We start from the raw sequence: 58,389 nt of genomic DNA, 5'->3' as shown, positions 1-58,389 counted from the left end.
CTTTAAAAATAACACATAATTTAGAAAAAATCTTCTGTGTGTACAGTATATATATTTAAGAATAGGAATTATATTTTCCCTTTTAACTGAGCAGTTGATAACTGTTGTTAAAAAAAGAAAAAGAAAACAACAAAAAAAACACCCTTAAATACACAGACATGCAGCACCATCTGCTGGATTAGCATGTCTGTCAAACATTTATGCACTTACAGAATATATTACCTCAGGCAGAAGAAGGGAAAAGCCACACAAACAAAAGCATATCATGGAGATTTGTTTAGTCAGAATCAGGCAAGAGAAATCAAGGGGTGTGGCATTTCCATGAAAATTGTGAAATTATACTCTTTACTCATATGACACTTTATACTGTTCAGAAACTATGTATAAATACTGCACTCCCAAAACCACATGAACAGAACACTTACGATTACAAAAATTAAAAAGTTTAGTAGATGTTTTAAATGACCGCATCAAGAGTGATTTAATTTGGTTTCTTGCATGTATGCATTATGGTACGTGATTATAAATTACCATTTTTTCACTGGATCCCTGTGAATAGGACACCTTACTGAACAGGACTGACTGTTCACCTAATAACAAACAAGTATCCAATAATTTGCTTCCCACTTATTGTGCACTATGCGGTCTCGTGTTATTTAACACACAAGCTGTGCTTGGATAACACAAGATTAACATGTGCTCAATGCCACATTGCCTTGCAGATGTTAATTTAAAGTCTCCGCAAGCTGAGTTGTGTTTATTTTCACATACAGTGAGTAAAAGGAGGTTCTCATTTTGGATAAGGAAGGAAGGGGCCCCTAACACATGGTGATGTGCCATTGTAGTCTCTGCTGTATTTCTAGTAGCTTGTAGTGTCTTCGGAATTCAACCTTTTCATTCAGTCAGGTCACCTAACTGCACTCTGCAATACCTAGCTCTTGGCATGCCACCCTCCAGTGGGTCAAAAAGCACAGTACTTAGCAGGAAACCCTTTCACCCAACACCTTCCAAACAGCTGGAGCTTCCGCCTTGTTATCACACCAATGCATCACCTCTGCACCGATCCCTTTTGTGCTTATCCCCATTTCTGATACAGTGCTGAGAGCTGCTGGTCCTAAGAATTCATTTTGAAAAGCCAGCTGCCTCCACGTCAATCTTCTAGAAGTCTCCTCCACATATACTAGAATCAAGAATATATATATATATCTTAAGAAGCCTGATTTTTCTGCCCATAGAAATTTCCCTTCTTCTTAATGGCCATATATCTCAGCTATCTTTTATCCTCCTGCAGATGACTTGTCTTGTCCGCACTGGTAATGCAAGTCAAACCATTCCATGTTCCTCTGGCAGACCACTAACTGTGCTCTGCACATCAATCTCAGCATCAGATAGACCTCATCACTGAGCTGCAGGCTGTAAAAGCGTACAGCAAGGAGATTAAAACAGAGGACTTTGGCCATCACAACTTCATACATCCCATAGGGCAAACAGGAAGATGCAGAAGGCTGCTTGCTGTCAATTGCTGTCTCGAGCCACTACATTTCCTGATGTTTACCAGGACTGCCAAGCTTGCTTCATCAAAAATATTATTCAGTACATCTTAGAACGATCCACAGCCCACCGTGCCATGTAAGACAATAAAGGCAAAAAAGATCTTCCTCATGTCCTCTGTATTTGTTTCACAGGTAGCTTGAGGCACTGAACCCTGTGCCATTCCTCTGTTTTTAAGAAACCAGGTTGCCTCCTCACATTGTTCTTTATTCTTCTTGTTTATTTCCGTACTTTTAGATTAACTTAAGACTTTTCTCAGGGGGATAATCAGTGAAGTGACCAACAATCAAAGACCATCAATGCTGCAAGTTGCCATTTTTGATGCATCCTCCTCAGGCCTGACTTTCACTGTTCTTCAGCGATCTTTTCTTCTCTGAAAATATCATTCCGTAACATATACAGATATCTAGGAAAATCAATGTCTCCTGCTACGATCAGTGTTGCTACTATGCCACAGGCCCATGTTTTGTAACAAACCTCACTGCAAACTCCTCACGCCTCCAAACCACCTCCCAACCATTTGTCAGTGCTCCTTACTGTTTTGCTCACGCACTTTTTAATCAGGCTGTAATTAATTCCTTTAATGTCTTTTCACCTGTCATCCCTTTGAAGGCAATATTCATCCAACCTTTTCAGGATGCCTTTACTTGATAATGTGAAGCTATATCCTTCACACTGGAGTCTTCGCAGAGACTTCTTCCTCACCTCCTGCTTTCTCCTTTTTGAGAGTAAGCTTTGTGCTGATGCAGAAACTTGGCAGCTCAGATGTTCCAGCCAGACAATAGGGCAAACAGTCACCAACAGAGGGTTTCTGCAGCAAGACTACGCTTCCTGCCAACCCTGGCGTGCCTTTCTCTGTCTATGAACGATGGAACTCAATGGCACAGGATGATTTGCATCCCAGAAGAACAGATGGGTTCAAAAAGGTAACAGCCAAGATTATAAAGGATATGGCATTAGTGTTTACGGTCACTTGAATGCAGTCTCTGGCTTGGGAAGCCTACCTGCCTGTTTCTGGGAGATAACCCAGAGGCCTGTCCAGAATCTGGACGTTTACCATGCACCCTCCAATAAATCTGTTGTTAGGTGCGACCAGCACCAGGTGAGCTCCCCTGCCTGGTCTGAGCCCCAGTTTGATGCAGCTGGTGCTGTGGCAGGGAGGCCATTGCGTGGGGCCCTCTGAGGCGCTGCCAGTGGTGCATCAGCCGAAGGCTCCAGGTCTGACACCTTCCACTTCAGCACGGTCACGGTCTCCAGGCAGCTCTGGTAACCCCGCTAACAACAGCCCTACGTACGACCTGGTGTGAGCGCTTCGACCAGAAACTTCCAAATCCAGCGCGCCCTGGTCACAGCCGGCCGAGAGGCCGCGGGCCGGAGGCCGCCAACGGCCGCGGCGGGGCGGGGCGGGAAGGGCCGGGGCGGGGCGGGGGGTAGGCGGCTGCCGCCGCAGCGACTTCCCCTTCGGTCGGCCCCCGGGGGCTCGCCGTTGCTAAGGGGCCCGGCGACGCCAGGTCCGGCCCGGCCGCCGTTCCCCTTCGCCTGACGCCAGCAGCCATGGACAGCGTCGGCAGCCGCTCCACCGCCTCAGTGCTGGCCGAGCTGCGCTGGGACGATGGCTACGCCGTCCCCGTGGCCAACGCGGAGAACAAGGCGCTGGAGGACAAAGTGAGCGCGGGGCTGAGGCCGGGTTGGGAGAGGAATCCGCGTCCCGCCGGCGGCCCCGGAGGGCTCCCCCGGAGGGCAGCCCCCCCCCACCGGCCCGGCCCGGCCCCTCGCCTCTGAAGGGCCCTGCCCCTCCCCGCACGCCTCAGGGCGCCGGGCGGCACGGAGCCTTCCCCGCCGCCGCCGGGCTGCGCTGCCCTGCCCTGCCCTGCCCGCCGAGGCCCGGGAAGAGAGGGGGGAGTAAGCTGCGGGGGAAAACGGGGAGCGAGGCCCTCGCCTTAACTCTTGGGCATGGCGGGGCTCGCCGGCCCGTTTGAAGCGGGGCCGGCACGGCGGCGGGCACCCCGCGCCCCTCGGCAGCCCGGCGGGGCGCCTGGGCCGGCGGAGGCTGTGCCATCCCTCAGCAAAGCTCCGGGTTTTCTTCTGAAAGCTCTCATTTCACTACTTTGGTGGAACGTAGTGCATACTTCTTACAGTTTTTGATTAGTAATTGCAATGATTGTATTTTTAAGTAGTTGCAGGCAATAAGCACTCAACTAAAAGCAGTTACTTGACAATTCTTACTCTTAAATAGCTGCAGAAGATGCAAAAAGAAAAAGCAAACCTGCAAAATGAGTTGACCGACTTTGAAGAGCGTATAGAAGCAATGACATCTCACTTGAAAAACGTAAGAGAGGAGTTCAGCTTCACTCAGGTAAATCGCTACCTCCAGCAGATCCATGTTACCAGACAGACCTGTAACCTGAGCACCTTTCGGCTGCTGGCATCCCTATGTTTTGCCCACTTTGTTAGAGATTTGTCAGGACTTTATTCCAGGACTTCCACAGGAAACAAGAGTTAAACTATATATCTCAGTGGTATTATGTGACGGTTGTAAAAAAGCCCATCCAAGATCAAATGACTGTACCTAGAAGAAAGCCAAGAAGGATCATTTTAGAATTCTTACTAATGGAGACTTTTGTAGATGATAAGACAAATCTGGTCAAGGAAAATAAAACATCAATGTAAGGGAAAAGCAAATTTATAATCTTTATAAGGGTCAAGAGTTAATCGTGAAATGCGAGTGAAGAGTTAATTCATGGACATGAAAAATGAAATGAGATGGTTATGGTGCAAGTCTGCACTTACACTCTGAGATAATTGGCCAAAATGGGTGGTTTAGATTTTTAAAGAGTCACAAGTCAAAGCTGCACACCTTTCAAGTAAAAGATCCTAGGTGAAAAAGTCTATAGAAACTTCCCTGCAGAAACTTTTTAATTTTTTTTTTTAATTCTTTTTCCCCCTTAAGAAACTTCTAAATTTTTTTTGTGCTAGAGTCAAGTTTTAATCTGCACATAAAGAAAGAGACAGCACACAGTAGCCTCTGTTTAAGAGAAGTTTCCAGTAGGTAACAGATTTGTTATTATACAAGGAAAAAACCCGTTACATCACTTTTGTGGGATAGAGTAGACAATATAGAGATGCTGCTATAGGCCAGCCTGGTAGTGTTCTGTGTCTGCACAAAACAATAAAAAGATTTCTTTTGCTGTGCCTCCTGAATCTGACGTAAAGCCACTGATAATCAAGAGAGTAAGATTTTGATTTTGAAATATTAAGATTCTGAATCTTGGGTGAAATATCTTTGAATTGATTTTTTAGAGCTATAAACGGTTGATCTGTGGATATCTGATACAATACAATATGTGTGTGTATATATATATATTAGAATACATATATTTGAGATACTAAAATCCAAACAATAAAGTTGCTCTGAAACTTCCTATATTTACATGACAAAATCATACCATCTCTGACTTGGGATTGGGTTGTATGTTAAAAAAGGTTTTTTTTGTTGATATATGCCTCTTGTTTATTGTAAAATGTTGAACTGTATTATTTGCTAGTCTTTTTACAAAGCCAGAGAGAATGAAATTGAAACTGAACAACACTTTAAAGCCCTTGCTGAGAGAGAACGTGAACATCTCAAAACAGACATTAAACGACTGGAAGATGAGATTGTTTCCTTAAGAGAAAAGAAAAACAGTCAAGAAGTAAGGTGGAAAATTTTTTTTAAGAGAACACCCATGTTGCAATTAGATTTTATGACTTGTCCCCGTTTAAATTTACAGAAATAATAGTGTAAGTCAAGAATAGCTAATTATAATTAAATCTTATACACTACAATAAATTATCTGGATGTACTTTTCCCTATGTAGGCAAGTAGAGTGACACTGAGGATCTCCTTGTATAGACTGGTCAAGATTTAGAAAATATTAACTATATATCAAAAGACTACAGTTCTTAGTGTTCTTTATGCCAGATACATATGGAATAAGTATCCCACATATAGGTATATCTCACCAGAGGTTGACTTTTCTGTTTAAAATTATTTCCATTTTAAGTTTGTGGTAACTTCCTGTTTTGCTTCTTTTTTAAGACCAGGATGTGTATTAGCGTTCCTTAAGTATAATACACAATTAACAAAAAAGAAAACTAGCAATTCCGTTGACAAGAAGATGTATGCAAACTTGTTACAGTAGCTTTAACTGGTTGTTTCAGTTACCATGCAAAGAAAATATTAGACATTTAATATTGACCCTTTAATTTATCTCTAATTTTATTAGAATACTATAAGTAAAACCACTAAGAAGCTGGAAAACTTGAAACAACAGATGAACTGTGATGAGGAAGTTCTGGAGAACTGGATAAAGGAATCGAATCGTATAGATAATGATGCTATTACAATCCAGAAGTATGCACAACAAGATGAAGGGAAACTAGGAGTAAGTAGAAATTGCAGCCATTTTCAGAAACAAAGCAGAGAGTGGTTTTAGCATTTGAAGACTTTGTTATGTTATCAAGTCAGGTAAGACGGAGATGAGATTTTGTACAACAGCGTGTTTAAACTAGTTTCCACTTAGCATAACAGTGCAATTCCATATGAGGTCCATTTTAAACGTCAGAGAGAACAATCTTTACAAAAGGTGAAAGACATAATTGAAGAGATTACTTTGTTTGTTCATCTCCGTAAAATTTTAGTTTTTCTGAGCACGTGCACAAATGGGTAATAAAGTCTAGAAAACAGTGCCGTAGAATTAAGAGAGGATAAATAGTGTAGATTTTCCCATTAGAACTGAATTTGTTAATAATAGCACTGAGAACCAAGTACAGCTATTTCAGTAAAGCTGCCTAGAATAATGAACGATGGTATAAATAGACACTCCAGTCACAAGTTCAGACTTTGTAAGGGTTAGTTCTCAAATATATTAATTTAGAGATAAGTATCTCTAGTTAATATTCTTTTCAGCCTTTAAATACAGGGAGGAGAAAATTGATTTTTACTCATTAAATACTTAACCCAAAAACTTTAGCTTACACAAACAGTCTCACTGATATTGTTAATGTTAGCAAGTCACACACACAGCTTAGTAGGAACAGTGAGATAGCTGATGGACACTATATATGCATTTATCCATGGTGGAGGATTGCTTTAGCCTGACTCCAGTCTGGTCCCAAGGGCTGACAAGAGATTGTGGCCTCTTGCGTGACCAAAAATTTGGGAGGCTAGATTCTCACGTTTGTTTGTTTGGGTTTTTTCCCCCTCTAAAACAGAAACAAAAACTGATGCCTCAGTAATTTTACCCCTAATTATAGCAGAGCTTTAATAATTTATAAGACATTATATATTTGTTTTCAAATACATTATACTTTTGTATCAATTCATTTTAGGCATTAACCCTTCAAGTAGAAAAGTTGACCATGCAAGCAAATCGGAAGCGCAGAGCTCTTGATAATGAGCTTACAGAAACCATAACAGCTCAGGTTTGTGCTTAAGGTTCTTGGAGATATCTTGTTATATATGAAATTTTTAAAATCTAAAATTATGGGGGTGCTTTCTTTTGAACAGATAGAGCTTGACAAGACAGCTGAAGATTTTCGAAGAGTTCATCAGGAAAGGCAAGAAGTCATCAGGCAGTGGGAGAATGCAATACAACAGATGCAGAAAAGAGATCAACAGATTGATCACAGTGCTTTGGTAAAGCTGCTGTAACTGACCCATATCACTATATCACCCTACTTTTTGTGTCTATGATATTGGTAGGAATTTTGCCAGTTGCATGTGGAATGACTGGGTCTTTTAGATGTTCAGTGTTCTCTTTGTGTTTATATCTCTATTCTATTAAGGTGTTTCAAAGTTCAGATATAACTGAAATACATGCAGAATTTATTTTGAAAGCAGTATCTCTCAGTGTAAGTAATGGTACTCTGCTTGATACTATGTAAGGTTTAATTTTCAATCTCAAGGTCGTTGGAAAATGCAAAGCATGCCAGTTTCAGTATTTCCTTTTCTATGAGCTAAGAATCTAAGAAGTAGGAAGACAGGACATTACAGTGTAAGGACAGTCAACTGCATGAAGGTGATTCTGTGTCTGGGATGCAATATACAAAAGAAAATAGAAGATTATTATTGAAGGAATTACCACTGCTACCTTTGTGAACAAATGCACAACTAACATTTATTTCAAAATTATGATAAATAATCACATTAAGTTTAAAAATTGGTCCTTCAGTACGTTCTGCAAATGGAGAGAAGCAACAGCGCTCTTCTAATCCAAAAAAGATCCTGTTAGGTGTTATGAGTTAGTATTAATTTCTAAAAGATATAGTCATCATTGGTTTTGTCAGTGTCTTATGCACAGATAGTACAATGGTGAGAGGTACAAATAAAGTATATTTTATCCTGGCTTTGACAGGAGAAGGGTGAACTCCTCAGAAAGTTCTGCAGGGCAATAGAACAGATGCACCAGAAAAAGCCTGAAGGATCAGTGTAGAGGAAAAATTTATAAATGTGGATTCCAAAGTAACAATGGCTTTTTTTGAAGGGGGAGGAAAGCATAATTGCATGTACGAGAAGGCTCTACCTAAATCCTTAGCTCTGATAGTATGATATTTTCCTGCTGAAAGAATACCAGCTTTGTTATGTTGTCCATATAGGTATTAGCTGTACCCTGAGCAGAAACATGGTTTAAACAGGCTTAAGATACAACACTAAAAAAATATACTAATAGAAAATGACAAGCCAGAAGAACTCCTAATAAACAGAAAATATAACAGCCTAAATGAGACAAAATATTTTAGATTTCATAGTATTTCAGGCCAGAATATTCCTGAAAATAACAAACAGATATTAAAAAAAAAAAACAAACCAACACCAACAATAAGCAGGTATTAAAAAAAACACAACAACAAAAAAACCCAGCTCTGGCCAACATTCCATATATTAGTTGTTCATAGAATAGTCCTACTGATGCTTTTGTAAACAGATTCTGTTTTTACATTTGAACTATAGTATATTTTTCCCTGTAGCTAATATTTTACTTAATCTTTCAAAATACACAATTTTCACTGAATAGCTATAAATCTATCAGCTAAAGTAAGCATCACTACTGTTAGTAATTTTCCTCTTGCATTTCCACCGTTTCAAGTCTATGTGAAGTTTTGTTCACATAGCTCTTTTTTCCCTATTCAATCAATCAAAATTATTTTTATTTCATACAAGTTTATGGTGTATTTTTTTTTTAATTATTGGAATATTTTTGAAGTTTCTAATCCAAAACAATTTTAGTATTTGGTGTTGCGATGTATTAGTGGAATAAAGTAATTTAAGAATTATGTGATAACTAGGCTGTCCCATGCAAAGAGTAGTCTTAACAGCAATCTATCTTCTGGCTGTGCCCTTTATTAATCTAACATATCTTAATTAATGCAAGCAAATCTAAAATGTTTTTATCCTGATAGCTAATAACAGAGATAAAGCAGGAGATCAGGAAGAAAGAAATTGTGCTGAAAGAGAAGACTTCCTTTTTGGTAAATGAAACTCTTAATAATATGGAATACGAAAAGAAAATTTCTTCTGCTGAACGGGAAGCTACTAGCCTCCGAAATGAGTATCAAGCTCAGGATGCTTACAGGGTTCAGCTGCAGGATGAGGTAAGCATGACCAAACAGTTCAGAAAAACAGACTGAAACTCTTAACTTTTGACTAGATGGAGGAAATAAACGAATAGCATTTACTTTTCTCTGGTTTTAGACTAGACTCAATAATTCAACAAAATGTCTGCTTTTCTCAGTCTATTCATGATTATTGGGATCTGAACCCTCAACTTAATCCTTTAATTGATAGTGGTGAAGAGATTAGCTTGTCTTCTCTGTTGTGTTGGTATAAAATGAATGAATTTTCTCTGAAATGGTGTAACACTATTAGATGCTTCAGAAGCAGATGTGTCTTGCCTTTAGCATACGTAGACGGCAGTATTGTATAAAGATAAGAGAAAACTCTTCCAGATTCCAAACAATTGCTATCCCGTGCTCTCAGAAGTGAGTGTTGGTGGCCCTTCTAGTCAGGTTAACATTCTTAAAAAAAACACCAAAAACACCAAAAACCAAAAAACAAACCCAAACAAAAAACACAACACTAAAACAAACAAATGCTTTCACATGGCTTTCTAATCAAAAGGCAGTAGGATAGGGCTGCCCTGTGATCAAGCCCTGCTTGATGCTGTCCATACTTACTCTATTATTTGTATTTAATCTGCATTTAAAGCTAGGAATGAGCTGCGCTGTTTAATTACTTAAATGCCTGTAGCAGTATTTCTAAGAGAGAATTCAAGTTGCACGCCTCTTGAGAAGGGATACACTTGTATTACCGTTTTCTTGTTAAGAGAAAACTTACTTAGGTAACACTAGGCTACTCAGCAGGTTTGGTAATTTAAAAAAAACTGCATCTGCTGTTGCCTCAACTTTGGATAGCTGCTCTGTAGCAGGTGGTTCATAAACTGATATCCTAATTAAACTGTATGTAGCTCAAACAAGGTGTAGGCTATTAGATTACCCTATAATTCATGCAAACTTGAGGGTTCACAGAATTGCTACGTTTTAATCTTTAAACTGTGAGATTCTTGCTTGATGTTTTTCACAATTAATACTACATAATGTGATAATGAAACAGTCTCCCACTATTAGGTGTTAGAACCTAAGTGAGAAACAAGGAAAGAAACAGACTTACAGTTGAGCTGACAACTTGTGATCTCCCGGTTTCTCATTCTGGTACAGAGAGAGACCTGCTATACATACACTTGATCTGGTTTCTTCATCTGTGAAAGTGAAGACAATTACACTGTTAAATGATACTGTGAAGACTAATGACCAATTGTAAAGTATTCCTATCCTGTTTAATGAGTGCGTGCTGTCATGTATTTTTTGCCAAATTAAATGTGTGTATTTTTGTCACAGTGTTCCCTTATCTTAATCAAAATAATACAGTTATAAAAATCCCAATGAAGTTTGAATTAGAAATATTTAGTAGATACATAAGGGTATCCGTGTTCACAAAGAATCTCTTCGAAGACAGCTGTGCTCTGTGAAACCATGGTTCCACTTATACAGGTGCTGTTGGACAAGAACTGCAGCACACAGCATCTTCATAGTTCATTCTGTATTCTTAAGTATTTTGCCCCAGTATTCAGATTACATAAATTGCTCTGTTGAGTTTACTAGCTGGGCCAATTTACAGCATCTCAGAATTTGCAGCACTTCTTATTTGGAAAACACTGTCAAAAGACACAGAATACTTTCCGATAAATAGGCCCCCTACAATTTTAAATATCGTAACGTTCCAAAGTAAATAAGAGCTTGATTGTTCCATTTTGTATTTGATTAGCTGGATGCTTTGAAATCCACTGTGGACAGAACTGCATCTGATCTAGAGTCTTTGAGAACACAAGTAACCAATCTGAAGAAAGAAATTCAGAAAAAACAAGCCAGGTAAGAAACAGACCTTTAAAAATATCATTTGTAAGGATTAGTAATATAATCACATCCTTGAGCTAGCAAAGAACCTTAAATATTATTGAAGATTAGAGCCTCCAACTTTCTGGTTACTTCATGTCCTGCACAGTTTCCGGCACTGGGCAACTTAGGAAATACTCCTGGGTAATCGTTGTTTTTAAAGGGCATGAAAAAATCAGTTAGGGCCTTGGTTATCATAGATTCAAGTTTAGCCTGCTTTACTAGGCAAGTGCTCAGTAAGGTATGCTGCTTGGTTTTGGCAGTGTTGTATATGCAACATACATTTAACTTGTTAAATCATGTAATTTTGTTTAGATTAAGCTTTCTTAATGAAAAAAATACAAGTCTTTCCAATAAGCTGAAGCTTGTGACTGAGGAGACACTCAGTTCAGAAAACAAAGCTTTGAGGATGGAAGAAATACTAAAGGACAAAGAAAAAATTGTCAAGGTAAAATGTTTATCATGGTTTCTGCAAATGAGAATCCATTTGAATTTGCAAGTTCTATCTAGAACAAACATTTATGGATTAAAATGGAATGTAAGTGCTAATATGATATGTAGCTATTTCATCAAATGACGAAGTAACGTGCATGTAGATATGTTGGTATTTGTGTTGGGAAAACACTGGAGGAAAGTAAGTGGTCCTAGTGATTCAGACGATGGTGTCCCCATATATTAACATAGGATACAGGAACTCTCATTGTACAGATCAGATAGAAATCCAGTATTCTGACTGCATCAGCGTACGGAAGAGGGCATTTACCTCTGACATCAGCTAAAAGCTACTTACACCTTCTTGGCTTGATTGAAATGGTATTTATCTACTGGAATGCGGCAAATTTTGTTAGAAAGATATAGTAATGTTTTGCTTCTGCTTCGTAACAATACTGAAAAATTTCAGAATCTTGTATTTTGCTTAGCTCTTTTGGGAATTCACATCTCCAGACATTCTGTTTTAAGGGCTGTTGAGGAGCAAGGGTCCTTCAACTTCTGTCAGTTTCCCATCAATAAGGTTGTTAAGGAGCGAGAGTCTTGTCAGAATGACTTGTTAGTAACATTACCACTGAAAACTTCTTGGCTTTAGTAAAACACCACCAAAACTTATAAACCTGCAAAGACCTATGACTTTGGTAAACTAGGAGTAAAAAAGATTTTGAAATCTTTTAATCCGGTTTGGCTGGCCTAGTCTCCTCTTCATTATTTTAATTCTACTACATGATACTCTGCTATGTCTAACTTGGACTATTAAATAATTATTGGATCACTTTAGATTTAATTTTCATGATGAATAAAGATTTTTATCTGGGAAGTGGCATGAACAGGCTGTAATATGGTGACTATTTTTTTAATATGTCTAATAATACTTTTTTTAAATTCAAGCCCTACTTCTTATGATGCAAATTAAGTATAGGAATAGAAATGTCCTAATTCATTATCATCTGATGAAAGGACTTTTGAATAAACGCAATGTTGTAATGCAATCATCCAAACTTTCCTGCATTTCAGGAAATGTTTCTACTGTTTTGTCATTTTGCTACTCATTCTCCTGAAGTATTTTACTACTTAGCTTCTGACTAAACTTGCTACAAATATTTTTTTACATTTTGCTGGGCAATTGAGTATGGGATATGCTGAAGCTTTCTTTACTGTAAGATGACCAGGTTAAATGAATGTGACAGCAGGTGTTCCCACACAAGTGACAACAAAGCTGTATCTGTGCATCCTTTTTTTTTTTTCTCCTCCTATTTTGTGTTTCCTGTAGCATGTATGTGAAATAGTCCTTTGCAGCAGACTGAGCGTTATTTTTCAAACTTTTTTTAACTCCATGGGCATTAATTGTAAATTTTAAACAGTCATACAGAAACTAGAGAAGGGGTATCTCTCCCATAGTGAGTGTTCTTAAATTACAGGCCTGCCTTACTGTTTTGGTTTCTCAGATAATTTGAAAACAAGTTGGAATGATATAATATTTCATTAAAATGAAAACCTTATTTACTTCCCCTTAAGACTGTTACCAGGGTGGCTAAACCATTATCTGTGGCGGATAACCTAAGATGACGTTGAGCTTGGCAGCTTGGCAGCTTCAGGGTAATATTTTAACTGGGATGAACTGTTCTTGAACAATGTCTGTAATGTATTAGTCAGAAGCATGCTTTCCATCACCATTAGACACACATGGCTATTTGCTGCATCTATTAATTTACTGTGAAGAGATATTTACAGGAACAATGTGGATGAAAAGTCACCATTTTGTGCTTTAGTTCTGTGATACTTGTGCCTCTTCAATCTGCGGCAAAACACTGTTGCACAGTGAAGCTCATTGAGTATCTTATCTCTGTTAGCAACCTCACTTAAAGGGAGAGAAATAATCTCTATTAAATAAATGAATTTAGATATGCAAGAAAGACTACAAAATGAAGGTCAAATTGTGATCCAGTTTTAGTAGACAAATGCATTATTTTCACTAGCATCAGAAATACAGCTCAGAACTGGGCACATGCATAAAACCAGTTTACTTCTGAAATTAAATTCCTTTGTTCATGCATGATCCAAAGCCTGCTAACTTCACTGTAAAATGCTACAGGCCATAATGATTTCATATTAAACTTACACCTGCTTTTTACTTCCCGAGTTTGGGATTTGGAATTGCAATTACAGCTAGTTCAACTACAAAAAAATTCTGTTTGGTAGAATGAACTCTTAGAGAAGGAGTTATCTTTCAGTGTTATTAAAGCCAGGAAGATGGTTCCCAAGCAAATTTCACAATGTATACATATAAAAATCAAGAATAAGCACATTTGTAATCAATGCAGAAAAGTGAATTGTAAGGTGTTTTGCTATATTAATTTAAATGTGCATCTTCAACCTCTGTACCATACTCAAGTTAAATGTGAGTCTCTTGTAACATGATTGTGATGCCACGTGACTCATTTTAGAGATGTACCTTACAGGAAACCAGCATGCTGAACGGCCTGAGCTTTGGAAGGTCTTTGGTTATTGGGGGGGTGGGGTGGAAGGAGGGAGGGAGGGAAAGAATAAAGTTGTCTTCCTTGTTAGGCTAATAAAAAGAAAATAATCTCAATTTTGTTTTCAGTACTGTTTCAGTTTGTTCCAGCATTGTCTTACTACAACAGACCCTACTAAAACCTCATTTCCTGCACTGATGGCAACTTACCTCGGAGAATAAGCAAGTGATTTTAAAATGTGTAATTAATTTTTCAAACAAAATGATTCCACCTTACATAGGCACACATATGTACATACATGTACACACAATTACAAGTTTTAATAAACCACTGAAAAGCTTTGTATTATATTTATTCAAATACTCACATATACTGATTAATAAAGGCAAATAATTCCTCAGAAATTACTTCTGATGTGATTAATCATTTCTTACTACTTAATTTGTCACCAGGAAAAAGAAACAGAAATGAACCAGTTAAAAGAACTACTTTTCAAGAAGACTCAAGAGTTAAAGGTGCAAAAGGATAAGGAGAAGTGTGTTCTAGCGGAAATTGAGGGAAGTCGAACATCACTTAAAAATCTTAAGAGTCGACTGCACAGACTTGATGCAGATGCATTAAAACAACAAGAATTAATATATAATCAGGTAAAATATTGACGTACTCTCATACTATGATTGTTTCTTGGGTCTAATGAGAGTAAATTGCTTGAGTTCTGTAATCTTTGTCAACATCTTCCCATTTTGGAAATACCATGCAGTGTAATTTGAAGTTTGCATTTATTTCTGTCTCTAGATATATGGATAAAATTGAAATAAGTGAAATTTGCTATAGTATTACCTACATTATGCACTTGTGTATTTCATTATTTTTTAGATCTGCTGCTTTTCCCAGTAATTTCTCAAATCAGTTCTTTACTTTGATCCCTCTGAACCAGACACCTCAGGGTAAACTTTAAAGCAATAAGTACATGCCAAAGCAAGAGGTACATGCCAAATTCCTGTTATTTACTAATTGGATTTTGTGCATATTTCCTATGCACCACTTTGAAAATTTGCTCTTTTATATCAGCATACGCTGTTAACAGCAAGATGGGAATTCCACTGTAAGCCTCCCTACAGCAGACTGTGCTGAGTATGCTTTGTTACTGTTCTAGAAGATTACTCCTGAACCATCACTGCACATCAGTCATCTAAGAATATTTTGTTAATGAGGTCTATAAACCATAAATTATTATAAAACAATAGCTTAATTGGGTGACTGTCCTAAAGCCAACATTTAGATCCAAGTTTATATGCAGTGTTTTAGCCTTATGGGAAGGCTATAATTGCTTATCTCAGACTATTAATTCTCTTAAAAATTATTTTAACAGGATTTTTATATTCAGCAAGTACAGAGACGGCTGTCACGGTTAGAAGGAGAGGTTAATGCAGATGAAAAACAAGTTTTGGAAGCAAAAGTTGCTGAACTTAAGAAAACTTTAGAGGAAAAGAAAAATGTATATGATGTTTTACGTGCACAGCACAAGAAACTTCAGGTGACTTCCTTAGAACATCAGGTTGACTGTGTAAACATCTAGAAACCTCAGTGAATTGAGTAAATTGGGTCTTATTGATTAATAACTTGGTCTTAGATTAAAAGATACCTGAACTTTGTTTAACCTGTGTGGAAAACTTCGTATGTTCTCTATACCTTCCAGAAAAATAAGTCATTACTGCACAACTGCGGCACCTTAGCAGGAAGACAAGCACTGAAATGTTGTAAAGGCAAGCTTAGCTTTCATTTCAAGATGTGACTGACTGCTTGCAAGTGTCTGAATTTATTGTTAGGACCATGTAGAAAAAGAATGTTATTCTGTGATGCTACTACTTGCTTTTATATTTTTCATAAAATTATAAATACAGTTGCATTTAAAATTGTAGAAAGTAACTGTCCCTTCAATTAAGTAATATATTCGAGTTAGTTGACCCCATCCTGATACGTAATTTAGAAATAGGACGAGGGGGAATGACTTCAAACTGGAAGATGGTAGATTTAGATTAGATATTAGGAAGAAATTTTTCACTCTGAGGGTGGTGAGACACTGGAACAGGTTGCCCAGGGAAGCTGTGAATGCCCCATCCCTGGAAGTGTTCAAGGCCAGGCTGGATGGGGCTTTGAGCAACCTGGGCCGGCGGGAGGTGTCCCTGCCTATGGCAGGGGGTTGGAACTAGATGATCTTTATGGTCCCTTCCAACCTAAACCATTCTATGATTTCTCTGTCTTTATTCCCGTGTGAGAATTTTGCATATACGTGCTTGTTCTCTGGTTTTCCACTATCCAGTGACCACCATTAATTCTCTAAAAAATGCACTTATCTTTCTTGTAGATACGAACCAGTCAGTTTTCCTGTAGCCAATTTATAAGAAATGCATTTGTTTATTAATTGGCTACATTTTAGCAAGTTTTGAAACCTCTTTTCAAAGAGAAACCATACAAAGATGAAAGTCAGATTGTGAATAAAACATCACAGCTGGTTTCTCAAAGTGATAGTTAAGAAGAAATTTGCTCAGTCTCTCTTATAGGAGAGCCCTTTACCTGGAGATCCATGCAATAACAGGGTTTAATGTTGGGCAACTGGTGCCCACACTTCAGTTTTGAGGAGATGCAAAATTTGATTAGTGAGTATAATCAAACATTGAAGCACACCTCCGGGAATTTATTCAGACACGCCAGATTTTTTTATCTAGACCAAAATACATTATTGTATCAGAACTGCCTTATTGGCTGAAAGACCTATATTGTATAAATAACACTACTACACTCCAGATAAAACAAGCAATGACATGAATATTGCAACAGCACTCTGCATGAGGACTGCAATGCTCTGGGCACTGTTTGCAGAGCTGCATATGGGCACAAGATGAAGATGGTTCCTGGTTCCAGGACTTATAAAAATATCTCATTTAAAATTAACTGGTAGGTTTTGGTGCAAACTACATTCACTGAAATAAATTAAACATAACTTACTTTGGAAACAGAGTGATGTCCATTTCATCAAGAGAGCAATGGATAAGATGGGAGAAGAAACAAGCGGTATGATGATCAAGATAGATGAACTAAATCTTTTCAATGAGAGATCAGATCAGGAGTTAAAAAAAGCTAAAGCCATTAAGCAGGTACAGTATTATTTTGCAACTTTACTAATACAGGACACGTTTGTTTGGTTTTTAAAATACATAAACTCATGACTTGATTTGAAGGCTGTTGTCTGCCTCCCACAGTGGTACATCATTATATCCGTAAGAATCCCCTTTGTAGTTTCTTGACTTACACCTTCCTTCCCAAACTTTGAAGTCATTTTCATCGCTATTGTTTTACTAGGCAGTGTTGCATCTCCTGTGTATGCAGCATAAAGTTTCTTTGAGTTATCAATTTAATCACACATTACTTGTGCTACAATATCCACCTGGTCAGTGTGTTTTTTCTGAGAAACGATTGCCTTTGAAATAGAAAAGATATTTACTGTTTAAGGACATATTTACCTAGCACTGAATTTTTATTCTCCATCTGTGATGCCAACTACTAAGTTTGACACAGTTTTGTTATTAAATTGTGGGACATTTTCCAGCAGATTATTTGGACCTATCTACATTCTAATTTAAGGTATTAGAAATAAAATGGCAGTCTTTCTCCCTATATTTTGATAAACAGAAAAAAACAGTTCCCAGTCCTCTAATTACTGAACACTTTTTCCTGCAATAAGCTGTAGCCTTCCTGAAAGAAGCACTAAGGTACTAGAACAATACAGGGTCTGAGCAGCAAGGGGAAGTTTTGCTGTTGACCTAACTGGTGCACTTGCTCCTCAGTGAATACTCTCCTTACCTTGGAACTTTTCTTTGAGGATGAAATTCAGGGGAACAAAAGAAAAAAGCCAATGGCATAAAGGAACTCAGAAAAGAAATAGTCCAGAGTTTGGGATCCGTAAGAGACTACTTTTTTTAACGATTCAAAGTGTGTGCGTGCCATTGAAATTCACCACTTACTGCTTTTCATGAGTTTTGGTATATATAAATTTGCTTAACTAACAACATGACTTGTAGACATACTAAATCTAGAACATATTCCAAGACAGTTACAGTGGTTCAAGTGAGGTATTAACTGCTTCAGAAAATTCCTTGTAAGGTCTGCTTAATTTCTTTGAAAGCACCTTCATAGTCTTACCGTTCATGATGCTAACTGAAAGAAAGTCGTAGATGTAAACGTCTAACAACCCATAACTCAGTCTGAATCAGAAAGCCTGATGAATTTGTATAAAACCATTCAGGACACAGCCTACCCCTATCGCGCTCACCGTGTTAACTGTTAGCAAATGAGAAATGGAGAACATTTTCAAATGCAGAGCAAAATGGGTCTTACAGTTGTATAAATAAAAGATAAAATAATGGATGCTTTATAAAAAAATAATTATCATAAATATCATAATTAAAAATGATACTTTCTTATTTTGAGACCTCTTTGGCATTTATTAGGAGATGATGGTCGAACACAATCTCTTAAAACTGGAATTGAACCGCCTTCGAGATACTCTGTGTAATAAGACAGAGAAAGTTCTAACACTGGAAAAACAAAAACTGGAGTTAGAGAAAGCCATAGCAGAAAGAACTGAGGAAATTAAGATTCATAAGGCAATGCTGGATTCCCAGATAAGACTTGTGGATCAGGAACGGCAACACCTAAGGTAACTACTCTTACATAAATTAAACTTGTAACTTTTCCAGAGTATATTTTACATGTGGACATACTGAAAAAAGAGAAGCATTTTACCCAATTTCACCAATTAGAGAAACTGAGAATGAAGTAAGTCTTGCTCAAAGTTATATACTGAGACAGTTGAAGCTAGCAAGAGATCCCTCTTCTGAAATCCAGCCTATAGCTTTAAGAACTTGGTGAACAAGAGAGTACTGTTTATTCTGTTAGGGACGATCCTTTACAGAACTGAGAAGAAACCCCAGTTGCAGACATCTTTTTAAAGTACATGTCATGTGCATTTTTCAAAATAATCAGGAAATGTGAAATCAGTGTGTCTGGAGGTATGACAAAATATTTAAAACAGAAAAGTTGCTTTTATAAAGGGTTTACTCCCAACTGCTTGATAAAACCGTGCTTTCTTTCTTTGATTTGTTTTGGGTTTTTCATGCTTTTAACACATGAGCTCTCCTTTGTGTGTCCTATATAACAAAATTAAATCTTCTGAATTATGTATGTATCCTCTTATAAAGCAACCATATATGAAATACCTTGCACTGATTATTACAGAGGGGAAAAGTTATCTGTGACAGTTTTAGCTCTGAAATCCCAGTATCTACATCCAGCCAAAAATCAACACTTCAGCAGCTGAACTGCTGAAATCTGGCAAGCTTTTTATTCACTCCTCTGCTAACCACACCCCACACAATAGGAAATTAGAGTGATTTAGTGTGACTAAGGCTTAACTGCTCACTGAGAGTGCAGACTGTGTGGCTTTTTTCCTTGTGATAATTATACAACTAATTGATACTTCCATGTAATTTGATTTGGGGTTGTTGCCTACTGTTGCTTATGCTCAGCTAGTAGTGGCAATATTAAGATAATATCAGCAGGGGGCAGCTTGTGCAGCTGTAGGATTTAAATGCCAAACTTTTAAAAATTTTTGGGAAGAACTGTGGCACAGCCTCCCCAGCTGCAATGATCTGGAATATGAAAATAAATTTGCCTCAGGTTAGAACTGCATGAGAAGTGTAGGTAACCAGAAGAACGGATGACTGGCTTGGAGAACCCAGAAAGCAACAAAAACCAGTAGCAGCACAACTGCTACTGCCTCCTAGTATGTGGGCAGGCTGACGGAATAACACCAATAATTTAAAGTGTTAGAGCAAGAACTGCCCACAAAACACTTTCTCAACCCCTTTATTTTTTCCCCAAATAAATCAGTGCTGAATTTCAAGATCGCCTAAATAAAATTGATAAACTGAGATGCAGATATGAAATTCTTACTGTTGTCATGATGCCACTGGAAGAAGAGGAGAAAACTCATACCTACTATATAATTAAGGTATTTTATCAACATAATTCATTATAATGCAAGTATTGAAGCTATAGATTTCCCTGGGCTCTATTCAAGTAACTAAGACAACCTCTTTGCCTACTGCTTACTTTCAGTCTAAATCTGATGCTATTGGTTGGTTAAGTGATACAACAATTCCACATGAATTTCTGTGGTCAGCCCTTAATTTTGAGCAGGTTGAAAATTTTCAATTCAGTGCTTATTAACTTACAAAGACACAAGAAACCTTGTGGTAATCTGATATAAGCTGGAAACAAGTTTATCACAGTCCCACATTATCTTAAATCCTTCTACCCTTCAGAGTTATTTTTAAGTATTTATTTCACCATATGGTGTTTAGACGTTGAAGAATGTCAACCTTCCCCTGCATAGTTCAGTTTTTTGTTGGAGAAAAAAAAAATTAAAAATATCAGTCTCTATCCATAATGCAATACCCTGATTCTGGAACAAAAATCTGTTATTTTTGATCTCCACAAATTATCTGATATCCTCTTAAAGGAAAATGCTTCTAGATGTGATCTTGGCTCTGAAGTCCATCTTTTTCTCATTCTTAAGTGTTAAATTTCTTAATGATGGTATTTCTGCTACTGTGAGATCTAGCACAGCAAAAGACCCTCAGTAAAACCACTGTGGGTGTATACCTTCTACAACTATGGAGATTTTTCACTATCTCACATTTTCTGAGGGACCATAGAAATTACTTTCCTTCACCCGCTAGCTCTGTTTCTTAAATCTCACTGATCAGAAGAACAGACTTACAAGTGAGTAATTTCCAGACAAACTGGATGACTTCTAACACTCTCTCAGAGTTGAGATCGTACATTATAAAATTACTTACTTGGGTTTTGTGGGTAAAGGAAACAGATGTGAAGCATGTGCTGCAGTTCACATCAGCAGTACAAAGCACGGAAACTACTTTGTATGCAGTGTGGATACTGCTCATCAGGACTTGGTGAACTTAGATGGAGAGGCAGATACTTATAATGAAATGCACATGGATGAAATACCTCAAAGAACTTCCAATACTGTAAATAACTACTCCTTCCAGTTACCTAGTAACGCAAATCTCAGTTCAAGCCTGACAACACAGATATGCCCCCATATCTACCTAGGATTTTAACCTGTAAATATCGTAGGTTTATTTTTTTTTTTTTTCCTGTATAGTTGTCCTAATGTTTTCAGTATACGTGCAGTCACCTAAAATATCAGTTTTATTTTTCAGGCTGCACAGGAAAAGGAAGCACTTCAACGTGAAGGTGACAATTTAGATGCAAAGATCTGCAAAGCTGAAAAAGAAATTGTAGCTCTGGAAAACACTTTGTGCGTACTTAACAACTGTAACAGCAATTATCGAAATTCTTTCAAGGAAGTCACTGAGACAAGTATGTAAAATAGAAATTGCTTATTGCTGTGTGAGTTACGGATGATTGTATAACTCAGGTATATAGTGGCGAAGTTCCATGGCACAAAAGAATGAATCAGAGAGAGAGACTAAACTGACAGTAGCAAAAGGGAGTGTAATTCATATGCTACTCTGAATAGTTCAGCAGAATAAGCACAGAAGAAAGTGCCATAAGGTGTAATTAACTAATATTTACATTCTTACATTTGATTTATGTGAAAAATCTCTAAGCCTATATAAATTTTGTGAATGGAAGCATTCAGAAGAGGTAAAGCATAAAGACAATTACTGGGGGGAAAAAAAGCCATTACCGGGAGAAAGGAAGGAGTGCCCACTGAAGTACATAGCTTTAGTGAACAAAACTTTGCACAGTACAAAAAGCACCACTTTCTCTGTAGTGCTGTATCACACACAGCTGCTAACTCAAGTTACATAAGCAGAACAAGCTGTGCCACTACTGGCCTTCTCGTGGTAGACTCAACCAGCTGGGGCACAAAACTGTACCCAGAGCAATTACACAGGCAGCTTAGGCACATGTACTCTAGTGATGAAGACCAATCCCTTGGCTACACAACAATTATCTCCGATTTTCACATGGAAGCGGGGGAAAAAAGTAGTAACCTGTCATCTGGGAAAATTATGAGGAAGAGTAGAACTTAAACTGCACTATTTTAGTGTAGTCTCAGCAGATTTTAAAATACGGACTACCTAACGAGAAGTTTTGGGATATTGGAAATTCCTCAGAATTCTTGAAAATATCTTCATCTGTTGTTTCTGTTGCCACTTAAGACTTCATAAGGTTGCTGTCCTTCAGTGGAACTTTCTTTGTTCGGTGTATAAAAAGCATCACCATGAGAAATTACTTAAACTTGAGTCTAGAAAACATTTGATTATTTAACTTTTGTGCCCTCTGCTGGCCCTGGAAACAGTAGCTCTTACATCATTCTCTCTTATGAAGCCAGCTACTTTTTCACAGTGATTTGGAATTAGTAGTAGAGTATTAAAAAAAACCCTTAAACATTGAGGTCTCTGCAATACTCCCAACACTAATATCGTCATACTCTGTGATGCAGTTACTTTAAAGTGCAATCTGTTTTAAAGTGAAAATTGAGTTGCATACACTGCTTGTCCAGCATTAATGCTGCCTCATTGTTTGGTATCACAGGTGAGGAATATGAGGAAAAAATGAAACTAGAGGAGGAGAAAAGGGCTGTTGATGAAAAATACAGATACAAACAAAGACAGATCAAGGAACTTCAGGAAAACCTCCAGGTAAAATACCAGCAAAAGTTCTGGTCAAAGAGACAAGGCTGCAGCATGTAGCTAAATCCCTGCAAGCTATCCTATTGAAAGAACAGGAAATTCTTGGACAAACTTTCGCCTGTTCTTTTTATATATTGTGCTTTGTATGAAGGGATATGATTTTTTAGAAGGCTCTACCTTTCTCAAGAAAGCTAGCTGACTCTTAACTTAGCAGGCTGAGCACTAAATGCAGGTAGTGGATAACTTTACATCAAACTTTACTTAGTTTTAGTTGGTTTAGTACTAATTGCTTGAGCTACCTTTAGTAACGAGTAGTAGCCGTAACAGACCCTCCCACAAAGTAATACAGAAAGTGAAAGGATATCAGAACCGCTTTATAAACTTAAACTGCTGTTCGAATGAATTTGCAGAGCATGGAAAAAAAAATTGATACAGTACTGAAGCAGGAGGCCCTCTTCCAAGAGCAAAAGAAGGCAAAACAAGCTCTTATTTTGCAGCTGAACAAAGACATAGAAGAACAGAAGCCCAAACTAGAAAGGGTTATGAAACAGGTCTGTATATTCATTAATGACAACTTCTAACTTTATAGTGATAGACAGTAGTATGGTTAAAACCACAGAATTTAAACTTAGCAGGTTTCTGAAAAAGTGTTGCATTTTCATAATAGCAATGCTTTAAAAATATTTGTGCTAAAAGTGTTCCAGACTATCCAGAGAAATTCAGTCTCTGAAGAAAGCTAAAACAGAAACACGGGAAGAAAGAGACATTGATCTTCGTGAATTGAAAAGCTTCAACAGAACCATCGACAAATTGTTAGCTGATGTTCTAGAAGCAAATCCTGATTTAACTACACCCTTTCAAATGTACTTTCACCAGGTGAGCTTTCCAGTTAACTGCCACCAATATCTTGACTGACAGCTGTGGTCCACTGATGAGTGTCTTTCAAGGGCAACTCCTAAATTCAACAATGAAGTATACTTATGGTAAAATAGAAAAACACATTCATCTGCTTGTAACATCTCTTCAAATACAAAGGATTATAAACCCTCCTGATACACTCAGTCCTATTATACAACCATTAAATCAATTTTCTTTTTCTTTTCAAATTTTCTAGTCCAATTTAGAGCTTCCTATGACTGCTTCTGCTGGTGGTAGTCAGAGTTCTCGATCACCATCCACACAGAGCTCACTAGCTTCTACCAGGTAAGTGCTAGCAGTGTTTTTTTGGGGTTTGGTGTGATGCATTATTATTTTTTTTTTTTTTAAGTTAAAAGCTTAAACAAGCAAAATCAGTCCCTAAGTGACCCAATTCCTCACTCTTGAAGGTCTTCTCAATCTTGTCTCTACTTCCTGAACACTCTATAAAAACTTTCTCCTCATAGTGTCCCACCTTTGGTTTACTAGATTTTTCTAGCACACAATTAAGTTTACTTCAGCATCCATCACAGTTTAAAATAAAACAGTAATTACAGAATAATTACATTTACTTTTGCTAACTGTGCTGTAATTAAACTGGTTTCACATGAGAAAAGCACAAGCTTGAGCTCCGGCCACATTTTGCACTTGGTACTGTGAGCTCCCTTTCCTAATTAAGGAGGGAAGAGAGACGTGTATGCTTTTACTGATACCTTTTCCCCCCTGTTCAACATACATGCAACTATTAGTGCACTTAACGTGTCGAATCAGTTACAATCCAACAACATTCCCACAGGTTACTTAAGCGGTTAGTGGTCATGTCTACAAAGATCTATGTAGGGATCTTACCTTGAATGACCACTACTGCTGGATGGCTTTGATGTAAGCCACCATTAGAAGCTCTGTTTTACATACAGGGATTTCTGTACACTGACAGTAAACTTTTGTCTTTCAGATCTTCCCGAAGCACAAGTTCAGGCTCTAGTCAGATGCCATCACTCAAAGTCATAGATCTGAGCTTGCCTATCAACACTCCTGCGGAAGCAGCTGCTGTTGATTCACAGTCATCCAGCAGAGCTAGCACCTCCGATATTTGTAAACGAAAAAAAAGTCTTAAGTAATTCTTTTGAAGGCCATAGTAAAGGCTTCACACTAGTTAAGGCTTCTTAATTGATTAGTCTGTAACTTATTTATCAAGCTCTACTAGCAATCTTAGTATTAATTTCTATCAGAAATTAATGTTTTAACTTTCTTCTAAAGCATGCAAAAAAATATCTAGGAGAGTGTTAAGCATATGTTTTACATAATAAAATAAATTAACCTTTAAATTACTTTCTCATTTTGCTGTTGGAGAATGAAAGATTTGCAAAACTCTTCAGAAACCATTAATTCACTTTTCTTATAATGAAAAGGAGAGTTATGTTAAAGCCATTAATTTTAGTAAACTGGCATCTCACTGCTGTCAAAACAATTTTAAATTGCCTTGCAACAGGCCAGGCAAGAAAATGTATGCTTCGTTTTAAGATCAACCTTGACTATTAATCAAATAGTCATCTTAGATCGTATCTTAAGTGAAATATGACAGTATATGATTAAAGTCAGTAAAACTGTACTTTTCTTATTCAAAATTACAGTACCTTTTCTGCAACTGACCTGTATCTATGGAATTACTTGGAAAACTTGCAGCTGAAGTACAATTGCTATTGTATAGTATGCCAGACAGTAGCTCCTTAGCATGTTTTGCCAACTGTCTTTGGAGAACTCACTGTAAATAGAGCAAAACATTTTCCGCAGCAGTGCAACCACTGCCTTCCAGCTACTTGTAAAGCAAATACCTAACAACAAAAAACAAACAAAACCCAAAAGGTCCACACTTGAACTTACCTAGACACTTTTTTAAAACTCACTCTTCTTCTACTTCAGTTAGGGTTTTTTTTTTTTTTTACATTACTTAAAGAATGTTTTTGATGCATTTTAAGAACTTAATACACTTGCCTTCTCGCAAACACTGGAGGGTTCTATTCGCTTAAGCAGCACATATAACCAGTGCACCAGTATGAAACATCCCAGCGACGTTAACAAAAATCAAGACACAAAATTAAGAAAAGTCAAGAAAATTTAATGAGCAAGTGAGCTACATCCATTGATGGCACGCCTTTCATTCAGTAATCCCCTTTCTATAGCTGGAAGTTTAGAATATCAACAGTACCCCAGGGGATGAAAAAACCAAACAAAACCCATCTGTTGTTAAAGTGCATATTTGATGAAAGTTCCACAACTAACTACAGTCTGGGGGTATCAGAGGATTTCAACCCATCAGACAGATAATATTGTACAGGAACATCCCAAGTTAAGAGCACAGGAAACTTAGATTTTTGAATAACTGTGATATTATGTATCATATCCTTGCCTCTCTTTCCACCATACAATCTTTACCTTAAGAACTCTTTGACATTCTGCAAGCAGAAAAACTTCTGCCTTTCCATCACTCTTCATATGCATTTCCTCAAGAGATACTCGGGTAAAAGTTCATTTAACTACACTCATCAGAATAGCGTTTTCTTAGGTACTTTACTCTTTCTTCTGCTTACTTCCTTTTTCCCTCTCAAACTCAGCTATTTGATTAAATATGTTAACTAAGTTCTGGGGCAAGTTTCTTTTAATACCACTTTCTGTTTGTGTTGTACCATTTAAAGACGTTTCCTCATCTGGTTCCTTTGTTTTATTAGTCTCCTCATAACTTCTTTTCCTACTCTTATACTCACTTTCATTTTTATGTTGACTTACCACATACCTATCACTATCGTAACTTTTATCACCTTCACGTAAGCAGGTGCTTGAATACGATCTGTACTTTCCCACTGACTTGCCAGAATAGTCAGACCCTGCTGGAGAAGACATATAATACCTGTCTTGACCTAAGCCATGTTTTTTAAACTGCTCTTTTCTCCCCTCTACATCCCGTTCTAATTTCCTAAAATAATGTGTCCTGGGTTTATCATCTGACTTACGGTATGAACCTGAAGAACCCCTCCAACTGCAGAAAAATCTATCAGTTTTACAGTATTTTTCAGTTTTGCTACTACTTGGAAGAGTTCTGGAGCTACTGTAAGAATCTCTTGAATCTTCAGACCTACCTCCAAAAGTGTCTTCATCATCAACTGAAGTCCTCGAAAAAAAACAGTGTCTGTCTTTCTCTTTCACCTCTGTTTTTGGACACACTAAACTGTCCTGCCTTTCCAGCAGTTTTTCCACTTCAAAATTTTGGTTAAGAAAGGAAGCAGAGGTATCAGCTGGAGGCGAATACCACTCCTCTTTCCTAATCTGATCTTTATAATGGGAAGAAGCTCTATTTGAGCATTTTTTGGAGCTGTGGGCAGACTCGGATCTATTCCGACGCTTTTTCCTACGTTTCTTGTGATCAGAGGAAGAGGAAGAAGAAATTGATACATCTGATGGAGAATCACTTGATGAGGAGGAGGAGGAGGAAGAGGAGGAGGAAGTTGACACTTTCCTTTTCTTCTTCAACCTAAAAAACGTAATTAAACTGTGAGATAATCTTCAGTATCAGGCAAAAATTGTATGTAGAAAGCAAATCTGTAGTCCACAGAGTTTGGCTGAGATTGGACAGTAAAGGATGAACAGAAACTGAGCCTGGCCTGACAAGACAATTTCAAATGTCATTTCTTTATCAAAAAATTAAGATTAAATCCACTGAACAGTTTGCTATAAAAGGCATATTTCCCAGTTTAATATGGCATTAAACTTTAAAAAATACTTCGCAACGTGAAGTATTTGCAAACAACTTCATTTCCACATATAACTCCGTTAAGGGTTATATGCACTGAAGGACACTACCCACAAAAATATTCCGGAGGAAAAGCAGCTTACCTAGGTACAAGTTCTACCTAGCTAACTGTTAGACAATCTGTTTGGAAATGGATTGTTCAGTCTTATCACCACATAATCAGTATACTGAATATAACGAAGTTACCTTTTTTCTTCTTTTAAGAGCTTACGCAATTTTTCTGCACTTGTTTCTACTTTCTTTTCTTTCTGTCTCTCTTCTTTGGCAGCTTGTTTCTCCCTCATTTCCAAAGATTTCTTTTTTGAACCCAAGCATCATAAAAAAATTACATTAAAAGTAAGTGTTAAACACGGGTATTTTTTCCCATGTCCCCAACCCCATTCAAACGTATAATTACACCAGGGATGTTTTACCAGGATTCCCAGATCAAGAATTAATATTGTTCAGGAGTTTGGCATTAGCCATTGTGATTATCACGTTTTCATTAAGGACCATATTGCAGTTTTTATTCCATTAAAAAATATATTTGATCAGCCATTGCAGTGGTACCCGTGATCCAGCACACCATGAAGCATGGAGCCCAAAAGGTATAGATAGAATATGCAACACAGTATTAGCAACATGGAGAAGGGGGAAAAAAAAAAAAAAAAAAAAAAGAGGTTTGAGGGAAAGTATCAGTATAGTAATTTACAAGTAAAACATGGCAGAACCCATTTAAAAATGCATTTAAGTTGGCCATGTTTAAATACAAACCATTTTGTAACAATTTCACAGACCAGTTTGATGCATAGTTTACGTATGAAATCATGTTCCAAGTGTTTGTTGGTGATGAGCAGCACCAGATGTCAGACACAGCAACAACGGTCCAATTCAGAAGAAAATGCATTGGAGAAAAACACATAATCAGTATTACAGGAAAACATACTTCAGTGCTGTTTTAGCCATTCTAGCACAACAGTGACAGTATCAGACTTACATATTAGAATACATGTAAATGCAGAAAAGCATCTTATCAGATGAATAATCCTTAAAGACAAACTACTTAAGTCTATTAGAGACCAGACTTCTTCCACCTCCAGCCCTAAAGAGTAGTTCTATTCATATTCAGAGTGAGCAGAAAGTCTGATTATCGTTTTCAAATCTTAGCAACTGTCTTAACAGATACAATAAAGGAAACCCTTAATTGCATTTAAGGCCATGCAAACCAACAAACAATAGCTATCATCATGGTTTTCATCTGCTGCAATGACCCATTATACCAAGAAAATGCTGAAGGAGAGTAAAATTTGTCTCCTACTTGCTGAGAATATTCTTCATTGTTTTAACTGAGACTGACACCCCTTTCTAAAGCAGCCAAATGTAGCTAGTACTCAAATGCCATACAACAGTTTATCTACCATGTACTTCAGTTTCATTAAAAAGCTTGTCGTATCTCCTCTACCCCTTCTTTCAACACAGCCTGTAAGCATTATGGCTCCACCAACTGAAGAAGTGTTGATTAAGGCCATCTACCCCAGTCTATGTGCTTCCTTACATGAAGGAGCACAAAACAAATCAAGCCTGTTCCCCAGTGCTCTATTTTACCCTTTGATCCTCTCTGGAAGACAAAACAAGTACAGGAGGTAAATAAAAGAAAAAAAGACAACTCAGATTAGCATATAGAGACCCCACCAGGGCTCACCTGGGAAACATGCTGCGTGCAAGAGAAGAGAGGAAAAAAAACCAAACAGAAGAAAGCTAAGAAGACTCAAAACTGCTGGCTCACCTACTCTCCACCTTCTGCTGTTTTCCTTTAAATCACCTATTATTTTCCCCTCTCATGTGATCTTCCTGTGAGTTAGCTTTGCCTGGTGTTACTCTATCTTTTTGTAATTACTCCAGATGACAAGGATCCGGCCAGTACAATGGTTTGCAACATTTATTTACATTGCCTAAGTGTTTTAAACTTTGCATGTTTGTATTCACAGAATGTTTTAATTTAACATTATTAATCATGCTTGCATAATGGAATAGTCTTATCCTTGCTTTAGCTGACAGGGTTAACAGGTTTTGCTCTTTCCCTGTCTCCACTGTTTAGCATTTCTTTCCTATCACGTTCAACATATTGGAGTCACCAAGAGGTACCTTTCTTCTGGTAGGTACAGCCATAATGCTCAATGTAATAGATTTATTGTGGAGAAGGGAAGTAGAGAATAAGACAAACCATCAACTTAAACTCTCCCTGTTGCAAACACTTATTATGATTTTTCATTTATTGTTAATTTATTGTCATTGACAGCACTATAGGAAGAGAAAGTAAAGAATCACCTGCATATGCTTACGGAGTTTCACTAAGGCCTCTTCTGCTTCCTGAAAAGTTTCATCCAAACTTAAAGCTTTTTTATAGTAATTCTCAGCATTTAGTAGTTTATCTTCTTCTTCTAATCTAAAATTCAAGTGATAATTCATATATAGTTAAGCCACAGATTTTGACAGTTTTTTTCTTATTTTTAGGACTACCTTTCTTATTTGCACTATGACACTACCACTGCATCCATCCAAGATCCTATCTTGATCATCTTGGTTAAGATGATTCTTAACCATCCCCCAGTAAAGAAATAAAATGCTATTTCTAACACGTTACCTCCTAATCATCATCAGTAATACTATTCTATTCCCTGAATATTCAACAGTAAAATTTTGTTTTACAGTGGTGAATTAATATTTCAGTAAGAGTAACAGAACATCATTTTGTTACAAATACTTTCTTTTAAAAAAAAGAAACAACAAACCTATTGAAATATATTCAAACACTTCAAAAGACTTTATGCAAGCCTGGTAACCTACCAGTGAAAGGATATCAAGGATTAAACCTCAAATATTTTGCCAGGATTTTAACTGGGACAGAGGAGAAAGCGCAAACCAACTGCACAAGCAGATGTACTTCCAACAAAGACTTTTTTTTTTTATTTTTTATCACACATAGCTAGGAAGGAAAGATGCCGTTCTGTATCCTAACTAGAATGGTATTAAAAAAATATTATGAGGAAAATTGTTAACAACCAAACAAAACCATAACCCCAACACTTACTGCCCGCCTCTTTCCACAAGTGTCTGACAGAGGTATTTTCTTGCATTTCTATGGGTAGGACAGTTTTCTAAAGCAATTTCAAAATCACTTATGGCTTTGTTCAGACTTCCTTTTGTTGCATACCTAGAACAAGAGAAGAGTTGCACAGATTTTAGTGACCTTTGTCTTTCACAAAGTAGAGAAACCAATGAAAACAAGCAGACTTACAAAGCTCCGCGTGCTACCAAAGCTTCAACATTTTGTGGATCGATTTCCAAAGCTTTGTTGTACTCATTCATGGCTTCCACGTGGCGCCCAACCTTAAAATAATCAACCCCAGCCTTCACACTGGAGAAAAATATTTAGAGAATATTAGGTACAGTTAGCCTATGCAGATTCTATACCGTCAAAAACTCAAAAATTATGGTTCTAAACAAGTGATAGGTAATAAAACTTGACCTTGTTATCATGTACTTAACACTGGCATGTCAAATTAATGCAATATTGACATAATTCCACAACAGCATGTTTTCTTTAATCCAAAATCTTAAGGCACTGGACAGCATTTCTGCAAATCGTGCTACTACATTACACTCTTTCTCAATTACAGAATGAATATTTAAGCGCTTTTCTGCCAAAACTATGTATGACCTACCACTATTAAACTGGAACAGGCCTAATTATATCCAAAAGCTAAAAATCACCATTAGACCAATGACACGAGATGAGATGGGTAGACAGCACACTAAAACCAGTTCATCTCAAACTGGAATATTTTGAGGTTTTTTGTTTCATATTAGGTGAACCTTTGCTCTACATTTGCAAAGATATTAATTTATCAGAAGAGAACTGATATGAGTTGAATTTCAGAACTCTTCATTACAGACTTAAGAATTAAAATATATATTTAATTTAACATTATAAACAACTTTTCCTGCAATTAATCTAAGTTGCAAAATATTATTGTTTTAAGAAAAACACTGCTTTGTTAGCATAGATACCATAAGTTCTGAGGCTTCACTCAATTTTTTTTTTTTGAGCTGGTAGCTTCAAAAGAAGTTTTTCCACAAAAAAAAATAAGATATGTTTTTAGGAGAAAAGCCTCTCTTACTTCTGCCTCCTCCGCACTGCAGCATGCCCAAATACACCACACAGCAATAGCACCTACGCAGAGCTGCTGTTCCAAATGCAGCCAGGGAAATACATTTAAGTTTTCAAAGACAGTAAGTGCACTTGTTGAATTTACAGTCTGAGGCTTAAATAGCATCAAAAGCAGTATTAGGTTATTCAACACCCAATTATAAAATGGAAAATTGTGTATTTGGTATTGTCACAAATCTTGCGCTCATCTCATCAACGGGCCAGCTATTACAAACATAATTATAAATTATATTATAATATAATAATAAAGAAGTTCTCCCTTAAACCAGACACGTAGTTTGGAACTGAATCACGAGGCTTTATCTACCATGCAGCCACTTGGTAGTTAGGGTTACTTTCAAGAAGATCTTCCTGGTTACATCAATACACATGCAGAAGAAAAACTGGTTCAATGTGTATTTTGTTTTAAGAAATATAACCTATAGCCTAATCTAACCTAACAATAAGGTCTTACAAGAGTAAGTATCACATACCACTTCAAGGCCCAAGATGCAGATTGCTTTTTCCGCAATGCAGGAGCAAAATCTTCTTCATTAAAATTTTTCCTTTAAGGAAAAAAGAAACAAAAATATCATGTTGGCCTTCCGAATCTACAAAACTAAACTTACAACATGTAATGCAGTCAAAATCAGCTGAAATATTATTTATGCAATGCTTTACTGCTCTCAGTCAGGAACGTTCTTTCGTATTTCTGAAACCAGTTTATCCAAATCCATTATAAAAGTGATGAATTGAACTAGTCCCGCTGAAGTACATTTAAGAAAAATCACCATATTCACACCTGGTTTGAGACGTATTATATATAGGGCTCACAACATCAATTGTTGTATACATTTGAACCAATTTTACTAAAGAGGTCAGATCTATTATTGAAATAAACATTGTGTATAAACACCTGACAGAAAACATTAAAACTTAAACATCCTGCATTTCGACGCAAAGATTTTGAAAAGATCTAAGCAATAAATTCCTAAACTATTTGGTGTTATAAGGTGTCTTGCTTATTCAGAGCAACAGATTTTCAAATGTAAATTTCTTACTCTAGAAGAGTTTGCTTTTAAATATTTAAGGACATGTAAGCTGCAGTCATGCAAATCAAAATGAAAAAGGTTTAAGTATAAGTGGTCTAGGACTTCCACTCGCAAGCCTATTTCAGTGGATTAGAATAATCTCCACAAAGCTATAGGATAGTAACAACGTAAAAATCACTTACATTTGAAGACTTCTCATCAAAGACGGTGGATTTGATTCACTTAGTCCTAGTTTTTCTGCCAAGTATTCAACTAACGATGGATTAGCGAATCCTGGGGAACGATGCAAAACCTCTTCAAATGTCTCTGCTGTATTAGCAACTTCCATGCTTCGCCTTAAAAAAAAGCACCAATGTACACAAACAAAACCTCCCAGACACTATACTCTATTTTATGATAATTACATTCAAAACAAAAATGCCTATTTTGGTATTTATTCCTGCTCACAAGCTGTTCTCTTCTACAGGCGTGTACTTTCCTGCTATTTAGCACCCCTTATACCCTTTAGCATCAGCAAGCTTTTGAGACATATTTTAGCACCCATCTAGGTATCTCCAGGACATACAAAAACACTACAAAAATTGCAGAGTGCTGTGTCCTGTCTTCTAAGGGTAATTTTAAAATTTAAAGAGTTTCATATTCCAGTCTCCCAAGGTTTTTGTTTCTTGGGGTTGTTGTTGTTGTTTTGGGTTGGTTGTTTTGGTTTGGTTTTTTTTTTTGTGGTTTTTTTTTTTTTTTTGTTAACACAGTCCCACAGTAACAGCTACCTCACTCTGCTTTTTACTTTCCTTACATTTTGGGAAAGATGCTAAAAGACCAAACACACCTGACACATCCAGAAACAAGAAAGTTAAAGAGATGGACAACAAAAACTATATAATCATCCAATTAAATCAGAAGGCCCATCAACAAGTTTAAAGAACAGTCTGACAAAGATGGTCTTCAGATGCACTGAATACACCTAGTGAATACAGTTGAATAGCATAATCTTACTTGTAATGTAATGGGAAGTCATCAGAAGTAATTACGCCTAGTTTTGTATTAGAAAGATTAGGTGGAAGAGCTGAGCTGTAAAGTGACACTGTGAGCTTCTCATGGTAACGATCAACATCCTTGACTGCAGCTATAGAAACAATAAAAGTTAAGATAAAATTACAGAAATGTCCCAAAACCAAAGCAAACAGATTCCTGGCAACTTTTGCAGCTACTTACCTCGAATAAGGTCTCCAGTTTGATAGTAAGATAAAGGATCTCCATGGTTGCTTTGAGAAGGCACATCTCTCAAAGGACAAAGAGCCTGCAATAGAAAAAAGTAGCAATACCATTAACAAAGCCAAAGTTTATTTTTTCTTCCCAAGATTATGTCAGATTAGTTTAATCTTAATGCACATTGAAGCCGTGATAGTTAAAAGCATAGCTTGGTTTGAATAAAAAATTACACATCTTTAAGTGATGAACTTTTCAACTAAAGAGTAATAAATATTGAGTATGGGCCACAAAAAGAAGCGTTTGCTGACTCAGCAAAGTATCATACACTGCCCACAAATTCAGCCACCACCCACCAACCCAAAGTTCAGTTTCACCTTTACGCACACTACTTAATAGATGCAACAGGCAACTAATACTTTAAAAAGTTACTACTCATCAAGAACAAAACACCAATTAAGGCTATATCTTACAGTTATTTCTAAATCTGAAATCTCTCGTATGATACCACTTCCCAGACAGATCAACACCATGAAAAAGCCAAATTCACGAATAGAAGAAATCTTGCCAATCACGATATCGCCACGTTCAATGTCTCGAAAAAAAAATTCTCTCCTGTCTTCCCTGGGAACCTCCATGAAACGTTCCAGGGGAGGCATGACAGCATAATACTCTGCAACATATGAGAAATTCACAGTTACAAAACGACCAAGCTACAGCCTGAAAACACAAAATGCTTAAAGACAGCAAAACATGTTAAAATCTGATTTATTTGTTCTAGCAAGAAGTTTACGCACAGCCTTTTCATCCTGTTTTCAAAAACATTGCTAATTTAAGCTCAGTGTCCTTACACTCCCCAGCGGGCGTTACAAAGCGGCACCTTCCCGGGAGGGCCGCCGCTCGCTCGTGACCAGGCTCACCTTCATTTTCTTCGATTGTGTCGGAGAGAGGTCCGTTGGGCTTCCACGAGTGAGCAAAAAGGAGATCAGCCTTTTTAGCGATGAAGCGCTTTATCTCGGTGTCAACGCTCGTCTCCTCTCTCCTAGGGGAAGGAGAACCCGGTGAGAAACACCCCGCGGCCCGCTCACGGCCCGCTCGCTCCCCTCGACCCTCACCAGGTGGGCGGCGGGTGCGGGGCCCCGCGGGGCGGCTCCAGAACAGTCCCCGGCGGCGGCAGCAGCCCGCGGAAGTCGGGGTTGTCGTGCTGCTCGGCGCGGAGCAGCGAGAGCAGCTCGGGGCCGTGGAAGCTCAGCGCCTGACGCAGCAACTCCCGGTCCATCCCGCCACCGCTTCTCCCGGAACCGGAAGCGGAACCGGAAACACCCCTCCGCCCGGCCTGACGCCACACCACGGAGCAACGAATCTGCGCCGCGTGAAGGGGCGGGGCCAAGAGCGGGGCTGGGACCAGGCGGGCGCAGCGCCCCCTGGGGAGGAGGAGGACCGTGCCTTGGCTCTGGGGGGCAGCGGCAACACCGGCGGCGGTGGGGCTCCCGTCCTGTTTGCGGCGCTCGTCTCCAGGTTTCGCCCTGCGAGAATCATAAAACATAAACACTAAAAGGGGAACAATTACCCAGCTGGCAGGCGGCTACGTAACTTCTCTCCGGCCCAGCGACGGCGGGCGGCCCGGCCTGCTGTCCCGGCGGCGGCCATGTCGGGAGAGGGCGCTGCGGAGGGCCGCCGGCCCGGGCCCGCGGCGCGAACCGGCTCCCGGTGTACCAACAGCGGGACCAAATGCGGGTTGTAAAGAGAAAAGGCAGTGAGTGGTTCCTCGGCAGCGCGTCTCCTTCTGGGGAGGCGCAGCCTCGGTGCTTCCTGCGAAATACATTTTCCCGGCCGATAACTGGCGCGTGTTTGTTTCAGAGACTCTTCAGGCGTGAGGAAACACAACGCTCGGGGGGTTCTCCATTAGTTCTGTCAGTTCTGAAACGTTGGCACTAAATGACGGCGAAGAGGACAGGCGAGGAGGCCCGTGGGGGGGACGGACAGGGCCGCGCGGAGGGAGTGGGCCCGGGGGCGGGGGGCCGCCGTGCGCCTCGGGCGGGCCTGGGAGCGGCGGGCGGGGCGGGTTGGTACCGAGGCGGAGGGGAAAATGGGCAATTATCTGAGGGAAGGACGATGCACCGAGATGGTAGTTGAGCCATTAAAATCGGCCTAATGCAGGGTTGGGTGGTTCGTTTCACCAGCGCTCACTTTAGATGCTAAAAAGACACTTAGCTCAGGAGGCTCTTCATGCTAATCACCTCTTCTAGCTAATGGAGAAAGGTGCTTAAAACCAGCTGGAATTAATCCAAGTCTATTAGAAAGATCCCAGTTCTTCAGTCCCTAAGAATAATTTGTCCCTGGCATCCCATTTAATAATTAATTTTAAAGGAGATGGGGGAGAAAACCCGCTGCAAACAGCATAATATCACTTCTATCCTCAGTACAGTGCTGAAGAAAAAATAGCCATCTGGCTGTCAGCAGATCAGTGACACAAACTCCTCTAGGAAGCAGCATGACTGAGAGGGCAAGGATCATATCAAAGACGCTGGTCTCAGAAGCTCAGTTCAAAGCCAGCAGGGATATAGCTGGTATAGCAGACTTAGGGAAGATGCTAGAAGGGCAAGTTTGTATTTTATTTTCATTTCATGTCCCCCTGATTTAATATAACAAAAGATAAAGGAGGCATAACACTTATTATGTACCAAACAGCTGTCAGGGTTTTGATTTAAAATCTTCCTGATCTATATAAGACCAGGTGTCTACTTAGATTTCTGGTTACCATGGTGGAAAAAACCCACGAAGGCTAGATGGAAATTTCTAGATACTAAGACTGATAAGAGACAGATTGACATGGGAAGGTTAATGCACCTGCAAAGATCCGGCGCAGAAAGGGAGCCTTCCCTGGATGAGTCACTGCCAGTGCAATGTCCTGAACTGTGGTGCACAACTGCAAATAACGGCAGTTTTATTTGAGGGAGTGGTATTTTGAGGAAGAGTTAATTTGCGTTGCTTAGCAAATACAAAGAGCTAGAAATAAAAAAAGTTGTTTGAAGCACAAACTCTGCTTGTGTAAGCATTCCTCCAGTCTAATATGCAGACACACACACACACAATGTACGAGTAAGGCATTATGAATACTTTAAATGTGTTGTGGCTTCTGGACTTAACATACCAACAAAAAATCCTGGCGAAAGCTGAGCCACCTATAATTATGGACTCTAATCTTACAGATGTTTTCTTCTATAAGTAGAAATCAATTACATTTTAGGAAATTCAGTAATTTCTATCATATTAACACACCGAATGTAGATTAGTTGCCCCTGAACATGAGGATTAACTTCATATTTAAAGTGATCCTTTCTTTAACTGAGCCAAACAAATTCTGAAGTTATCCTAATCAGAAAAACTAAAATACTCCCAAGCTTTGGGAGATACGTTCTAAATAATACGTACTAAAATACTCCCAAGCTTTGCCGGAGCAGGGTATGTGAACATGAACTTGTAATTTTCTTTGATGTTTTTCAGGTTACAATAATGGACTCAGGAGCAAAGCAAGGCTGTGGTGTATTGTGCATGTTCCACCTTACTCAGCACACACAAGCTTTTGCCATCCTTTTCTTTCATGGGATAACTGCCTGTATATCCACTGTGCTCTTAAAAATATCTCTGCATGTTCTCAGTGGTGGGTTTTTTATTTTTCTTTTCAATTTTGGCTTGTTTTAGTTCAGTTACCCAATAGGAAATATTTTTGATAAAGGGATATAGCAGCCACCACAGTTCAGTCAGTGATAATGCTAAATGGAACAGTATGGAATAAACCCAGGGGTACAGATACAACTTAAGAGACCCCAGGTCTGAGGAGGGGGCACGCTCCATATGCTATGATGTCATTAATCCTCTGTTCCATTGACTTAGGAACTGCCTGGATGGACAGTGCTTCGTCCATAGGCTAAATAAACAAAGAGGGTGGGCAGGAAGTGTCCTGATTCTGCAGGAGAAAGAGATACAAGTCAACACATCACCCTACTCGAAGAGGAGCATTCCAGATACTCTGAAACCAGACATGTCTGAATGAGTTTGATGTAAATTTTCTGACAGTTTAGGTCAATACATGATAAAAGACAGCTCCCCAAATCCATCAGGCAGCCTGTAACTCCCACAACACAAATCTTATGAATTTACACCAAGCTAGCTCTGAACCCAGGGTCAAACTCACGGTGACAGGGCCCCTGAACAACCCAAAACCTGAGAGGAATGATAGAATTTCAAAGTGGATATGTGAAATACTAAGCAGATTTTCATCAAACTCCAGCAAGCACAGTTTGAACGCAACACGGTCAAGCTGCTTTTCAAGCATTCCCAAGTATCCAGTGTCAGTGGTAAAGCTTACAAGAAAATCGCATGGAAGAAAGGCCTTTGTGTCAAGAGTCACATTTTGCCACTGACCAAAAGATTAGATCCTCCAAGGTCATGCTTGTCAAAGTATTATTTTCAGCAGATTTGAGATAAATTTTAGCCTATTGCAAATGGGAGTGAAATGTTCAACTAAATATGTTCTCTGGGCAAAGAAAGATGAAACTAATAGTACAAGTGAGAATTAATATGAAGAGCTATTCTTCCAGCTGTGTTGTCAGTTTTTTGGCAAATTCTGCCAGAAGCAGTTCTGCTGCTCATACTTTCTGTTAGTTTACGAAGCAGCAAAGGGATTGTTCAAAGATGACTTGATATCCAAGATATTATTTTAGCTCAAGAGTGATGAAGGGAAGTTCAGCACAAAATAATTGCTAGCCAGTTAGTAGCTCTACTTTGAGGAAAACATTATCTCTGCAGGCATAATCACCAAATACGATGGAGGAGGTGTGAAAACAACACCAAACTCGGAGCAATGGAAGAACCCGAGCTATGCCTATTCAAGCATTTCCCTTTTTAACAATTTCATCGTTAAGTCCAGGTTTGGCATGGTCTGTAAGACAGAGGGAGTTTTCAGTGACATGTAGACTCACCTGGGGATATGCTGAGCACCTGCTTATGATCCCATGGACCTTTGCGCTTCTCAGATTTCTGGCAATGTGTAGACAAAGAATAGTCGGTCGCATGTAGTAAACACGCAAAGATGGACTGTGGAAACTGCCCGGGTTCTGAATTAACAATTAGACCCTGTTGGAATACAACAGAAATAATAGTTAAGAAATGTCAGCTGAAAACCCCCCTCTGACTTCGGGTGATTTCTGTCAAACTGCAGGCAGTGGCACTGCTGAGCCTTTGTATAGCTGTAAGGATTACTGCTTGTGCATTTTGTGCCTGCAGATTAGTGACAAGTATTTGAAGTTTTCAGGTGAGACTGAAAATGTTACTGAAGGAAACGGCATTGACATTTTTTTACCTACATATGAAAAACCAGGCTGTGGTGAATGAAGGTTTGCTTATTTGACAGCAACACCAGTCAGGCAACTTAGTGGTAATCATGACACAGACAATATGTATACACCCACCTGTACAGCTTGCAACGTATCTAGAAATACTGCCTACAGAGCAAATTCCTATGACACATGAGGGACTCAGCAAAAGGTATGCCATGCAGACAGGTTTTTATGTTGGTTTTTGTTTTTAAATTTTCCAGCTTCTCACACTCCGTAGACTGATTGTATCTACTGCTTTATAGCAAGGGAGAGTCATCCTGGGTTTTGAGCTTTAGAATAAGTCATTGCAACAGCCAGCAATGGCAACTTTCCAGTCAGCAGAGTAGACCATTACTTACAACCCAAAATTATATTTCCAGTGTATGGTAAAATACAGTAAGAATATTTGATCTCAAGTCTGCAAGCACTACAAGGAGATGCTTAACTTTAAGCATGCAACTACTATTAATTATTTCATCTCTTCCATAGTAGACCAGTATTCATGTTTTCATTGTAAAGGTCTTTCTCCAGCAATTCTTGTCTTTCTAAAATGAACTTTCCAAAGGTGTTCAAAGAAGTCTCTAAAGTATTTTGAAGATCCAAACCAGCTAGAGTTCTATTCTGAGTAAAACAACTTTTTTGGTTTTGTATCTCATGGTCAGTTGCTCGAATATTCTATTTGTGCAGCATGCCTAATAAATACTGGCTAAAGAGCAATTAAGAAGTTGTTTTCTTAATTGCTTGCAATGAACCAGGCATGCAACCATTGTCACAAACCAATTAGCAGCTTCTTAACTTCTTTAAAATTTGTCACTATTTAACCTACACTAAAATTAAAAAGTTTAAACTGTTCTAATTAACTCATGAAGAGTTAAGTAGTTGGCAACTTCACAATACAGATTAATTATATTAATGTTTGCTCCCATGTAATGCACGAGCGTACCTTTATTTAAAACAAATAAAATATATCAAAAAGTGCATTTTGTCCTAAGCAGGTGAAACTCCCATTAAAGTTGATAAGCTGTGTTGGTGTGATATAATTTACAATTAATTTTTATCTCAATAAGGATTCTCTGGAAATACAGTGATTAACAAATACTTTTGCAAATAGAAAGAGGAGTTAATCCCAGTATTATCTGCAGGGTATAATTCCAGTAACTAACAGCAGTAAGTAGCGACGCTCACATGTAGACATTCATCAGTTTCCCGACAGATTAGGTTTGTTTTTCCAATCCACAACCAAAAGCAGAGTCCAAAAGGAATAGTGAAACGCCAAACTGATGTATGTATATGATAGTTGTTTGTTTAAACATTTGGTGAATTCCTCAGAGTGTTAAATCCAGAAAGCTGGGCTGATTTGCAAGTAAATTAACAAGCCATGAAAAAAAAAAATTATATCTGCTCTGAACTTCATAATTACCCTTACGTTTATAATGTATTATTAGATGTTTCCAATTTGTATCATAAAACTTTTGAAGTCTGTAAGTAAAATCTGTTGCCTGGTGTTTCAGTCTGCCTTTTGGCTCAGTGACTAAGGCACAAGACTGAGACAGAAACAACTTCCACTGTTTTTAATGGGAAGTTTAGTGCCTCTGATGGATTTTGGATGAAGACTTTGAGGGCTCCCATTGACTTCAGCAGGTTTCAGGTCAAGCGTGAAAGTCAGAAATCAGTCATTAAACTTTCTGTGCTTGCACTGCTGTCTACAATTAGGAAAGCATTAATCACAACACATCAGTGCAATCAAGTGTCAAAGTCCAGACACTGTTTGGCTGGGGCTGTTGAAATGTAAGTAATATACATCTGTTGATTTTCTCTGGATTCTTGTGTTATTAAGGCGGTTGAACTCAAATAACTAATCACAGGGAACAGAAGCTCTGAAACAAATGAAAATCTAAAGCAGAAACAAGAAAAGAGGAGGTAGCTTGAAATGTGAAAAAATAATACTCCTGTGGAAGAAAGAAGTATATGCATGCAGGTAACAATCACTGACTTAGAGTAGAAGTAAGCAACCCATGTCAAAACTACAGCAAGGGCCAGAATTTCTCTCTCAAAAATACCCCAAAACAGCAAAACAACCAGCCTCTAATGTTGTGTCCCAAATCAAATACAGAGACAAACTGAAATGAAAATTATGCATTCCATTTATCTTTCTTTTGTAGCATATTCTATGATGCTGATATCAAATTCTCTGTTTTTAAAGGTATTGGCAGCTAAAGTCACACAATTGTGCCTAAGAAGGTTTCAAAAAATCTAAAAGGAGGTTAGGCATGTAAATACCTTTGCAAATTCTGCCCTAAAAAAGGATGAGAATTAGTACCACAAATAAATTTCTTACATATGCAAATGAATTGTTTGCTGTCACAACTAATTACATATGTGTAATAAGTAACAGAAGATCATTTGCTGATCCAACCAGTCGCTCAAGGACCATCTGGACAGTAGGTTATCTCAAGCATAATAAAAGTTCAAGCACAAGCGCTTAAGCGGTTTGATGAACAAAATAGTAAAAAGTAAAAGGGGGGAATTGTGATAAGCTCAGCGCTGTTTGTTCACCAAACCTAGAAACTTACATTGTTACATTGTTTTACAAAAAGGCAATTGCTGAACCAGCTGTTGCAAGATAGCCAGCATCCTGTTGAGCGAGCAAGGCTAAAACTGCAAAGGTCAGGTTATGCAAACAAAGTAGGATGTGAAAAAGACTTGGAGGAGGGGAGGGGGGCTCATGAAGACGAAGAGTACATGATGTGAGGAAGACATGAATCTTTCATCCCTGCGACAACCAGGAGGAAAAGGAAAGCAGAAAACGACCCCCTAGCAACAAGTCATGTCGTGCAGATGCAGAGTACGCCTATACTGGAAAAAGAAGAGTATAAAACCAGGGACTTTCGGGAACCGGGCGTGAGCCGTCAGCAGAGTGAGACTCCCGGGCTGCCCAGCGCTGTTTTGCTTGCTGCCGCTTGCTAAGTAAATACTTCAGTCTTAATTGGCTCCGTCTCCTCGCATCAATTTGTGGGACTAACCTATAACAGATGTAACTCTGTGCTGAGTTGATTGTGAGTGCAAAATAAACATACAAATTCAAAACACTGGTGTTTAAAACTACCCTCTTGTAATTGTGATGATCTGATCCTCCTAAAACTGGCAAATACCTACATGAGGGACTGTGTGTACGTGTGTAGGAGAGCAGTAAGTGGGAGAAAGAAATCCAAATTCTTCCATCTGTACAAAATGTCAACATACTGTCTATAAAAAGCCATCAACAAAATCCTCATAAACATAATTTAGTCTGGTCAACTTCTAATCTGTATCTTCACTGACAGTGAAAGTTAATCAAAGCTCCAATACAATGTTTCCTTAAGTTGAGAAGTTGGCAGGAAATGATGTAGCACTTTCAAAAGTGCTGTAAGGCTTAGTTAATTCTAGATACCGTACATACAATCAAAAGTTTAAACAGAAGGTTAATAGTCCACGAGAAGGTTGGTCCTGAAAAGTAACGCTTCAAGCAGATGTGGCTGAACTGTCTTGTTGGCTCCCACTGCCAGAATGTACCTCTGAGAAATTTAAGTGACAGCTAGGGAAATAGATTATTGTCAGGTCCTTAAATGCAGTGTTCCATTTTTTTTTATCTTTCACTTTTCTAACTTGGTTTTTAATCTCATAATGCAAATTTAGTGCTTTGATTCTCTAAAACTGAAAAAGCCTGCCTTGTGTCAGGAGTGGTCACAAAGTACATCTGAAAAATACAAGGAACAGATTTTCTTCAAAATCAGTGAATTCAAATAACGTACGGCCTCAAAACAGCATTTTGGGTCCTGCAATCCAGAAGAGGTTTGGAAATTTCAAAATGTGAAAAGTGTTTCTGACCCTTTCTGACTGCAAGGGTCATTTTGGCATTGAGTGCCAAGATAAAAGGAAAAGTCTTCCCTAACCAGAGCTAGCAGCATCTTCTTGTAAGGGGTGGGCAGCAGAGAAATGATTTAGAGTATCAGGTGGTCAGAAACTATCTAGAGTCTTTGACAAATCATTTGCTGCAAAGTGCTGTCAAAAAAAAAACCCCAACAACAAATAAAGGGAGGCTATAGGACAGGGAAATTATAGGGAAAATGTAGATTAAGATACATAGTATCTTCAGTGGAGGCAAATGGAGGGATCAAAACCGTTATAACAAGGGTTATAAAGAGAAGTCTAAGATACTGTAATTGCAGACTGAGCAACAGTAGGTTCCTGTTGGTACCTAAAATGGGCCATAATCCTCTGTATTCTACTTCAGAAATTACATCTCACACAGCTGGGAGATGAAACAGTCATTTGGTCTCTTTAAGAGCTATGTTAGAAGCCAGAAAGAGCAGGAGAAAGCAGCAGCTTGGCTAGTGTGATATACAAATCTTTTTTCTTTTTTCACAGGGAAAACATATTATTGCCTTCATGCTTTAAAATAATGATCATAGAGAAAAAAAAATATATTGTAAAGTAAGATAAGGGTATAAGAGCTATTTAGCTTCACTGATACCAGACTGGAAATGCAAACACTTTTTTGTAATTTAGCTGGAAAAAAAGAAAGCCATTACTAGCGAAAATCTGTAGATTCCTGAGGTAGAAAAATATACAGCCTAAATGGTTTACATTTTCAGTGGGGGGCATCCTTTGGAGCATAAGCTGTCATGCAGCTTAGCAGCATGACACATCTTAGTGATTAAATGCTGGTTCCCTGGCAAACCCCAAAACCAAAACAAATGAATTTTTCAGTGGCGAAAGCCACTGTTCTCTTATCTGGTAGGGTGGCTCTCACAGCTGAAAAGACCCAGCAGCAGGATGGTAGAAATTAAAGACTATCATCAGGTGACCTGTAATTTGAACATTCCGCTTCACAGGGTATCTCTATCTGCCTTCAGTCTATTGGGCAAAATACACCATTACTTAAAAATTTGACTTCAGTTGTTGACTCTGCAACATGCTGGACCTTGGAAAGCAATTATAATGACAGTCCACATTTTTTTTTTTGAACCCCCAAAACAAGCAGAGTTAACTCAGTTCCTCAGGTTCATGAAACCAGTGAAGTGACAACCTGCCAGAGAGCAGCAAGGGCCACCTGCATGTGGAAGGGAAGGTGAGCTGGGTGGTGAGCACGACAAGGAGGCCGGTGGGAGCAGTGACCCCACCAAGGAGCTGGGATGTAGATCAGCAAGTCAGCATCAGATCAGGGCTGGGGACAGTAACCAGGGTCAGACACAGCCCAGTGATCGCCCCAGTGAGTCCTTAGTGACGAGGCAGCACCAAGCCAGGAAACTCAGCTTGCGGGTTTGGGTCCAGGTCCAATTTTGGAAGTCAGAGCTTGGTGCAGCCACAGCTGCAAAGCAACATGGGGGATCACAGAATCACAGAATTTTCAGAGTTGGAAGGGACCTCTAGAGATCATCTAGTCCAACTCCCCTGCTAAAGCAGGATTGCCCAGAGCACATTACTCAGGACTGCATCCAGGCGGGTCTTGAAAATCTCCAGGGAAGGGGACTCTACAACCTCCCTGGGCAGCCTGTGCCAGTGCTCTGTCACCTGAACCGTAAAGAAGTTTTTCCGTGTATTTGAACGGAACTTCCTGTGTTCTAACTTGTGCCCATTACCCCTCGTCCTGTTACTGGGAACCATTGAAAAGAGCCTGGCTCCATCCTCCTTCAACCCACCCTTTAGATACTTGTACGCCATAATAAGGTCTCCCCTCAGCCTTCTCTTCTCCAGGCTAAAGAGTCCCAGCTCTCTCAGCCTTTCCTCATAAGGGAGGTGCTCCAAGCCCTTAATCATCTTAGTTGCCCTTTGCTGGACTCGCTCCAGCAGTTCCCTGTCCCTCTTGAACTGGGGAGCCCAAAACTGGACACAGTATTCCAGTTGTGGCCTCACCAGTGCAGAGTAGAGGGGGAGAATGACCTCCCTCGACCTACTGGCCACACTCTTCCCTATGCAGCCCAGGATTCCATTGGCCTTTTTGGCAACAAGGGCACATTGCTGGGCCATGGATAATTTACTGTCTACCACGACCCCCAGATCCTTCTCCTCCGAGCTACTTCTCAGCAGGTCCGCCCCTAACCTGTACTGGTGCCTAGCATTCTTCCTCCCCTGGTGCAGGACCTTGCACTTGCAATGAAAGCAATGGAAAGCAATGGTAAACCCTCAGCTTAAAAGCAACTCCTAAAGGAAAGGAGGGGCAGGCCCTCACTTCTAGTTTTCTTCGCAGTAGTTCTTGTCAGCAAAGGAGCTGATCTTGGGCTCAGCTCACTAAACCCCTTAACTTACCCAACTGAACTCCAGACGGGCATGGACTCAAGGCCATGGCACAAACTCAGGCTTCGCATTTTGGCCAGTGCACAAGCAGTGGTAGTATATGGTACAGGTCCATTTCATCATGCAGGTGCCTTGTGTGTGACTCATCAGCCAGTCTGAAAAGCAGAATTAGCTGTATTTCTTGAGCAGTTCACACTTTGTTATGCTTCAGCTTGTTCACTATTACCGGTCCCACCGGTATGTTGCCATCTGAAAAGTCAGCTTAGGTTTACTTCAAATGGCACAAAAAAGTATTATTCTTTTGGGTGACTTAGTAGTGTTTATCCACCTTTGTTTTCTTTATGCTGTTTGCGGTTCTGAAGGGGTCACATTCAGCAGCTGACCAGGAAAAATATTCTCCTTAGATCAAAGCTACTGGGAGTTCAGCACAGGAGTTGCAGTCACATGGGGGCTGATGAAATGCATGCACTGACACTTCACAGGACAGTGATTATCCCGTAGTTTAATAATAACATGTTAATCATCTTAGAGTCATTATTTGCTCCCAGGCACGCACTGTACTCCCATATTGACATTAAAAAAAAAAACAAACCAAACAACCCCCAAACCACACCAGAGGACATTTCTACAGAGAAAAACACACTTTAAAACTAAAAGGATCCTGTCAGTGAAAACAGTCTCTTCATCTGTCCTAGAAAGCAAAACCAACAGAAAGGTGGTGCACTTATGGGCTACTTCATGCTAGTCACCTCAAATGATTTGGGATATAATTGCATAGACCTTTATTTACTAAATTTAATACTAATGTGAATGTAAAGGTATAACTTAGTCTTGGCATCATATGAACACGCTGTGGTAGCATCAACAAAAACTTCCCCCACACCAGTATCTTACTGGGTTGCAAAGATTCCTGTGGGAAATCTGTCTTTGATTCATCTTTAGGCAACACACCTAAACTGTGACTTCCAACCAAGTTGTCAGTGCCACGTGCAGCAGTAGCTTTTAGTACGTTTTTATCTGGATCATCTGTGATTTGAGGTTGCAACTACTTTCACATATGCTACCAAACAGTCTAGGGGCTTTTAATTTTGTCTGAACCTGTTTGAACTACAGGTGGGATATGAGTACTATGGGACATTGCAATGCACAGCAAGTGTTGGATTTGGGAGTTCTCGCTCTGCGAATATTCCTTAAAAGCGTGTCTGAGTTCAATGGACCCATCTAGCCCATGGGGAGACTGCTCCTTCCCGTGGAAGTGACTGAGCCTGTTCAGTGAAGATGGTCCCACTGACACAATGTGGCAAAAGAAGAAGGAGAAAATCACAGTAACAAGCTTTGCCTGTAGCCCAAGCAAAGACAGTGAGATACTTAGTGCTCCCATGAAGAAAATTGCTAAGGACCAGCACAGAAAGTCATTGAGTTGTCAAAAAGTAAATCTGAAAGGAGAGACACAATCTGCAAACTCGCAAACAGCAAAGACAGACATTATTTTCAAAATTTGTGTCCACTTTAGAGTTGGTTATAGATAAAGAAGTTAATTGCTGTAGTCTATATTCTAATACAACCTGACTTACAAGATTAAAAATCTTTTGGGGATACTCTCTTAATGTAGATCTATACAGCCTCATCTTGGAGGCTGGACTGGTCCCAAGTCCTGTCACGGGTCTGAACTGCATTTGTTTGGAGTTCCCCTGTACCCCGGCCATGCGCTAACAGTCCCTGCTGCTGCTTCATAAGGCACAGACAAAAGGCACTGAAGTTAATGGGAGTTTGTGAGAAGGTCATGTCCTGATGCTAACAGAAATAAATTATTCACTGAAATTTATTTAGTCAAGACTTTGTCCAACTCATCAAGCAATGAAGTTTAAGTAGTTCCTGGGAGAATGTTACACTGTATAGTTCATTTCTGTATCAGAGTTTTTATCTTAGTATCAACCTAAATTTTCATTTCTTCCTTCCTTCTGCCTCAGAACATCCTAAATAATTCCTCTTCCTTCTTGCTGCTTATCCCATTTGTAAATTGTTGGCAAGTTCTTTGACTCTCAACCACTTAACCTTTCTTTCACCAACCGATAAATATTGATCCATTCCAATCTTCCCTTTTTTGTCTATTCAAAAATCCCTCAGTAGTTATTTCTGTGGTATACTGAATGACCTTCAATTTGTTTCTCGTAATGAGCTACCTAGAAATGCATGTATTCTATCAGAGCTGTATGGAGATAAACAATTACCTCCTTATTCATGTTGCACGAGCACAGGCACTCTAACAATTTCTCAGTCCTTCACATTACTGCTTTCCAGATTTGTCCCTCACAGTAAGTATGTACAATGGAATTATTTTTCTTTAGATAGATTAGCTGGCATTTTTCTGTGTTGAATCCAATTTTTGTTGCATTTCATCAAGTTTTTTAAGACCTTCAAGAAACACATTATTTGTTTCCCAGTTGCTTTCTATCCTTTTCTTCATAACTTATCTAGACCACATCCAAAGCACATTCAGGAGGTTTAATTAACATGAGTTACTTCTTTGTCTAGGTTATTAGTGACTGTATTTTCCCAGGACCTACCACTGATCTCTACTGTACAATTAATCACCTTATTCTAACCCAGCATTCACCTAATTATCAAACTGGATCTTGATGTTACTCTTGACTTACCATTAGCTTTAGGAAATAAACAACTGCTTGGCTTACATTAAAAGGTATCATACCAATTGAATCATATTCCAGGAATGGAGACAACTACAACTGTGGTGTATATATGCATAGATATATTTATGATAAAGAGTGTGATTCACTGCACAGATTATAATTTTATGTTTCATACTCAAAAATATTTCAATCAGTTTCTAGTAATATAGTAGATACTGCAGCAATCACTGCCTGCAGCAATAGCTCATGCAAGCCTGCAGCTTTAGACATTATCATAATACACTATGCAACCATAACGTAAACTGCCCTGGGTGGTGAACTGAAATCGTCAAGAACTTTCTGCAAATTCCTAATAACAAAATTTGTCTCAGTAGTCATAGAATTACTTCTGTTTAATATCTATATACAAAAGAAGCCTGAAAGTCTGTTTGAGGGAGTTATTCTTAGATCACTTGTCTGTTGAAAAGAAATTTTCTTTCTGCATTCCAGCCAGAGCAAATGAGATGCCATTGAGCTTTTGGAAGCAGAGCCCCTAATAGCCACCTGCATCTTTCTGGCCTTAGTCTAAGTCCTTTTTTGGATTTAGACAAATAAGACATCATGTAGCAAAATCCCACTGTTCAGGGCTTACAGCACCTGCTAAAAACATCTGGTCATTGCTATTTAGCTAGAGCTCAGAATCTTTTCTTTTCTGTCTTATGCGTTTCCTCAAGCTTGTCCTCGCAGAATGTCACAGAATAGAAGAAAGTCCTCCCTTTTTGTGACCCTTGTATAAACCTATTGATTTACCCTGTGTTCAACCCAGTTAATTTCAATTTACCCTTTTATGATTTGTTTTCCTCAAAGTTAATAAACCTATGCTAACCATTTTAGTTCCAGCTATTATTTGTTTGTGCCAAACCACAGGGGAGAAAAATGAATGGTGCTCTCCTGTGCTGTGCCTCTAAGCGATGCAGCACAGAAATCCCAGCCCACAGCAGGGCAAGCCCTGGTGGCTTACACAGAGCTGGAGGCAGCTGCAGTGATGCTGAGGGTCTGCGCAGCCTCTCCCAGTACGTGACCACACTGGGTGATACCTGTGGTTGGTTCACGTCACCCAGTCCCCTCGGGAACACCTGCCTTCGTTTATGCTTGATAGGGAATTCAACTTAAGTTTGATGAGCTCTCTGGGCTGTGAGATAATTCAGAACCTACACATCAATATACGGTCTGACCTACGACATATCTTTCAACTTTATTATGCCTTTTACACAAAAATCCCGAAGGCAACTTTCTATGGCAATAGGCACACCATTAGGAGAACCTATCACTACTGCTGACCAGCACTAGGACATTCTGACAGTGCACACAGCACTGAGGTCTTGACCAAAACATAGCTGCTTTGGTGTGGTGCCAAATCTGAGGTAATAGCACCAGCTTCACAGGCAGGCGCATTAGTTCAGGAACATAGCATTAAAGAGGTTAGACTGCTCTCAATTTCATTGTGTGGTGTAGATGTGCCCTTCACGACACCTGAGCATGGGAAGTTCTCTTCTGGCTGGCACCCTCTTCCGCTATTGTACCTCTTTCAGTCAGATGTAACAAGAGAACCTACAGATTTCATCACGTACAAGATGAAGACATTGGGAGAGGTCAGGTTATAAAACAATGTAATCTGTAAGCCTCTGGACTGAGCATATGTTTAAGTGATATGTTGAACAGGGATGTATTGTTAAGGAATGGCCTCTGCATTCTTTTGTGACCATCCCCTGAATGTATTTTGCAGTGTTCTGGGACCTCCTCAAAACCTGCTGAAATCTCTGTGAATTCTGAAAGCTAAATCACTCTCCACAAATTTTCTCATAATATTGATATAGGTGTGTCAGAATTGCATGACAGCAAACACTGCTGAAGTCACAACACTTAGGGCAGCAGTGATTTTAGCCCAAATGCATTAGTCAATAATTATATTTTTCAAAACATTTACAGGAAACCGTATCCATGTCTAATGACATATAATTTCGTGTTCCTTTCTGTATAACCTGAATGTTCTCTTTAAAATCCAGTTCCAGTGGATATCTCTATCATCTGTAACTTTTTCAGCCAGCAGTTATTTCAGCTCATCTCTGAATTTGAGGCCTGTGGCTTAGAGCAAAAGAAACATTTGAGAAAAGATAATCTCAGAAGTATGGTATCAGGTGGCAAAGTAGGGCTGGAATTTATCGCACTGTGGCCTCCGTGTTACCCCTATTTCAGCCAAGGCAAACATTTTTCCAAGAAAAACAAATACGTAACTATAGATCCCGTACCAGTATTATTTTAATTAGGTTTGTAGCAGAGAGAAAGCACAATATATAATTGCTGACTAACTCAAAAATAGCTTCAACTAAACATAATAGGAAACAGGTTAGAGCAGCGTATAATGCCTGGAGATTGTACGAGGCGGCAGATCAAACAGCTGAACCCTTGACAGACTACAGCTTTCCTTTGCCTGCTGTTTCCTGGAACAGCAAATTCAGGAGCCATTTGTGAGTCACTGGCCAGTTCATCTCCACAAACCATTAATGTCACATCTGAACTTTCAAATGTCACAATGGAAAAAGCTACCATTTAAAAAAAAAAAAAATCCAACTCAGAACTTTCCTTTTTCTCAAAGAATAGTTACATTGTACTTTTTGGAAAGATTTTTGGAATGTGTATTTCAGGTGATTGACTGGCCTATGTCTAATGTAAGTTTGGGTGGAAAAAATCTATGTAAAAGCCCTTAAAATGTTCTCTTACAGTTATTCTTCCACTGAACAAATATTTTTATCACGATGAAGCATCAAATGCAAAGTGCCATTTCCTGAGTGCTTGCTGAGGGCTTTTAAATTTTCTTTTATTGAGAAAATTAGAACAGGGGTTGTAATTTCCCACAGTTCCCCAGGGAACTAATGCATTTTACTCCAGAGAGAAGCACAAGAACCTAAAGCTCTACAGACATGTATTTTTTTAAACAATTTTACTCATTGATTTTGTGCCTTAAGGAGTCCTGAGTTCAGAACAGCCTTTTGTGTGCCACAACAATGAAGATACCAGCCAGTGACATTTATAAATCTACTATTAATTGCACATGCTTGTATGCCTGGGCTCTAATGCATACTGCTTTGAATCACGTATCTAACAAGGTCCAAACTAAAACATGCCAAAGATGAGGAGGATGAGAAATCATCATAAAGGGATAAAGGGCCAGGCACTCTCTGGGCTGCCGGCTCTCCAAAGCTCTGCTGATTGATCAGCGAAGCCTAAGGCTGCGAAGGGTTACCTGCTACACTACTGCTGCTATTTTGGTTCCTAGTGTCACCGGGGCACTATTTATCTCCAGAACAGTCTTGTTAATGCTGGCTCCCCAGGTGTGAAAAGCAGGCAAAGATGCAAACAAGAGCTCACCTCTCTTGCACTCCTGAACAAACTCTTAACAGGAGCCCAGCTCCTCAGGTCTAATTAGAGTCAAAAATTCCCCCTCCACTGACTGTGAAGAGGGATGGAGTAAACCTTACTTGACTCAGAGCTAGAATTTGACTGAGATTACTGCCTGCTGCAGGCACAGAATGTAACTTTTCTTTATCTCCTTTAATCTCTGTTTTTTTCAGATAGTCTGCATCTTTAAAAATCTTAAAAATACTATCATTGCTCTGAAATGATTAAAAACAGGCTTCTAAGAATATCATTAGATGCTTCTCAGGGCAGCACAGTCTGATCTGTCACACAGAGCAATAAGTTGCAGTTAAGGGAGGTGAGAACTCTCAGCTTTTTGGGAAGACTTTGTATACAATAAATCCCCAAAGAAATGTATACATTCATCTGAAAAAAGAACTATATATGAAAAAAATGAATCTTGTACATCCACAAACTGCCCTGGTTTCATTTAAGTCTCTTCTTGTCACTTTAAATTAAAGACAAACTGTTCTGATTATCAAGATGGAAGCATTGCACAAAATAGTACTGTTCTCATACAGCTCTTGCAATCAGTAGGTCTCAAAGTAATATACACATGTATTATTATTCTCAGTGTCTAGATGGGGAAATTGAGGTACATAGAGGTGAAGTCACTTGCCTAAAATCCTCAAGTGTGTCAGAAATCTCAGTGAAAAGAGCAGATTTCAAAGCCTTTTCAACAGCTTGATGTGTCAAAGAATTCCAAAGAGAAATTACTGATACTTAGGTCCATTCTTAACCTGAAAATGAGATTCAGGTTCTTGAAGTACCCAAATGCTCAGAACAAGCATCTGGTATAACCACTGAAAGTCATCCTCATTAACTAGGTAGATGAACATAATGTGCTAGGTATGTTATATAAAATTAGTAAACATTAGTGTTTGTCTTGAAGAGATAAAATTATAGTCCTTTTTGTTATCAAAAATTCTTTCTTACATCTTAAGAGTTTCATTGCTATTAATTACATATCTATTTCTTAAAGTTTTCAAGTAACAGCTGCCTCAGAGATCAAAGCTGATCAAAATAACAGGGGGCGCAGGGAAAGAGCTGTATTCTCTCTAGTACATTCCTGTGGGTTTGATCAAAGTATGCAGAGAATCACATTTAACAGAGACTGAATTTTGTGGGATGCAGCTATATTCAGCTGACAAACAGAAAAAATAATCTCTAGTTTATTGGATACATAAGTCTGTGTTTATCCTCTTTCTGTCTCTCATCCCCATTTTTTCCTACAAAGTTTTCATTATATATGTGCAAACTGAATGGGTTCAGGGATGTTTAAGAGTAGAATCTAGCCCATAACCTGATTAGGGTCACAACGGCTTTCACTTTACCTTCTCCATTATGTTCTCAACTGCTGAACTCTGTAACCACCAAAGCACAGCTGTAACAGCACAATGAGTTGCATCAAAGGTCTTTAGCAAATACTGGATCGTAATTGTTAATGTAGACTGCTCCAGGCTTTGCTTTTGTGAACAGAAGTATTACCTCTATGCATAAATCCACCCTTTGAGGGCAGAATATAGTGCTTGGATGTCTTGTATTGCTTAGGAAAGGGTCCAGAAGACTGCTGTATATGTTTGAAATGGGGAAAAAACAGCCCTTACATGACTACTCAGATTCACCTAAAGAGAAAATTGACTGCCAAGCATATAAAATAGCCCTTTTAAGGCTGTATTATTTTCCAGTGCCAAATGTTCGCAGATAGATCCATCAACAGAAGTAAGGAAATCTATAGGTTTCGTTAAAAGTAGTGCACATCGGATGATTAGACAAGAAAGTAGCATTCATATAATTTACACCAGATTTTCTACCAGTGTAATTACATCAACGCAAAAGATTTCACATATCTTATTATTTTAGGGAGGAGAGTAGCTTTTTGCCAACTAGATTAAAATGTTTCTAACAATGTAACATAAAATGAAAAAAATAAACCACTCAAATTGAACTAAAAGAAACCTAAGTTTTTCCGCACTAATTTGATCATATTAGATTAAATTCATATTTTAAACTATACCAGTGCAAGTCTGTGGTTAAAATAAGACTGTAAATAAGTACGTTCATTAAAAACATGGAAAAATGAATGGAATACCAATTAAATGAAACACGTGGTTAAGGGCAAAGTATACACATCCATCAGGCTTCAAGAAAAACCTAATCTATTCCTAAAGTTAAAAAAAAAACCCCGCATGGTCAAGGTCCCTGACATTTTTGTAAAAGTCTGAAGGCTTATTAGAAAAATAGAGAGGTATTTGTGGTATTAGACCAAAGCAATAATTCTTGAAGAATTTTTTTTTTCTATTGAAAAAAAACCCCCACATTAAAATTCCAGTTTCAGAATGAAAATAAATATTTCAACATTTCCTGTGATGACTAATTGATTTATTTATTATTATTTTAGAAAAATGAAGGAAAATTTCATTCAACTTCTCATCAACCGAGGAGCAGCTGTCTGGCCCATCTCTATGAGACTCTCCAGGCCAGCAGTTCTTCAGGAGTTGCTCAGTATCAGACCAACTCAGTTTGTTCCCAAGAACACAGAAGTCTTTTGAGCAAATGGGACAAGGTGAGCAATCATGTGGGGTGTGCCCAGCATCACAACATGTGGCACAGGATATGTCCCACCTGCTTAGGGCTACACGGCAGAGGCACACTCGATGCATTGGGATGTGGTGATGACTGGAGATGGGGGCTAGAGTCCTGCCACCGTTCTGCAAAGACCTAACTTGTTTTTTTAGCAGTGGGTTGAAAAGGGGCAGTGTGGATAATTCTGTATGCTGGCATGCAGAACAGTTATTTGTTCTGTGACTAAAACTCAGGGAAAAAAACAGCTAGGCAAAGGGTGAGCTCTGGCCTGGGCAATGCAGGACATGGGGTCCAACAGCTGCACTTGGGCAGGGTGCCCAAGACCAGGCAGGTTTCCCTCCCTTGCCTAATTCCTGGGGAGGCAAGTACACAGTCCAGCCAAATGTTTACATTTTGACATTATCATCCTTTTCCAAAGGAAACATATTCCTCCAGTAAATTTTCAATGAGATCTTATTATGTGCTGTTATTGAAATGCCAGCACAGCCAAACTGCACGTTTCTAATTTCATTTTATCTATGCACCTAAATTCTCCCTTTTCCATTTGGGATCTTCTCTTCCTCTCCTGAACTCGGCCATGACAGTCGTTACACAACACTGCAGTGCTCTTTTGCCCTCTCAAAGGCTTCTGTTAAGTGGTAGATTATTACGCATTTATAGTTAGAAAGCTACTCACTTATAAAGGGCCTAATTCTGCTTCTACAGTCCCCTTAATTGTGAGACACCACATAGAAAATACGTAAGTGGTGAACAAATGGGGAGAAAGATAAGGTCAAGCCCAAACTGATGAGGTTCTCTAGAATAAAAAGGAGTTATATAATTAGAAGATTATATTTTCTCATTAACAAGGAAGTTTTTTCCTTTTCTTTCTGAGGCCTTGAATCTGCTATTCAAGTGAGTGTGAACTTCTGTTTTCAGTGCCTAACTTTGGTGTTTCTCAAAAACTTTTAATAAACAGTTTAGCTTGCAACTTGCTGGCAGATGGAGAGTGCTGGGACTAATGTTAGTGGGCAAGGGATGAAAACATTTCTCAGCCTGACGAGCTCTCAAGATGAGTACTTCTGTCTTAATGCCTAGGGGCCACATTCTGCTTGCAGATTCCTCAGCATAAATCAAAAGCAACATTATCACAATCATGGGAATTAGAAAGGTAAAATCCTAATAAACGAGAGGAAAAACAAAGCCTTAGGGGGTTTTAAGAAAGTGGATTAGTTTAGGTAATTTTGAGCAACTATTGTCAAGAAAGCACTTGGGGACAGTTAAGTTTAATTAGGCTACAGCTTGTCCTAGCTGCGGGTGGTTTTGTTTCTGCCACAAACCTCTTTTCTTCTCCTCTCACGTGTACCGGTGAGTAGCACTGATAAACCGCGGAAACTGCTCCTGTTTGACATCGAAGGGAGAGGTGACTGGGCCTTTCTATAAAAGAGGCGTGAGTGGAATCACCCTTGTCCCTTTGAATTAACTAGAGCTAGATCTTACTGCAAGAGGCAGGGCTGGGTGGGAAGAGGTACTTAGATATATGAGCTGATCTGAAGAATGCACTTTGTCTGCCTCAAGTAGCATTGGCAGTGTGAAAAGAGCTGGGATCGTGACTGCTCCTTTCATCCAACCATTATTTCAGCCTGGGGATTCCCCAGAGTGTGGGGACAAGACTATATTCTTCACATTTCCTTTATGAAAATGCCATATTTATCTGCTGGAAGCTTCACAGCTATTATCTGTTTGGAGTCAACACAACTACAGGAAGAAAACTTCAGCGAGTGTACCAGGCTTAGGAAAAGGTTTCAGGTTGCTGGGAGATTTTGTCAATTATTTTTAATTTATTTGGGTTCAATTTTAACTGGCAGAAAAATGTGAGTCTAACAACAGTCAGAGGTAATTGTATTTTCTGTTTTTTATATTCACCCACAATTTTTTTTTAATGTGGTGTCCTTGACATGTTGCATTTGTGACAACAATGTGGCAGAATGACTCAATTTCATACATAATTTATTGAAATTTTTTAAACTGTACATTCCTTGAGTCATTTTCATGTATAATTGAGCTTAACTTGCATTTGGCTTATTCTGAATTAGGAAAGCTTGTATTAGATCAGGTCAGATTTATACATGCTTGGCATCCCAATAAGAAACCAATTCTCGGTCCTCACTATTTTTTAAAATATCCATGAATCTTATTAAAATGAAATTGAATTGCTGTGATTTTAAAATCTAAACTTGGGGTTTGAATATATGAAGATTTATTTATTTTTTTTTTACTTTCTGAGTATTTTCTTACTTTCTCTGGAATTATGATGATCTCCCAAAAATCTTTCTGACCATATTGTCTGGTTTTGAAGTATTTATGCTAATTTTAAAGAAATGTCAGAAAACTAGTAAACTTCTAGTAAAACAAACAAACAAAGTATATTTCAGGCCTAACTGTAACCCGAAAACTATTAGGCACTCTGACATGCCGGCTGAGGAAATCCATTTAGATGCTTAGAGATTCTACAATACACAACGTTGCATACATACGGATAGCACCTTCTTTTATACCCTTGCCAAGGGCAGCTGGTCTTGCACAAAATGGGACAAAAAGCAGAAGAATGGGTGCGTAGAGGGTGCTAATTTGGCAAGATGTGAATTTGCCTTCCCAGTCTTACTTATCACACAAACTCTCACAGTAGTCACTAAAGTATCCAAAAATAGGAGCTTGCAACCCTAACTATAGCCTTGCAAAACAACTAGAAACTTGTAACTTCTCTCCTATTAAAAAGTCTTGCAGTTTAGAAAGCAGACAATTTATAACAGCACATTTCATCCACTTCCAATAAATTGGCAGTATATCTCAAAGCACAGTGGAGCTCAGCAATACAGTTCTATCACTTTAATTATAACTCATCTTAGGTTTTATCACCTCAAATCCTTTTGGCCTAATTTTGATTCACATTGAGATGCTAACAGGAAGCAGGGACAATAGGGAAGGAGAAAGAAGGAGAGAAGAAACTGTACAAGATGTTAATATTCATGTCAGTAAACAATTCCAAAAGTCATGCTAGTATATGGCGTGACCTTGTACTGCCAAAGTGTAAATATAAGGAAAAATAAGAACATTAATAACAAAGGCAGCACTTGGGAATGTCACCATGTTTATACTAGTGACAGCATTTCTATGGGACACCATTTGCTTTCTTTTTTATATTATAATCGGATGTTAAACACTGTCTTAATTCTGCAACTTGGAATTTCAGTGCCAGCCCAGCAGAAACTTCTCTTAGGAAAAAATCTGGCAAGTCATAGCTGTTCTGAATATTAAATAAAGCACAGTTATTTAAACCCTTTAAAGCAGTCTTTTTCTGATGAGCAATAGTGGCACCTTCTTGTTCAACAAGACTGCTCTTCTGATACTGCTGCTCACTTAAATGCTAAAAGTAAACTTTTGCTCTCCCATAACTCCTGGAATTGATGCACCTAAGAGGATGAAAATTTGTTTCTGTACAACAGCAGAATTACTACATTTTCATTACCTCCCTTTGTAGGGTCTCCCTGAAGGCACTGGGGTTGCATAGGTCTAGAAGTCTAAAGAGTCTAGCTTTCAGAAATTTTTTTCTCGGCAATAACAGATGGAAACGTATTTGACTTTTTATTCCTGACCTGTCACTTCATAAAAGATATTTTAAAATGTAAAATGAGTGTATTTGATATAGAAAGTCAGTAGGCTAAGCAAAGCACCAACAATATTTATTTAGAACAGAATTATACTTCACAGGGTTTTTGTTCTGCATCTCTGTAATTGTAGAAAAACATTTAACCTTAACTATGAGTGTTAAAATGTTTATATTCTCAGATTTAATGTTTCTCTGCAATATGGCTTAATTTTTTTTAGATTAGGAGTTCAAAATTCCTGAAAAAGTGTATATCAAACAACAACAGTGAATCTGCAGAATTTGCAAGAGTTCAGGATGCTGAGAAAAGAGCATTTTGGAAATCTGGCCATTGATGTCACATGACATCTGAGATTTTGAAAATTAGGCCCTGAATTTTTTGCTTGAGCCTTACAAAGCATTTATGTACCTAAAGATGAAGAGAAACAGCTAGGGAGATTTATAGAAGCACCTAAATGTTGGTTGTT

At 38.7% G+C, this 58,389-nt stretch overlaps 2 protein-coding genes across 2 annotated transcripts; one reads left to right on the top strand and one right to left on the bottom strand.

The window, feature by feature from the left end:
* Positions 1 to 3,105: 3,105 nt before the first annotated feature.
* CCDC39 (coiled-coil domain 39 molecular ruler complex subunit) lies at positions 3,106 to 24,842 on the top strand (the record flags this gene model as incomplete). The annotated part of the gene is given in 20 exon segments (XM_082487082.1): positions 3,106 to 3,216; positions 3,788 to 3,907; positions 5,097 to 5,243; positions 5,817 to 5,975; positions 6,922 to 7,017; positions 7,106 to 7,228; positions 8,992 to 9,183; positions 10,913 to 11,016; positions 11,356 to 11,488; positions 14,459 to 14,653; positions 15,379 to 15,543; positions 17,027 to 17,164; positions 18,518 to 18,726; positions 19,959 to 20,079; positions 21,314 to 21,473; positions 22,659 to 22,765; positions 23,167 to 23,307; positions 23,453 to 23,632; positions 23,871 to 23,959; positions 24,627 to 24,842. Coding segments are annotated over 20 exon segments (2,856 nt in total). The 3' UTR covers positions 24,793 to 24,842.
* Positions 24,843 to 25,769: 927 nt separating this feature from the next.
* Positions 25,770 to 35,211, bottom strand: TTC14 (tetratricopeptide repeat domain 14). The gene is made up of 12 exons (XM_082486998.1): positions 35,042 to 35,211; positions 34,847 to 34,968; positions 34,400 to 34,599; positions 33,933 to 34,017; positions 33,714 to 33,843; positions 32,903 to 33,055; positions 32,163 to 32,234; positions 30,757 to 30,876; positions 30,550 to 30,672; positions 29,787 to 29,904; positions 27,666 to 27,775; positions 25,770 to 27,200 (listed from the first exon to the last, which is right to left on the bottom strand). The coding sequence occupies exons 1-12, from the start codon at positions 35,203 to 35,205 to the stop codon at positions 26,243 to 26,245; spliced, it is 2,355 nt and encodes a 784-aa protein (XP_082343124.1). The 5' UTR covers positions 35,206 to 35,211; the 3' UTR covers positions 25,770 to 26,242.
* Positions 35,212 to 58,389: the final 23,178 nt, after the last annotated feature.

This window comes from Vanellus vanellus (assembly GCF_965231255.1).
Source record: "Vanellus vanellus genome assembly, chromosome: 8".
In the NCBI taxonomy this organism is placed as follows: Eukaryota; Metazoa; Chordata; class Aves; order Charadriiformes; family Charadriidae; genus Vanellus; species Vanellus vanellus.
The sequence above is the reverse complement of the archived record's forward strand: the minus strand, read 5'-3'. Positions and strand labels throughout refer to the sequence as shown.

Coding starts and splice junctions, on each gene's coding strand:
- TTC14 (XM_082486998.1), bottom strand. CDS start 35,205: ATGGACCGGGAGTTGCTGCGTCAGGCGCTGAGCTTCCACGGCCCCGAG. Junction 29,905..30,549: donor CTTGTGGAAAGAGGCGGGCA/GTAAGTGTTGGG, acceptor CTTGAATTTTAG/ATTAGAAGAAGAAGATAAAC. Junction 27,201..27,665: donor CTCTTAAAAGAAGAAAAAAG/GTAACTTCGTTA, acceptor TACGTTTTTTAG/GTTGAAGAAGAAAAGGAAAG.